This window comes from Hakea prostrata, chromosome 3 (genome assembly GCF_041222555.1).
Source record: "Hakea prostrata isolate BN-2017 chromosome 3, UWA_Hpros_2, whole genome shotgun sequence".
Taxonomy (NCBI): domain Eukaryota; kingdom Viridiplantae; phylum Streptophyta; class Magnoliopsida; order Proteales; family Proteaceae; genus Hakea; species Hakea prostrata.
Window position 1 is genome coordinate 6,207,314 of NC_142602.1, and position 51,501 is coordinate 6,258,814.

At 36.9% G+C, this 51,501-nt stretch overlaps 5 protein-coding genes and 1 pseudogene across 9 annotated transcripts; 2 read left to right on the forward strand and 4 right to left on the reverse strand.

The window, feature by feature from the left end:
- Positions 1-7,002: 7,002 nt before the first annotated feature.
- On the forward strand, positions 7,003-10,746 carry LOC149020376 (mitochondrial outer membrane protein porin of 36 kDa-like). The gene is made up of 6 exons (XM_089148486.1): positions 7,003-7,180; positions 7,280-7,347; positions 8,300-8,410; positions 9,225-9,311; positions 9,806-10,014; positions 10,165-10,746. The coding sequence occupies exons 1-6, from the start codon at positions 7,132-7,134 to the stop codon at positions 10,469-10,471; spliced, it is 831 nt and encodes a 276-aa protein (XP_089004612.1). The 5' UTR covers positions 7,003-7,131; the 3' UTR covers positions 10,472-10,746.
- Positions 10,747-11,556: 810 nt separating this feature from the next.
- LOC149020377 (hypersensitive-induced reaction 1 protein) lies at positions 11,557-17,171 on the reverse strand. 3 transcript variants are annotated; one of them, XM_089148490.1, is made up of 6 exons: positions 16,878-17,171; positions 14,041-14,234; positions 13,305-13,425; positions 13,130-13,221; positions 12,867-12,963; positions 11,557-12,199 (listed from the first exon to the last, which is right to left on the reverse strand). In XM_089148490.1, exons 2-6 carry the CDS (start codon positions 14,227-14,229, stop codon positions 11,838-11,840), a joined length of 861 nt encoding a protein of 286 aa, XP_089004616.1. In that variant the 5' UTR covers positions 14,230-14,234; positions 16,878-17,171; the 3' UTR covers positions 11,557-11,837. The 3 variants fall into 3 exon arrangements, with proteins under 3 accessions (XP_089004616.1, XP_089004613.1, XP_089004614.1); XM_089148487.1 differs by having other exon boundaries at positions 16,857-17,171; XM_089148488.1 differs by lacking the exon at positions 16,878-17,171 and adding an exon at positions 16,466-16,831.
- A 1,672-nt stretch (positions 17,172-18,843) lies between these two features.
- On the reverse strand, positions 18,844-20,210 carry LOC149020378 (hypersensitive-induced response protein 1 pseudogene; annotated as a pseudogene).
- A 1,778-nt stretch (positions 20,211-21,988) lies between these two features.
- On the reverse strand, positions 21,989-27,959 carry LOC149020379 (hypersensitive-induced response protein 1). The gene is made up of 6 exons (XM_089148491.1): positions 27,726-27,959; positions 25,204-25,400; positions 23,928-24,048; positions 23,176-23,267; positions 22,895-22,991; positions 21,989-22,658 (listed from the first exon to the last, which is right to left on the reverse strand). Exons 2-6 carry the CDS (start codon positions 25,390-25,392, stop codon positions 22,297-22,299), a joined length of 861 nt encoding a protein of 286 aa, XP_089004617.1. The 5' UTR covers positions 25,393-25,400; positions 27,726-27,959; the 3' UTR covers positions 21,989-22,296.
- Positions 27,960-31,978: 4,019 nt separating this feature from the next.
- On the forward strand, positions 31,979-37,162 carry LOC149020380 (2-oxoadipate dioxygenase/decarboxylase, chloroplastic-like). Its single transcript, XM_089148508.1, has 7 exons — positions 31,979-32,330; positions 33,169-33,321; positions 33,604-33,810; positions 34,392-34,513; positions 34,792-34,955; positions 36,368-36,522; positions 36,833-37,162. Exons 1-7 carry the CDS (start codon positions 32,079-32,081, stop codon positions 36,929-36,931), a joined length of 1,152 nt encoding a protein of 383 aa, XP_089004634.1. The 5' UTR covers positions 31,979-32,078; the 3' UTR covers positions 36,932-37,162.
- A 2,240-nt stretch (positions 37,163-39,402) lies between these two features.
- On the reverse strand, positions 39,403-50,935 carry LOC149020381 (Protein kinase superfamily protein). 3 transcript variants are annotated; one of them, XM_089148503.1, is made up of 8 exons: positions 50,755-50,935; positions 50,287-50,491; positions 49,906-50,182; positions 48,857-49,194; positions 48,608-48,743; positions 43,450-43,586; positions 43,243-43,366; positions 39,403-41,299 (listed from the first exon to the last, which is right to left on the reverse strand). In XM_089148503.1, the coding sequence occupies exons 3-8, from the start codon at positions 50,081-50,083 to the stop codon at positions 40,773-40,775; spliced, it is 1,440 nt and encodes a 479-aa protein (XP_089004629.1). In that variant the 5' UTR covers positions 50,084-50,182; positions 50,287-50,491; positions 50,755-50,935; the 3' UTR covers positions 39,403-40,772. The 3 variants fall into 3 exon arrangements, with proteins under 3 accessions (XP_089004629.1, XP_089004626.1, XP_089004628.1); XM_089148500.1 differs by having other exon boundaries at positions 49,906-50,491; XM_089148502.1 differs by lacking the exon at positions 50,755-50,935 and having other exon boundaries at positions 49,906-50,745.
- Positions 50,936-51,501: the final 566 nt, after the last annotated feature.

The following is a 51,501-nucleotide window of genomic DNA, read 5'->3' on the forward strand; positions in this document are numbered from 1 at the left end:
GATAGATTTTCTTTTGGATAGAAAAAGTAGTTTTTTGGCACCCATTATTAGGGAGGGGAGGGGGGTAAAACCAGTGACCACCTACTATTATACTTTAGATTGTATAGTGCCTATCATCACAAAGTTACAAGTTATTCACATTTAAGATTTTCTGTTAAATAATGGATAAAATGACTTAAATGCTTTTATATTCATTTAACTCAATCAAAATTTAAAATGCAAATTATCTAAATGTCCTTTGGACACTAAAATGACATATTGCTCTCAATTTGACCCATTAAATGACTTAAATGTCCTTACCTCCATTTAATCCATTCAAAATGCCCTTTGGATAGTGAAGTTATGACACTGCCTCAACCTTACTCAGCATTTCCCTCTCCGCCAACCAACCCACCATGTATTTCTCTCTCTTTCCTAACTTACTTCGCCCTTTGCAACAATCTTCTTTTTAAAAGATAACTTGAAAGAAGAAAATATTCAAGGAGATTTGGTGGGTGCTTGTCATCTTCACATTAACATACTTCTTGTCCCGTTATGTTTCATTGCCATTTCATTTCAAGAATCTCTCACTTATATTTAACTGAACCTCCTTTGCATGGAAGCGACTGTGAGCTTTTGAGTTACTAAGTGGTTTGTCCAATATCAGAAACCCCAAAATTCCTTCGAGATTTAAAATGAGAAAAATATAAAGCAACACCGGATGAAAGACCCAAATCTAGAGAAATCAAATCCAAGGAGTTCGCTGATGGGAATTGAGAAACAAAATTTTGAAACAGGTGCTCGAATGAATCTATTAGCGAAGATCTAACTTGAGTACAAAGAGTGAAACCATGTTCAACTTTTGGTTTTCTATGCCTCCAAAAGAGAAAACTAGGTATTTGCAAATTCCCAAGAAAATGAAGACAAGGAGATTGAGGCTGAAGAAAAGCATGATTCAATCGGAGATTCATTCGTATATGATTCCAGATATGAGATCTTCACACATTAACACTCTATATATGTTCCTCAACCCTTAGCAAAGCATCCTCACTTGAAAACATCTAATATGCTAACGAAGAACGGATGGTGGAGCATAGCCATTGACGCTGAAGGGCATTTAGGTCATTTTATCCATTACTTAACATAAAATCTTAACTGCCGCTTACTTGTAATTTTGACAAAAGGTGCCATGTATTTTTTTTGACATGATAGTGGATGGTCACTAGTTTCACCCCAATAATAGTGCCTGCTATGTAAAAAGCTCTAAAAAATAATCAAATTCATCTTAGCATTAGGATCACTAGTTTATGACAACACAACTACACTTGGATCTTAAAACTGTAGAACAATCATGCTTACCCCAAGCTGAGTCTGGATCACCCATGTTTCCTTGATGCTTCTTCACCATATAATTGGGGAATGATTCACATCTAATCTAATTTCTGCGGAAGAGTGGATCATCTCCCCTGAAGTGCTCTCCAAATGACTTTACAACCACAAATTATGTGGGGCCCATAAGTAAAAAATAATAGAACATTTAAAAAAAGAACCATCACCCTAATTATGTGGGGGTCTCTTGTAATTTGTGGTTAATAGCCATTGGAGAACACTTTGTACTCTCCGTTATGGGAGATGATCCGAACTCAGAGTTTGACACCCTGATTCATCAATAAACTGACAAAGCTTATAAGAATGGCTATGTACACGCTACCATTGCACGAACTTGTGTTTGTCTAACTTTTCATGCATCTTGCTGCTTCGGGCCTCTATCAACTATAAAGCATTGTGAGGACTTAATAAAAGTCCACAAACTATCCTACAAGTTCAGGTGACCTTGTAACTTCAGGATGGGGGGGGGGGGGGGGGGGGGCGGGCACGGGGGACCGCCCCCGTTAGGAGGAGGAGGGAGGGTTTTTGAATCTGACCGGCAAAAGAAAATAAAGAAAAATACTAGACGTTCCTCTTCGAGCCTAAGGCAGAATGCCCTTTCTCTGCTTTGTTACCTTTGTTCTGTTCTATTTTATTTGAACTCTACGCTTTTCAAGGGGTTCCTATCCTTTACAATTCCCACCTCTTGCAATTTCATGTAATTCTTATCTAAGATTGTGACACTAGTTAGTTATTCAACAGTTACAATTAAAATTCAACTAAGAACTGAATTTAATAAATTCATAAAATTTCTTTGTCTCTCCTCTTTTCTTGTGGTTTAATTTTAGAAATTTATTAGATGTAGTTCCTAATTGGGTTTTAATTCTGATCCTTCCATAGTTGACAGCCACGTATCGCAATCCTAAATAAGAATTACAGTGATTAGCAGGTCTCGAAATTGTAGAGTATGTAAATCCCTTTCCAAGCTGCCAACTTGGAAAACATTTCGTTTTCTCGCTCAATTAGTAATTTTCTATAAGGCGGTTGGCTCCGCCTGAGCTGTCAAAAACCTGAGGTCCTTAAGTAACTAAATAATGAGAAAATTGAGAAAGGAAACGTATCACACATACCAGATCGTTCGCTGGTGAGCTTATCGCCTTCACTGCATTAATTTTAGTCACTTTGTTGGCATGAGTTGGATGTGATTATTTATGATTGTAAAACTAGGGTTTCCATGGTTGGATCTAAACAGTTTAAAAAGGTTGTTCATGTCGATGAATTCACTACCCAAACAGACGAAATCTGGAATTCTTCTGTAGTGATGATGAACTGCATTCAACGTAGTGGTTGTGGGAGCGCTCAAATGGAGGAGGATATGAAGGCAGAAACTGGAGCTCCGAGGAAGGACAAGAAGAAGAGAAAGAAAGATAAGGATGTTGTGGTTCAGAGACACAGAGAAGGTAAAGAAGGTGATGCCAATGTGAGGGACAAGGAGAAAGAGAAGAAGTTGGGAAAGGCAGATGTCAAGCTGCAGCAATTGATTACTAGGAGAGAACAGATATTGAAACAGATCAGAGAAGATGATCAAAGTCCCCCAGTAAGGGTACATCATGCTTGGAGGTTTGACAGGGATTTTATATAAGGAACTATTTTCAAGTTATATATATCCTATGATCACTGATGCTTTTGGGCACTTTGTTGAAACTGTTTGTTTGTTGTATATATTGGCGAAGGGTGTTTGGAGGTCCCATTCATAAAAAGCATCTGTGGGGGTGTGAATTGGTGATGCGGCAAAGTTGACATTTGAATGCATTGCCAATGATCTGGATGGGTCACTCAGTCAAATTTTTCTTTGTTCCTTGCAAATTAGAATGTGGAGGCTTACTATCTCCTTCTTGGGTTTTGGCTTGTTTTTCTCCATTGTTGCGTGACTAATTCCTCTTTACTTGTTGTATTTCTTGTTGGCTAGGCTTTTATTTTCAATAAAGCCATATTATTGTTCTGTTCAAATGAAAAACTTACTCTTATGTAGTGTCATACACTTCTTCATAGACCTAAATTTCCTTATGGTTTGATTTGCCAGATAAAACTTGATTTCACCTCTAAGAATGAGCATTTAAGTCTCCTTTCCGCCAAGATAAGGTTTATCAAATGGAAACCTCCCACGACTGACTATGTAAAGATCAATATTGATGGTTTGTTCTTGAATGAATCAGGCAAAGCATGCAGGTCTTGAGGGACTCTGTAGAGATGAATAAGGAAACATGTTATTTTGTTTTGTTGGCATTTGTGGATCCGTAAACTCTCTAGCGTCAGAAGCTTGGATCCACATCCTTTTGTTTTAATTCAGTTGGGTCCGTTCTTGCCACAATTCCCCAAGGAATTCTCTCATAAGATTGTGCCATGTGGCATTTAAATAATCCAATGGTTATCCAATTTAAACTAAATTTGACTTTTATTTAAACCCACCCATAAATTTGTATTTTATTTAAGCTCTAGTTTGTTGGGTAACCTTTGGATTACTTAAATGCCACATGGTACAATCCTATGAACGAATTACGATTGTGGTGGATTTGTAGGAAAAGAAAAGGGGGGGAAAAATTACGAGGATGTGGATCCCAGAAGCTTAGGCACCCTTAACATCCTCTGTAATTCCTTTCCACACTGGCAATTCAACTTAGGGGGAAAATTCTTAGTTTCATTGAATAGGATGGTTACTAAATGTGGCATTTAAGTAATTCAATGGTTATCTAATTTAAACTAAATTTAAATTTTATTTAAACCCTAGTTTGGTGGGTAACCTTTGGATTACTTAAATGTCACCTGGCACAATCCTATGACTTTGTTGCAGAGAATTGTAAGGAAATGAATTATAGAGGATGTGGATCCGTGTCTCACATTTTGTGGAAATTAATACCTCAAGTTTCTTATGCAAAGGTAAATTTTATATTCTTTTCTTTTATAAGAACTTTATTTATTCAAGAAAAGGAGAAATACTATAACTTGAATCCACATCCTCTATTTTTTTATTCAATACATCCTATTTACTTTGAAGGCTGTGAATGTGTAAATTGAGCAATATACCAATTTAGGGGTAAGCTTTAAAAATCCGAGTCTTTTGCTGGTGAGCTTATTTTGTCATGGGCTTATCAGATTTCACGCTCAAATATGCAGTTATTACCGTTAATACACAGTTATATAAAAGGCTCACATCTTCCGAAAACTTATCCAATAAATTCTCTACAAAGCGTCAACCAAGTTTCTTGCATTTCGATGATTCTACAGTTCATTCTGAGAAAACCTATAATTCTTTGTTTGATGGTGATGAACTGCTTCTATCTAATGCATCTCTTTGTTTATCATTACTAAGAGTGATCAAGTGAGAGAAAGAGAGATCGTTATTAGCTGCTAGCATTGGTTGAGATCGATAATGGGGGAAACAAAGCCAGAAGATGACGCTTCAAGTAAGGTGGAAAAGAAAGAAAAACACGAGGATGAAAAGAAGATCAAGGAAGAGGAGCCGGGAGAAGAGAAAACCAAGGATGATAAGAAGAAGAAAAAGAAGAAGGACAAGGATGGTGAGGTTCATGAGGAAGACAAAGAAGGTGGGAAGGATAAGGAGAAGAAGAAGAAGGTCAAGAACCCTGAAGATAAGAAGGACCCAACAAAGCTGAAGCAGAAGCTGGAGAAAATTGAAGCAAAGATTCAAGGATTGGCAGCAAAGAAAGAAGAGATCTTGAAATTGATAAAAGAGGCTGAACAAAATTCAGGGAACACTTCTGCTGCCGGAGATGCCACTGCTGCAACACCCAGCTCTTGATATGACCTCTTCTTGCTAATTAAGAAAGCAGATTGATCATGAGCATCAGGGCATGGTGTAACACGTAATTTTCTTTTTCTTTTTCCATTTTCTCCCCCCTGTTTTGTTGTTTATTAATTTTACATGGGAATTATGAACAATTATGATGTATATATTCGATTTTGGATGAAACCATCCAAAAAAGATGATACATATAACTTTCTTTTATTTGTTACAATTAATTCATTGAAACAATGAAAAATCAATACATACTCAAAAGGTAACGTGGTTAGCATCACTGAGTCCAACAGCTCAACTCCCAAACCCCACCCCAGAAAAGAAAAGAAAATAAAAATAATAAAAAAGTAAAATATACAAATTAAGAAAATGCTATAATGTTATGAACTTAAAATTGCATAGAAATATAAATAATGAAACAAACACCAACTATCCTAGGTATAAAATGGAAAAGAAACTTAGCAATAAAATAGGAAAAAAATAAAAATAAATTATCTCTTGCACAATAATAATTAGTTGATCGTGCTATTGATTAATTCAGAATTTACAAACTGAATTGTGAGGAATGAAACCTGGTTCGAGATTAAAGCCGATTGATTTAGTGAAAAATGCATGAAATCCATCTTGGATCAAACTTCATTCTACACAATTGTTATTATTTTTACCCGTGAATGAATCCTCTGAAGTCCTATTCAACCTCTTATAGCTTAGAAGTGCATTCAATCCATCACTACCATTAACAACACACGGTACAAAGAATAAAAAATGTATTGAGAGTGATATTGATAAGTATCAATGTCTGTTGAGTCGAGATCCTCTATTTTGATCGGTAGAGGATTGTGCTCCCCCTTACACCTTTTATAGTTTCATCATTCATTTAGAAAATGATCTATTTATAAATATTAATAAACTAGACCATAAGTAAATTTTCTTCTTAAATATGTGATGATAAGGGTGTAAACGAAGCACAATCTTCTGCCTGCTGATATAGTGGATTTCAATTTCTACATGCTTGACATGCGTTGAAGACTTGTACCACAGTGTAGAGAATATTCCAAATAAGAGAGTTTAGATCAATAAAAACTTGTTTATTTGTTGCCAACTCAAGGGGAATGACACATAACGCATTATGTGTAACGTGCATTATTATTTGGTTTCCACCTGAGAAAAAAAAGAAAAGAAAAATCATCTTTGGTCATGCCTTATTATAATAGAAAATAGGAACACCAAAATGATCTTTCTGTTCCGGTTCATCCTTGCTCTATCTGGCTCAACCGCCGAGTTAGATGCCCTCGAACAAGGCATCAGCCATTGCGGTTGAACCCCTTCCACCGTATCTCAAAGAGTGATGTCGTGGAAGATATCTTACATGTCTTCTCTTCCGGATGACACGTGGCACTTAGATAGGGCTATCGACTGCGGCGTAGCTAAGTACCAACACGCACCCTATCATAATCTTCAGGATTAAAATATCAGTGGAAGATTCCAATCCGTCGTATTTGCACCACATGATAATAAAAAAACTTTAAAAATAATAATTCCCCGTTGATACTGATGTTTCGGTAATACCGTTTCCGATAAGTTTTATCATCCCGAAATGATAAAATCGTTGATGCTGCAGACGAACGTGTCAGTGTGTCACACCTAATTGCTCTCCCATCTCCATCTGTTGCGCAACGATAAATCGACGGCTGTAATAGGGCTGCTCCTTGATACTTATTGTTCTGACGGTCCAGATTCTCCTTAGCGACAGACCAGCCCCTCCAGCATCCGGAACCAAACGCTGACGAAATTAGGATTTTGTTTTTTTTTTCGTTTTTTTTTCTTGGTTGGGACGAAACTAGGGTTTATTTATTCATTTCTCCCTTTCCATTCGAACAAAGGTCTTCTGTGTGTAATCTTCTGGTTTCGTTCTCACTGTTTCTCCATATTCCTAATTGTCGACCTCCATTTTCTTGGACGGCAAGATGGTGAAGGGACCAGGGCTTTACAGTGATATAGGCAAGAGGGCTAGAGGTGGATATTAATATGTTCTTCGCTGCTCTGATCTTTGCTTTTCTTTGCATTCCTTAAGGGTGAAATCTTTTTTTATTCCCTTTTTTTGTTGTTGTTTAGATCTTCTCTACAAAGACTACCACAGCGACCAGAAGTTCACTCTTACAACGTACACTGCGAATGGCGTTGTGAGTGTCCTAGCTATTCTTTTTTATTTTGTGTTGTTCCAGTTCAATTTTAGGTTAGCTAGGGTTTTACCATTTTATTAGACTTCTTATTTTCATGTTACTGTCGAATCGATCGTTGATGTTCACTTCGTTTACCGATTACTTCTTGAAAATTAAAGTCGGAAGTCGATATGGAGATTTGGAATTTTACTCTGAACTGCATTTCTGTATATCTAGTTTCCTTCCTTTTATCTACTGATGTTAATTGCTCTTTGCCAATTCCGTTTATTTTTATGAACTTTTGAATAATTTTGGGGGTTCTCTATTATCTTGCCATGACCACATAGTCGACTGTGGTCGTTACCTTTTCTCTTGCTATTGTATTTATTTCTTTTCCAATAACGCATAATTGACGATCATGAAAAATCTTGATGTGGTTGTTCATTCCTTCATGATTGTCTGACAAGATAATAGGTTGATTTGTTTGCACGGGAATTCAATCACATGTTTACTCTGCATTTGTTAGTCGTTACGATTGGCTGTTTAACTGTAGCAGCCGTCTTAAATGCATCTGGATCCGTGTCCTGGAACTTAAGAATGTTCAGTGTATTGGATAACATATTTTTCATTTATGCTGCGGTTTGCAGTTAGAAATCGGTAGGGCTATTTTTGCCTATACTAGGGCTCAAACCAGGAATTTTGGAGCCTATGATGTTGAATCAGTGTTGGATTGGGGAGACGGAAGCAGAATTTCACCCTGATGTTTACATAATGTATCTGCTTCAACGCTAATGGCTACAGTTTCTTATTGCATTTGTATAGTGGCAAAACGCTTTTAATCTGATCAACAAGGCTTTTCAAGGCAACTTGACTCTTAATTATTTATATGGTGTTTTGTCATTCCTTCTATTTAGTTTCTCAATGATGTTGTTGAGTTCATTAATCTACTGGTTCTCATTGTTGTCTTTTGCAGGCTCTTACTTCAACAGGTGTTAAGAAAGGTGATGTGTTTTTGGCTGATGTCGCCACACAAATTAAGAACAAGAACATCACAACTGACATCAAAGTGGACACGAACTCAAATGTAATTAGATGTCTAATTATACTAATTATTGAATTTTCTATCTCATTTTGAATGTTTTTTTGTGAGGTGTCTTGGCGAAAATTGGATACAGTTTCTTTTGTTAGGGGATATCTATTAGGTTGATTATGAATTTTTCAAGTTCTGATTATTGTTCTATGGTTGATGTCTATTGTGGACAAACTGTGTACACGTAAATATTCATTTACCTTATTTGGTTTGACTGCACTTCACTTCCAATCTGTAGAGTATTTGGCAAGCTGGTCAGGTCCAAGAGGTAGTAAGTCATTGTCTAGTAGTTGGGGTCGATTACCCTTGGTGTAGTAGTTTAATTTGATGGCTTTTTTGTTTTCATTTTGGGTTGACAGGCAGTTTAGGAAGAAATTTCTGCAGCATATGTTAGAAGCCACGTGAGCTAGTGTGAACTTGGAGTATGCATTTATAGTGCATTTAGATGTGATTTCTTTCTTCAGAAACATGGGTATTAAGCAGTAATGATGTAACCAGGTTGCAACAAGCATAGCATGAGTCTTTCATATGTCTTCCTTATGTGCACATTGACATGGGAAATCCTCCACTTGAGTGATGTTATCCACAGTTGTGTCATGTAGTATTGCAGAGAGGAAGCAGGGAACAAGCTTTCTTTGTCTGTGTGTTATGTTTCTTATATCCTCATATAGCTCGTACTTCCAGTTTGACACATGATTTCATGTAAATACAATAACAGTAGGTACTGTGTTTGGTTTCCCTCTCTTTTGTTTTTGTTTAATGCTGTGCTTAGTTTGTTGTTTTTTCTTTTTTTGCATGAATTTCGCAGCTTGTGACAACCATTACTGTTGACGAACCTGCTCCTGGGGTGAAGACAATCTTTAGCTTCATCGTTCCTGATCAAAGGTCCGGCAAGGTTAGAGATCCACGTTCCTTTTTTCTTACCACTGAGTTGTACTGGGGATTTTGCCAATATTTGCCTATTACTTAGTTTCCATAGCCTGCGATAAACTTTTTTTAATCATAGCCGCTTTGAAATTATTCATGCAACATGTATCTTGGATTGAGAACATTTTGATGAGAGATTGTTTGTTTTGCAATTGTAATTTCTTGCATATGAAGCTTCTGATGTTATTCACTGCTGGAATTGGTCATTATTTATAAAGCTTAGCTGTCAAGGCATTGCCTTAGGTTGCCGCCTTGAGGTCCTTGACAACTAAGGTATAAAAGATTATATGTCCATGGATTCTTAGTGATGGCAGTTGTTTTCAAAAACCAATTTAGACGTCTGTAGTCTTTTGAAGTCTTATTTTGTTGATTGTATATGAAGGTATCATAAATCTGCTAATTTTAGTTGTGTTTGTTTATGTGGGTTATGTTGATTGTTGAATATTTGGGTGCTTGTCACAGTTGGAACTCCAATACTTGCATGACTACACCGGTATCACCTCGAACATAGGGTTGACTGCAAACCCCATTGTAAACTTTTCTGGTGTAGTCGGAAATAGCACTGTTGCTGTTGGGACTGAGATCTCCTTTGACACTGCTTCTGGGAACTTCACCAAATACAATTCTGCCTTGAGTTTCACGAATGCTGATCTCATTGCTTCCCTGCACCTGTGAGTATCTTTATTGTCTTCTTTGCTGCTTTTCGTGTCATGTGTAAGACTTCCATCAGATAATAAGAGGAGTTTGAGCGAAAAGATTGCGCTGAGGCATCGTGGTAAATCATTGTTTGTTAATGTTGTTTGTATATTTTTCTTTCCCAGGAACGACAAAGGTGACAACTTAGTTGGTTCATACTACCACATTGTGAGCCCCTTGACAAACACAGCTGTTGGTGCTGAGCTGAGTCATAGTTTCTCAAACAATGAAAACACCTTGACTATTGGAACCCAGCATGCGCTAGATCCATTGACTGCAGTGAAGGCTCGAATCAACAACTCTGGAAAGGTCAATGCCCTTATCCAGCATGAATGGCGGCCTAAGTCCCTATTCACCATTTCAGGAGAAGTGGACGCCAAGGCCATTGAAAAAAGTGCAAAGATTGGCCTGGCTTTAGCTCTAAAGCCCTAAACCATTTCAGGGTTGGGGACATCTGTTGAAGAAGGAAGCAGAGAAAGTATGTGGTTATAGGAGTGGCAAGAAGTATGCTCTCATCTCGGTGTGGAGGGCAATAAGGTGAGCCATGTTACTGTCGTCAACTGATGTTTCCCTTATTTCTCAATATATCGGGAATGTGGAAAATAATTGTAGCTGGCAGCGTGGACCAGAGTCAAAAACGTTAAATTTTCTTTGTTCCTGCTTGTAGGACAAAAATACGGTTAAGCGGTGGTTTTACAATGTTTCAATTCTTTTGTTGCTGTTTGTGTTCTTACAAAAACTTTTCGGTAATCTAGTGAAATGTGAACTGTTCTTTACCCAAAAAAATGAAAAACTGGTCTTTGTTATGGTTCGCATGAGAAGGGATTGCACTTCTCCCCTTCTGAGTCGTGTCCCACTAAGGAAGGCTGAAGAGACCTCTTATGTCTTTTCAGACTTTTTTTCTTCCTATTTGGTTGTAATGCACAGACGAGTGGTGCTTATACCAGATGCGTAGCTTTAAGCCTTTAACAAACAATATGCCTTTCAAGTACCCCAGGTCTGCCACCCTCTTGGGTGCATCATCCGAATTCTTCAGTCTATTTAAGATTTTAATTTACGATTTATAATTTAATTATTTGGTTGCAAATTATGTTTACGTTGTAACTTAGTGATTCTGTTGTCGTTTTCATGAATTGTAATCATTTGCTTGGAAACCCTAAAAGAGTATCTTAGATGAACAATTGATGTAATACTGGAAAGTACGACGCAACCCTAGTACATGAATGTATGGCCAAATTGGCAAATTGCATGTAAAGTGTGATACCTGATCACCCAATTTCGAAGGTGACAGTAGGTTTGAGAAGAAAAGAAAAAAAGAAAAGAAAAAAAAGAAAGGGTAACAGACTTGTTTACCAAAAAAAAAAAAAGAGGGAAACAGACTTTAATAATCATAGTGAAAATTAAGCGTGTTAAATTATTGAGCAAGTGAATTTTTTCCCACGATTTCAATTCTCAGTTTTCAAACATAAGCGCTGAAAGTACTAAAAACTCAAGGTAAAAAAATCTAGATGGATGACTTGTTTTCAAACGTTTCATATTCATTTACTTTCAAGCAGGGCTAAACACTGGTTAAACACCAAACAATCACAGGACGTGTAATTCTATTGATTTAGGGCTTTAACAAATAAGTATCGATGTCCCAACATCACTTCAATACCAAATTAAGCAAATATACGAGCAAGAGAAAATATTGGGAACTAAACAAACCATTCATAAGGTGGCAAACGGTCATGAGAGATTTTTGCTTTGGTGAATAAGTTCATGACATATTTACATCCAAACATTGCAAGTATCATAACTAGTGATGAGTTGCGCTTCCCTGAAGCAGTCCATCTCGAATTTGGGTTGCAACATCACGAACAGCACCAGGTCCGTGAGGGATAAAAATAGCAGATGATTTGGATGCAGCGCCAATTTCCTTCATGGTGTCAAAATACTGAGTGACAAGGACCATGTCCATTACGTCTTTTGCAGTGGTCCCTGGAACATTGACTGAGAAACCTAATACACTGTCTCTCAAACCATCCACGATAGCCTGGCGCTGACGAGCAATACCCATCCCTGACAAGTATTTTGATTCAGCCTCTCCCTCAGCACGCTTAATTTGAAGAATCTTCTCAGCTTCTGCCTTCTCATTTGCTGCCACCCTTAGCCTTGCAGCTGAACAAAAAATTGATGCTCAGAAAATTATCATTATCAATATCAAACCAAACCCCCCCCCCCCTCTTTGGCCAAATTGATCCTACCTATTGATCTATGGATTCATGCAAAATATTAAAGGTATGCCATTGTTGCTCTACTATTCACACCACCAAACAGAAGTATCACTTCAAAAGGCTAATTGAAAGTATCACCTATCAAACGAATCCAAGTTTACAAAGCTAAGTTTGCCATCTCTGTGTATTGATAGTTTACCACTACTCAGCAAGGAAATTTCATCAAAACTGAATTTTGCCACATGGCATTACCAAAATCTCACATGTTGATTTTCTACTTTAAATGTTCAATTAGATGATGGTTGGTATTATGAGGCTGTCCCATCTACACTGAGGGGTATAGTTTTGGTTGACCACATATGTGGGCCTATGACTAACCTAGGAGGTCTCTACTGCTATATATCTAGGTTGGCTAGATGAATCCTTAAATGTAGTTGCTTATCAGCAGGCCAAGAAGATTTCATTAAATTCTTTATTCCTCTCTCTCCATGCAAGTGCAGCATCAAAAGGAAGACAGTTGGGTTACAACACGTGCACAAACCACAACTAGGATTGTCGCATACATTCAAACAAAACTATCAATAAGATCAGCCAAGATAAAAGGTAATTACCAGCATTGATTTCATTCATTGCCCGCTTCACATGCTCATCAGGCTCTATATCAACAATAAGAGTTTGCACGATCTCGTACCCATAAGCTGACATAGCCTGGGAACCGTAAAGGAAAATTTTAGCTTCCAGAGTGAAATAAAGGGTAGCAAAACAAAAACTCTTTTCCATAATAGAGGACTGACTCATGGGTATCCCTTCCCACAACCAGATACTCATTCACATTCTCCTATTTTAAACTTTGTTTCTCTAACAAGTAACTCACCTTTTCAAGCTCATCTTCTACAGCTTTTGCAATTTCATTCTTTTGCTCAAAAGCATCATCTAGGTTCAGCTTAGGAACGCTTGCTCTGATTACTGAAAAGGGTAATATTAGTAAAAAATGATCAGTCAAGGTACAGATACAGATGCAATACTTTTTTCTAGTATATACTTCATACCATCAAAAACATAGGCCTGGATTTGGCTTCTGGTATTGCTTAATTTATAGAAAGCATCATTGGCTTTATCAGCCAAGGCACGGTATTGCACAGATGCAACAACATTGACAAAAACATTGTCCTGCAGAATGACCAACAAGAATAAAGATCAACTCATTGATTGGAAAAAGAGGGGAGAAAAAAATAAGAAATAAATAAAAAAAAATCAACACTCAGTCATTGTTAGTGAGAAACTAAATCCATCATATCATTTATCTGTTTGCATCATTAGGGTTTTGTTAAATTCAGTAAGAAAGAAATATCTAGCAATACTATAAGTAGGGTTTTGGATAGCGCTAGCATGGAATATTTGTTGCTTTCCATGATGTTCTAGTAAATGATGTTTTGAAGCAACTAAGCAAGGCTTGGATGAAAATGTTTGTGACGGACATGTAACCATCTGTAACAGGGAATTAAAAACTACAATCTGCAACATAGGAGTCAGCACTAGGTGAAGTATCTTAGATGCTTCAGACGTGATAGTCAGATGTGTAGAGTAAACTCATTTGAACCAAGAATTATCTTCGGAACCACATAGAGGTTGTCACCTATATATATGGTGTGACTATGTGCAGGTGTAGAAACAGAGCAGAAATGTGGCACAAGCATTACTGAATAGAGCTTTTGGATGGACATACATGACTTAGTAAACGAATGAAGTTAAAAAATGAATAAGGGAATCGGAAAGAAAAAAAACCTTCGTCTTGGTCTCACAACGGACGTCCAACTGCTGCAACCTAAGGGAGAGATGCCCAGCTACCTGGCTCCCCAGGATCCAAGGCATGCAATGGCATCCTGGCTCAAGCACATCATCATACTTCCCAAATGTCTCCTTGATAGCTACTGTGGATTGATCAACTTGAACGCAGCAGAAAAGGTTGCCCATGCTCCCTGGTTTCAAACCATCAACAAGATGTTTATATTAGCAATTTTCATGTCATGGAAAAATCTGTATGAGAATCTCATGCTTTCAAACCTAATAATTTAGTTCATCTAGTAGCAGCATATTCTATCTCATGGAAATTCAACCAGCAAGACCACTCATCTAAGCTGATGATCCTTATAAAGAAGATATTGGTTTATCCTTCATAGGATCCCAATTGGAAGAGTCAGGAAACACTGAGGGACATAATTCTTAGCAGTGAATGAGATTATCAACAACCATAATGCATATTAGAGAAGACTATCAAATTTGTAGCTGGTACAAACTAAGAGTGCAGATATCCCAAAATTCAAGCGCAGGCAAGACAAAACAAATGTTGACCATAAATTTCTCTCCTAACAGAATGAAGCTTTCGTTTCTATGCCTAGCAACTCAAATGCATCTCAGAAAATAATGTAAGAAAAAACAGAGGAAAATATAACTTATTCAAAAAAATACAAAGCACACGAACAATCTCTTTTTATAAGTTTTTAGGCAGGCCCCAAAGCTACAGTAGTTGGAAAACTACTCAAACAGACATGTATTGGCAGCAAGATAGGTATTTTTTTTTTAAGTACCAAAAACAAGCAGCAGCAGCCATGCGAGAAAAGTAGCTCACAGTTCTGCTTTGAGCTGCTTTTGGTTCAAATCTGATGTCCTGTAATTCAGGATTTGGTTCCCCACAAGAACCTGATTGTGATGGTTTAGGTCTTTATAAGCCCTTTATCTGAGTGAAAATCTATTGGATGGTGTACAGATTAAATGAAACCTTTCTCACTGTCCAACAGTTGGGGAGCTCTCATTCAGCTTTGCTTGCTAATTTGTTTCATAATCTATTAAGGGAAATTCCTGTTGCCAAGTTAAAGTATCCTAGTAGTTTCAATTTAGAGATGTACAGGCCCAGAGCCTCCCCACAGTTTTTATATTGGATTAAGTTTGACATTGCTGCCTAAATATTTTATGAGATTCAGAATGGTGCCATGTGATGCAGTATTCCTTGGTGAGTTGATGAGAATGGTTGAGTATCGGTTTAGTTCCAAGTGAGAAGGTTGGTTCATTTCACTTATCTTTTCTATTAACCTCCTCGTTATCCACCATCAAACCAGGTTGGTATTCTCGGTTCTTGATCTGTTCTTGTGCATGCTAGCTTGCTGGAATTTTAGTTTTTCTTAAAATTCTAGTATGAGGTTTCAAATTCTACCTAATTTTTAGCATGCAGGAATTTTCAGAATTTTTTCAGAGACTATGGTGTGGAAGCAGTTGCTACCAACTCGTAGTATGAGAAGCCTTTAATCCACAAGCCCATCCCAACTAAATGAAAAAAATAAAAGACTTCAAGTATCTTGAAACTCAGATCACATATGCAACCAAAAACATCATTGATCCAAAAATGAAAAGCACATGAAAGGGGGAAACAAACTTATAATATGCCATTGCCACCCCTCAGCTATTATGGAACTATGATATGGAAGCAGTTGCTACCAGCTCACAGCATCAGAAGCTTTGAATCCATGCTCCCACCCCCAATAAATAAATAAATAAAAGACTACAAATTTCTTGAAATTCCCATTGGAACAATAACTGATTCATTTATCACAACATCCTCCACCCCTTCTTTCCACTAAACAATTCAAGAGAGGCAGCACCTCTGAACGGTGACAAGGTGGATCCCCTGAATGTATGGTGGCAGGGGGTCGGGGTGGAGGGTTATCCTCCCTTGGAGGTAGAGGAGTCGGACTCCTCCTCTCACCCCTCAGAGAAAGGAAAAGTTTCAGCTGCAACCCTGGAGTTGATTGCCTCCACACAACTCTGCCTTGTTCCAACTTAATGGGCTCAGCAACATGGATCCTAGTAGAGATAGAAAATTAAAATAGTTGAGGGAAGGAGTAGCCGACAATGACACAAACTCTAGATCGAAAGTTCCCCTTCTTAATTGCCCAACATACGGAGCTGAATACCACAAATTTCAAATTCGAGTCAGATAAAGCAAGGCAAATTATGTCAAACACAAATACATGATGAACTTAAGACGAGAACCAATTTCCCAACGATATGCAATTCAACTAAAGATCACAACAAATATGAGGCAGAGCAACTTAACTAATCTTTAGTACCTGGGAAATTAGAAAGTCGAAAGAAAAAGAAATGATGTTCAGTAAAGGTGTCAACTACAGAAGTAACAGGAGACAAACCAACTTACCCCTGACCAATCAAACAAACGGAATTTCTAAGGGGCGAAGAGAAAAACTGAACGCCAACAATAATGCAGGAACAGATATCAAGTCTGACAAATAGATTCACGTTTATATAGCTCAACAACCATAACAGAGGATAAAGATAGAAGAAATTTCGAAGACATTGAAAATCATTAAGATAACAAAAAATATATATATTAAATTCCAAAATTGAGTAGATATTCACAATGTCAACTATATCAGATAAAACCCAGAAAGAATCCGCCGTCAGATATAGGAATTGAACATAAAAAAATGAAATGAAATTAAAGACCCGCATAAAATTCCCATATACGGATAGAATTGGTGAAATGAATCAAGAAAAATCGCCCAAATCAGAAAAACAGAGAAGCTTACGGGAGACGAAAGTAGACGCACGTAGTTTCTGTGAAACTTCAAATATCCACCTCGTCGAGATATTTTCTCCTCGTTTTTTCTCCCTACGTTTCCCTCTACAATAGCATCATACGAGAAATCTGCAGGCGAAAGTTGAGGTGAGGCACACACTTTTGATTTTTCAACTCCGCGTAAACAATAATATCTCGATCGAAAGATGCCCTGTTTGACGCATTCCACAAATTGAAAAAAAAAAAAGATATTTTGGATTGCTTGGAATTGTTGGACTTCCCAGTTCCCATTCGGGTCAAGGAAATAAGAACGATATTCTTCGATAAAGAAAAGGGTTACAAAAAAAAGCCTGCGATTAAAAGATGTTCCACCCATCCATTGATAGAGATAGGTAACGGTGGTGGGACCACTTTTCTTAGGTATAGAAGGTTGCAGTTTCCATGAAAATGCAGAAAATTTTCAACTCTCATAATTAGAATATTTAATAAATTAATTAAAATATAATTTTAACACAATTAATTGTTGAGTTAGAATTTTATTTGAGAGATAACTCAATTGAAAGGGAATTCATACTTAACTAAGAGGTTTATATTAATATTATTTAAATTTGAATTACAACTTGTTTACAATCAAACTCTATAACTTGTGAACAATTTAACCATAACTTAAAATTTTCTTGATCAGAGATAAGATCGATGATAAAGTTATTTACAGTAGATTTGAATTCAGAAGCTTATCCTTTACCTTTTTTCATCGCATGTTACTTGCTAGGAATACTTGAAAATAACACGTCAATTAACATTTAGGTTCTTGAAGTCTTAGTTAATTGGAAGTTTACTTTTCTAAAGAGCCTACCCAAATATTTTTTATGTGAGAACAACCTCTTGCGTGATTGTCTGTAGAAACAATATGACTACTCCTTTCAGGTGAATTTTTAGAATTTTGTGTCAAAATGCATGGTTAGGATAGGACAAGTTTGAGAAAAATTGACCATACAAAAATTTGGAAAAAATGATTAGGCAAAGAAGATATTGAAACTGAGAGAGAATTTTTTTTTTTTTACCTATTATTTCAAAGGTTTCAAAAATATACTTAACACAACACCAAATTCTGGATGCTGTGATTTTGACCGAAATTGCTTCAATCATGCATATTTAATGTGCATGAGTCATGCAGATTTAATGTGCATAACGGTTCAGCAAAATTTCGGTTGAGATTGAAATCCGCCCGTTAGAATATCAATGGTAGGGTTCGAAATCTCGACAAGATCTCAATCCGAAGGACTAAAATGTACTTACTGCATAACAATCATGTGCATAACTAAAGCATGGTCCGATTTTGACCATATAGACAATAGGAAATTGTTTAGATTAGTTTATTTTTATTTTTTCAAGGGGATTCAAGCATATAGACCACCACCTTATAAATGCGAGATCAACACTTGAAAATCTCTTTGGCGTTTGAAATCCTCTTCCCCAGCATCCCCAAAAAAAGAAGAAAAAACCCCAGTTATCCCCTGAAATTTAGTGTATGATATCATGTAGCATGCCAAAAGACGGCTTTAATTTCCACCTATCTGTGTGGAAATGCACAGATATCAAGGCTAACCAAATAATCGTATGATAGGTACATAACAGCAGAAGATAAAGTTTCAGATTCCTGGCAATATTAGAGCTCAAATATATGATTGTGGTCCTCTCCATATATACCACAATATAAAGCTTTTGATCATGTACATATAAACATACGGTTAATATAATGAAAATTCTAAGATGCACATCATTCCACCAAGAAATACAGACTGGTCTTGCTGATCAGCTCGGATTGGCTTCCATATTTGCATATATTTACATGTAATAGCAATATACACCACCATGCAACTAGCCTACAACCTAGATATCTATCTATACTGGCAATAATCTCTAGAAAACTATCCATTCCGGCAAAAACCATAGATCTTACAGCTGAGTCCTGAAGGAAGAAGACCTTCTTCCTGCTAGCTAATCTGTGAGGCAATGTCCTTCACGGCTTCAGGCTCATGTGGGATGAAAACTGAAGATGACTTTGATGATGCTTCGATCTCTTTCATCGTATCAAAGTACTGGGTTACTAGAACCATGTCCATCACATCCTTCGCTGTTGTTCCTGGCACATTCATAGAGAATGCCAATACCATGTCCCTCAATCCATCTACAATGGCCAGCCTTGTCGAGCTATACCAAGTCCTGCCAGATGTTTGGACTCTGCATCTCCCTCAGTTCGCTTGATCTGTAATAATATTTTCTCTGCTTCAGCCTTCTCATTTGCAGCCAGTCTCAATCTGGCCGGTGTTGTGGCGTTCACAGACAAATCACCCCCACAAGCAACAACTATAGGATAATCAGTGCTTGCATGAGTGATTCAGCTGACCAATTCCGCGAAAAAAGAAATAGTGAATTCATAATTTCATTTCACATATCCAGTGTATCTTCATAAATAACCCAGGTTGTGGTCTTTCATCCTACAGAGCTGCATCTGTCAGCAAACATGCCAACCCTCAACCCTCAACCCTCAAATAATTACCTGCATTTATTTCATTCATTGCTCTCTTTACATGCTCATCAGGTTCAATATCCACAATAAGTGTCTGGACAATCTCATAACCATATGCGGACAAGAAAGGTGGCAGCATTCGAGCTTCCAATCTCAAATTATCATCCAATATTTCTATATAAAAAAAAAATTGTCATCCATTATAATGAGCAATTGAATAGAATTCTATTGAGACTTCAATGACATGATAATAAGCTATAAACTTTTATAGATCATCACTTATCTTTCAAATATCATAAATACCAACACATAATACAAATATAAGAATTATAAAATGACCAGATCTTCAAATGCTTCTCAAGCTTGCTTCTTTGTCCAAACAATTCCATTTTCATTTATCCAGTGACAGACTTCAATTAGACCTGGGCCAAAACCCAACACTTTAAAAGCAAGATGATTCAGGTTCCAAGTTGATGTGTCATAGTGGCATGCCATGATTGCATGATTTACTTTCTTTGAAGCATGTAGATCAACGGCATATATTTTTACTTTTTGAAATATATGGCAATAATAGACTTGAAATGGGAATGGCATACTATGACATATAACTGGTGGTCGAGAGAGGTTTCCATATACAAGTTTCACAACTCCGATTTTGACATTCTCGTAAGATCCTTCTATGCTTTTAGTACTCCATGTCTGGACATGGTGACCTAATTTCTCAACAACAAAATCAATGAGATCTTCAGCAGAAGTCACACAAGAATTCAGCTCACCTCGAATGGGGCTTTTCTCACATACCTTTAGGGTGTTTTCAATATACTCATTCATGTTTGATTCATTTTAAACACCAAAAAGCCTTTTCAATTCCTTAACACGGGCAAAGGAAAATGGGATTTTTGATGCCAAAAGTTGTGGCAAGAATGATTTGTATGACATGGGGTCCCTTAGATCAGGTACAGGTATCAAACCTCCCTCCTTCACCATAGATTTTCGAAAATATCGCAAACCCCCTTGATTGGCAACCGAAAAAGGTATTTCCTTTGAAATCCCTGCGTATTTCACTTTGTCAGAGTTCCATTGGGCAATTGGTGGCATTGTAGTGTCATTTGTTGTCTCCTTTACCAATGCATTTGTAGAACAAGCAACATTAGCTTGCGTACAAAACAAACGTAAGTGGAAGGCCAATTGATTTTCCTCTATAAGTTTGCTAAACATCATTGTCTGATGGATACTTAACGGAGAGCTCTTTGCAGCCAGCCAATATGGAGGGTGTGGAAGACCAATATGTTCTTCCCAGTATTGCGATAAGGCATTTTCAGCTTGAAAACCCTACAAATTCATTTGGGAAGATATAACCACATAAGAAAGACAACAAACAAGAACTATCCATTAAAAATGAATGGGCATTAGAAAGGCATCATTTTTCTTACACTGAAGTATGCTCCTGTTAGAAGTCCAAGCAACAAAATGAAATGCACCATGGTAAAACTCAAATGAAAAAATGAATTGAATTGAGACTATGCCTTCCACATCAATTGCATAGAAAGGCAGGCGTGTTTGGATTTATATTGGGAAAAAAGTTTATAACCCCAAGAAGTAAAGAAGAGTTAAACCTACGAAAGCCAAAAATTTCTTGTTTTGACCACTGTTCTGGAAAATACCAACTGCCCTCTAACCTCAAGGGTTTTATACTAGGTCATGCTCGTAAGTCTGTTTTTTCGTACAAGTATTTGCCATCCTAATGATAGTGGCAAGTAACAGTCAGAAAAGAAAAATCACCAGTAGTTGTAGAAAAGGGTATGAACCTGCCTCATTCAAAAGGCTATAGATTATAGATATTTTAAGCCTTCTCAACCACCAATCAGCATTTTACCTGTTAGGAATTCCTAAAGATAAAACAACAATGACTTTAGGTTCTTGAAGCCTTATCTAATTAAAAAGGTTTTTTTTTTTTGGGGAACCTAGGCCACATATTTTATGTTGGAACAACATCTCATGTGATTGTGTATAAGAACAATTCAACTGCCCCTTCTGGGTCGAGTTTTGAGACTTTCAAGTCAAAATGCATGGCCCAGCTGGGAAATGTTTGAGAGGAGGAAAAGTTCCAAAATTTAACGATGCAAAAAATTGGAAAGAATGATTAGACCAAAAAGATTGTGAGTTTATGATCAACTGGAAGAGTGTAGCAGACTTTTGGCAGTAAATGTTTTAAGACATGTTCAATAAATAGAAAGTGTTTTTTTTTACTTCAAGGTCTCAAAAATGTACCTGAAACAACACCAAATTTTGGATAATATTGTGATTTTGATCATATTAGCCTTAACACTAATTTCTTCTAGTATAATCTTTTGAATAACAGCTGTCACTTAATTTTCAAAATTTACTGTACTGTATCTTAATTAAAACTTGACAATTAAACAGACTCAGTTGATAAAGATCAAGAGGTCAAGACTTTGAATCTACTTAGGCTCCCCCCACCCCAAAAAAACAAAAAAAAATCCTTTGTGCCCTGGAAATATTGGTGTGTGACATCATGTAGAAAACCATAGGAGGCATTACACCTAAAATCAAGGCTAACCAAATAATCAAATGACAGCACATAACAGCAGAAGATACACTTTCACAATATAAGAACTAAAAATATATGATTGTGGTACTCACAAGAACACAATATAAAGGTTTTAATGTTTAAAAATATGATGAAAATTCTAACAGTATAGATGTGCATAAGATGCCCATCATTCCACCAAGCAATACAGGCTAGACTTGCAGAGCTCGGACAGGCTTCCTAATTTGCATATATTTACATGACAATTCACTGTGATAGCAATATACAACACCAACTAGCTTACTACCTAGATGTTCTACTCTGGCAATCTCTACAAAACTATCCATTCTGACAAAACCATAGATCTTACAGCTGAGTCGAGTGGGCCTGAAGAAGACCTTCCCTAATCTGTGAGGCAACGTCCTTCACGGCTCCAGGCCCATGTGGGATGAAAACAGAAGATGACTTTGATGATGCTCCAATCTCTTTCATCGTATCAAAGTACTGGGTCACTAGTACCATGTCCATTACATCCTTCGCCGATGTCCCTGGCACATTACTAGAGAAGGCTAACACACTGTCCCTCAATCCATCCACAATGGCCTTTCTCTGTCGTGCTATACCAAGTCCTGCCAGATATTTGGACTCTGCATCTCCCTCAGCTCGCTTGATCTGTAATATCTTCTCTGCTTCAGCCTTGTCATTTGCTGCCACTCTCAATCTAGAAGCTGTTGTGGCATTCATGAACAAATCACCCCCATAAACAACAAATATAGGATAATCAGTGCTTGCAAAAGTGATTCAGCTGACCAATCCCACAAAAAAAGAAAAAGTATCTAATAGTATATTTATAATTTCATGCACGTATCCAGTGTATCTTCATAAATACCCAGGTTGTGGTCTTTCATCCTACAGAGCTGCATCTATCTGCAAACATGCCAAACCTTAAACCTCAAATAATTACCTGCATTTATTTCATTCATTGCTCTCTTTACATGCTCGTCTGGTTCAATATCCACAATAAGTGTCTGGACAATCTCATAACCATATGTGGACATTGCCTGTAAAATTCAAAATAAAATAAAATACCATTTGGTCAAGTGATCTAATTGAAGTTCCAGAAGAATGTACAGCTCTACCGGTAAATAATATTTCAACAACTCCCAAGCACCCCCCCCCCCCAAAAAAAAAAAAAAAAAAAAAAAAGAAGGGGAAAAATGGAAATTTGTAATAGTTCAAAATAACCTTTTCAAGCTCATCTTCCACAGTTTTTGCTATTTCATTCTTTTGTTCAAAGGTGGCATCCAAGACCAACTTCGGGACACTTGCCCTGATAACTGTAAAACAGTGTGGGGTATGGGAATAACATTTAACACAGAGAAAAAGTATTACATAATAGAGGGGGGGGGGGGAGAAAAAGAAAAGGAACCTGCCAGGTCAGGTAGCCTTGTGCCAAAACACAGCACCCCTGTGAAATGAGGGGAAAATATATATACATCTCCCAGGCACCTAGACTCTGCTAGTTCCAGTTGGCACAGTGGCTACACAACCAGGCAGCAATCTCTTGCCCATCATAATATTACGGAAGTTGGTCTCACCTAAGATCATGACAAGCAAAGCATGAGAAGTTTGCAAGGATCACGTTTTCTCGGTGAATTAAGCATAGAGTTTTCAGATCTGGTTGTTTCCCGAAAAGGATTTTTAGTCTTTTATTAATTTATTTATTTTAATAACGAGATTACATAGGAAGGAACAAAGACTCTTATCTTCTGTGTAGATTGTGTATACTTTCCTAAAAAGTATTTACTAGTAGAACAAGGTGGATTTCCTCTTCTCTGCCATATGGACGTCAGGACATATATCCCACTGGCTAATTCTAATAATATAAGTTTTAGGACCGGCATTTTTGTCAAGAACATATTTTAAAAAGACAAAAGATGCAGGCACCAACAGAAGTTCATTTCATTGGCTCAGAGAATTTAAGAGTTTCTCATTACCATCAAAAACATAGGCTTGAATCTGCTCCCTGGTGTTGCTGAGCTTATAGAAAGCATCCGCAGCTTTCTCTGCCAAAGCACGATACTGAATGGACGCAACCACAGTGACAAAGACATTGTCCTGAAAAGATGAAGTTGATCAGAGTCTCCAGTTGGAGAATGTTATGAGTTAAAACCTATTGGAAATAATTGTACAATAGTCAGGAATTCCTTTCCTTCCTTGCCCTTATTTATTGGGGATAACTGCATAAATCACAAATGCACATTAGAATCTTTCAACTTTTCCTTTACCCTCTAGAAACCATTTATATTTTCTCACGTATTGTATTCATAAGCGACACAATTAACAACACATCCAAGTGCTTAATGTAAACCTTATTACTGGAAGAGTACCAAAGCTAGGTATTTAAGCAGGAAGATGCCAAATCACACTGAACACGTTGGTTCCAATTCCTGTGACCTATACACACAAACTAGACGAATGTTATCTACAGTTATAGTGGTAGAAGTCTTTAAGTTTATTTAAGGGAGAAGAACCGACTGCAAATTGATAAATATTACCAAATATGCAATGTCATTCTCAGTTACAATGAAAATCTGTAAAATAAACATGGAAGGTGAAGAAGCTTCCCCCCACCCTTAACTTCTCTGAGTATTTAGTTTTCTTATTTTTTGGAGAGACCCTCATTCAGAGAGGCTTTTCTTACTAGCAGTCACATGGCTGCTAATGGCAATCAAGGTATATGGTCTATCCCTCATTCTTCTGCATGGTAAGTTCCAACCAATACAGATAAAATATAATGTTAAGACAGTAAGCTGATATTACCACTGCAGAAACTTCATGGGAATTTTAGTCCAACCATTCGAAAATATGAAGTGCAGGGATGCTTATCATACAGCAGTTGGTTAGACAAAGAGGAACTTCCCATGTGAAAGGTTCAGAAAAGGGTGGACCATAAAGAGAAGCCTCTCTTATATAGTAGACTATGTGAATACATCCCTTTTTAATTTCCAAAAGTATTTTCACTAACCAATGAGAAAAACATAGCTGGAGATAATGTTCCATGTGAATCAGATATTTCCATTTTATCACCGATTCCGCAGTGCCTTTTTTTTGCCTCTCCTTTTTTTTTTTTTTTTTTTTTGGGGGGGGGGGGTAGGGGAGGGTGGTTTAAGGTTGGGGTGTGATGGAAAGAAAAGGAAAGTTAGAACTAATTATCTTATAATGCTCAATCTGGATATTAGTTACATAAGTGGGGGTGTGTAAGCCATGAACCTTAGTCTTTGTTTCACATCGGACATCAAGTTGCTGCAAACGCAATGAAAGGTGCCCAGCTAACTGACTCCCAAGACACCAAGGCAAGCAATGACAACCAGGGTTAAGCACGTCATCAAACTTTCCAAAGGTCTCCTTGATGGCTACAGTTGATTGATCCACTTGAACACAGCAAAGTCCTTGTCCCATATTTGAATCTATCAGCAGAGAAAGATCATGAAGATCATCAGAGAAAAAACACGAGAAAACCCAGTATACTTTATGAATGTTCAATCAGAAACATAACTGGGAATGAATTCCAATTGCATTTGAAACCAACAAAATTTCTGTAAGCATGGACAGAAACACTTACCAAGAAGTTTTTCTGATTGATCAACAAATGCATTTTACTATGGACAAAATGTTATTCGCTAATTCTAGCCTCAACAAGCAAAGTACGAAGGACAGGTATGGGTGGAGAAGCAATCCCCAAGTTGACAAAATTAGAGGCAAATAAAGCAAGGGCTTCAATATTGAAGAACAGAAGATACAGAAGAGGAGAGTTATCCTGTGGCTGGGAACCATCAAACCTTAAAGATTAAGCAAAACCGATATCATTAATCATGATGAGAGACTTAAATATTTGGGGAATGGACACCAACAACATCCATCCAAACTACACAGAAGATATTAGCAGAACAAAAATTAGGTCCAACTCCATTAAGCCTCCACCAACAAAACCATGTAGTGTATAAAGAATAGTACCATTAACAAAACTCAACATTTCCCATCAAGAATACATTAATAACATAGAGATCGCATAAAAGAAGACCAAATAAGATTTCTGTATGGCATCTAACATGTAAACCAACATTAATTCACCAGCTAAGCAAGCCAGTGCAAAAGACAGAAATAATAAGGGGTTGAGGGAGCAGACTGAGAGAGAGAGGCACCTCAAGGAAGAAGAACATTCAAAAGTTTACTGATTGGGTGTTGGACTATGTTGGCCCAACCTATGGAAGTCTTAATTGGGTGCTTGGGCTAAGATGGGTCCAAACCCATATGAAGTCAAAGTGCCCTTGCATCGGCATTTACTATCTTTCCTCAGCAGGTTGTAGAATTCAAAGAGAAACTTCGTGAAGTGCACCATAGGATTTTCTTTTGAAAAATGAGAGTGAAAGAATTATGGGTTTCTCCAAGTAGAGGGGAAAGAAGGGGGGAAAAAAAAAGGCAAGGTTTGAAAAGAGAAAGTGTTTTCACTTGTTTGTAAAGTTAAGAAGAAACTTGTGCTCTTGTCGCTTTTGGAGAGAAAAGAAGTGCATATTTTTGTGGAGGTTTTTCTCTCACATCTTGTTCATGTTGGAGCCTTCTATGCTATAATATGTCATGCTCTTGTTCAGCCAAGCAACCAAAGTTGAGAAAGTGTTCTTGTCAGTCTATAAAGTTAAGTTGGAGCTCATGGAGAAAAAGAAATATATATTTTTGTGGAGGTTTTACTCTCACATCTTGTTCATGTTGGAGCCTTTTATGCTATAATATCTCATGCTCTTGTTCAGCCAAGTAACCAAAGTGGAGGAAGTGTCCTTGCCAGTCTATAAAGCCAAGTTAGAGCTCTAGGAGAAAAATAAGTGCACATCTTTTGCAGATTTTTCTCACACCTGGTTCATATTGGGCCTTAATATCTAATGCTCTCGTTCAGCCAGGTAACTGAAGTTGCAATTTGCATTGTTTAGCTGGGTTCTCCAAACTTTCAAGATTTGTCCTCTTTTTTCTTTAGGGGACGGGGTTTGGTGACTTTTAGAGGGTGATTCGGTGCCCTTTGTTTTTTTTGTTTTTTTGTTTATTAACTCTTTTAAGTGCTTGTTATTTCTTTCCAAACCTTGTAGTAAACTCAATCTTGAGAGGTGAATCAACGTAATCCTATATTTGATTTAACGAATTATATTTGGAGTTTCCAATTGGTTTTAACCTTCATGCACAAGGGCTTTCCATGTTAAACAAATCTTGTGTCCGAATGGTATCTGGTCGCTTGTTTCGTCTCTCCTGCTTCTGCTGTACATTCTTTCTTCCCTACGGGGTTTTGGTTATTGATTATTTCAATCATCCAAAAAGAAAATTTTAAAAATTTCCAGAGTCAATGGAAACGACTCTGATAATTTGGAGTTAAAACGAGATTAACTCAACTATCACCAGTTTCAATAAAAGATTAATTATAATCAGAGAATCAACTTACCCCAGCAGACACAACGAATTCCAAAACAATTCCTTTTAACCCCTGAAGTTAAGGAGAACAACATTTAAATTCCAGAACTCGACAATTTCAGTGCAGACGGAAAATAAACCCAAAGAACAATCAGAAAGGTAGACTACAAAACTAATTTAGGCAGGTCTACGGACCATGAATTCTTGGAAAACTGATAATCCAATTCAGGCAAGCCCAAAAAAGATTGAAAACAGAGAAAATTGAGAGGACAATAGCCAAATTTACAATGAAAACCTAAATTTAAATAGAAAGACGTAGTAAGTAGTTTGTATAAACTGACCTTAAAATGCAAAGCAACTAATACGAGGCGCTTCTTCTCCAATCAGTATTTTCCCCAGTGCCGGACGGTGGAAACGACCGCGAACAGAGACGGTGCTGTGTGGGTCGGTTCAGGTTTTAATGTCACGTGACTCACGTCAACCACAAACAGAAAAGCTTATCTAGACGAAAATCCCAGATTATAATCAAATGAGGCACGAATAGCCTGAAGGGTCTGTTTCGTAGGCGCAAGTGCGCAACATGGGTAGAAGAATACAAAGATTTGGAGCAAATGCCAATGGAGGAGTAGTAGGATGGTAAGAGATAAAAGCATTTGACAAAAAAAAAAAAAGATTTGGAGCAAATTGCACGCTGCCTAGTATATTTGGGGTGAAATTAATGCGTCTTCCCATGGTCCTGCGCATTCCATAAATTCAACAGTTAAGATTGATTCTCGACCGAGATTTTCAATCGTTAGAGTTCGGATCTGATGATCCGAAATCTCGACTTGACATTATCCAAAATGCCATTATTTTTATTTAAGTGTTATTTAAAAATTTAAATTCCATAAATATTCTTTGGGATGAAAAATTACAAAACTACCCAAGGCCCTGAAAGAGAGAAGAAAATTTTTCAATAAAAAGATATGGATTGGGGGTCAGGCCCAAAGACTCACACAAATCCGAAGAACAGATACTTTCTTTTCTCATTTCGTATCTTGTTGGTTTTGCGAATTTCTTCAACCACACTTATGTAATATTGAAAACAAATGTCTTGCTGGAGTTTTGAAGAGGGAGAAGATTTATGGTTCAAGATATGACTCGCTTCTTTCCCTTGGTGGGGATCGAATGGTTTTTGATTTTGTCAAAAAGTTCTGACTTTTTTACGTAAGGCAGACATGGCTGGGCAAACCAACAGCCAGTCTGAGACATAAACAAGTAGGGTTAGGTTTCCATTTGTTGAAAGCCTCTAAATTGAAGCAGGAATTTTGGGGAATCAATATCATCAACAGTCTATATCTTAAAATCTGTACAAGCCTCGACCAACACTAATTCCTCAAACCATTGGTTGCGACTCAAATTCAGATCTTAGCAAACTAAAAAAGGATCGTAGCAAGCCATGTATCGATAGGGTTTATAAGCGTTAGTGGCATTTCCATGCTAAAATTACAAAATCATTCAACTGCTCGGTATTTCTACAACGCTGTTTGCAACTTAACAGTCTTCATGTTCTTGCCTAATTGTCAAAGTCTAAGCAGGGCAAATTTTGTCTTTTGAGGCATCTGGAAGAACTAAAATAATCGTCTGCAGTTCGCAAGTAGAGAACCATGGTAGTAATGCAAAACATTTAGCAGAAACGGAAGGAAACAGGACAACAAGGTAAACTAGCAATTCTTTTCGAAAACAGGTCAATACATGCTAGAAAAGTTTTCCTCTCTTTCTCTCTATTGAATTTCCAATCCAATTTCGATCCGTCCTCTTTCCTTCTTCTTTCTCAGTAGAACCTTGTCGGAGACAAATCGGTTAGAGAGAAACTGTGGTTTTAGGGTCGTTGGGGGTATTTTTGTAAATTTTAGCTCAAATGGCATTTATATTTTTTATTTTAATTTTTAAATAATTTAAATACTACCCAAATAAAAGTAAAGGCATTTAGGTAATTTCATAACTATTTTAACAACAAATTTAACTATGGGTATGCAGATGGGTGCAATGTAATTTATGAGACAATAATGGATGGTCACTAGTTTCACCCCAATTATAGTGGGTGCTGAAGATTTTTTCTTTTTTTTTTTTTTTTTTTTTTTTTGTAACAAAGACAACTTTATATATAGGGAAATCAGACAAAGTTAAACCCACAACCTCTCCATTAAGAGGTGAACTTCATAACCACTCCACTATGTTAAAAATATATTACCACAGGGCAATCATATAAGACAAATAGAGCAGAATTAGAAAACTTATGTTGATTCAAATGGCATGAACAAAACCCTTTTCGAAAGCTTTGTTACGTACATCCATCTACCATCTTGATAAACGAAAATTGACGGAGTTGAAACGTGCCGGTAACGACACTTTCTTTAAGGTATTTAAACGTCCCGAATAGTGCACACGGGTCTGAATGTGTTTTCACCTCCAAGATCAGTCAACCCCTCCATCATAGACGGTGCATCCCGTAATTGATGGACTAAGGGATTCATAAAGTTACATTCACCAATTGACACAATTTAAAGGAAAATACCACTTCTCAAAAACATGTTTTGTGCGATCATAAACAAAACATCTCCCACCTTTATATAGAAGAGTAAGAAACACCACTAAAAGTTGTTTCCCAAAGAACAAACCTCTACCCTTAAGGCATGTTTGTTAGCAAAGACACCTATTGGCCATTTAGGTGTCTTTTAGGAAAAGACTCAACCTTTAGGAAAATAAATTATTTGACTTTTCAAATAAAACTATGAAAATTACAACACACTAACCCGAAAGAGTGCGTAATAGCTCAAGATAAAATGTAAGATATTTAAAAAAAAAAGACTACCAACGGGAGTTGATCCAAGTGGTAAGCAGCTTGTTTCGCTTAAGCAATTAAAACCAGACCGAACCGGCCCAACCGATCCTTAATGGGCCGTAATTGGGCTGAGGGTCCTTAGCCAGAACGGTTTCGGACTGGCCTGGCCCAACCCGTGTGCGGCCCATCAGCCCGTTAGTCTTTTACATAAATAAAATTAAAATATTAAATGTAATTAAATTTTTTTTTGTTATTGTTTAAATGTAATTAATGATCCATGAATTTCGATGTTTGAGACGTTGAGACTCGAGTTTGAATAGTTGAGAGTTGAGTGTTAACACGTTTAACGGTTTAAGTTTTAAGTTTTAACTTTTTAATTTTCAAATTTCATTCAGTTTTATTATTTTAAAATTTAAAAGTCTTAATTGATAACTCTTAAGTCTTAATCTTAATCATTAACTTTTTTATTTTCAAATTTCATTTAGTTTTATTATTTTAAATTTTAAAAGTCTTAATTGATAACTCTTAACTCTTAAGTCTTAATCTTAATCGTTAACTTTTTAATTTTCAAATTTCATTTAGTTTTATTATTTTAAAATTTAAAAGTCGTAATTGATAACTTTTAACTCTTAAATTTTAATCTTAATCGTTAACGCTGTTTCACCGTCTACACATGATAAAAAAATTTAAATTCTTTATTTTTTGAGGGTGGAGTGTGATTTGGATCAAGCTAATGCCATCACTTATCGTTGGATCTACTTGGAGTTTCCATCCTCTATCTTTTGTAGTTTTGTGTGTGAGAAACTAGGATTTGGAGTTGAGGAAAAATAAAAATAAATTTTAATATTGATTTTTAATTTAGTCCAAACCGTTAGCCAAACCGAATCCAAACCATTAGGCCACCCCTTAGTCAACCCAAACCACACCAAACCAAACCGCACCAAAACAATTATATTTTAAATGGGCTGGTTTGGGTTAGGGGTTTTTCAACCCGAAACTGTTAGGCCCGACCCGAAACCGCTCCAAACTACACAGTTGATACCACAAATTTAAATATTTAGTTGGATTCAAATGTTGCCTTACAAGCTTCGAAGATCATTTATAAAGAATGGTTTGCCAGTTTTTTGCTACTAATATTATAACTCCTTTATTACTATATTTATTGTAACTCTTTTATTACTATATTTATATTATTCTCGTATTGCTTTTAATATATAAATAAAATAAAATACTAAAAATAATAATTAAAAAAAATGGTCATCTTGTTTCGCCTCAGACGTTTCGTTCTATTATGAGTAATACTAATCCAAATTGATTTTCTCTTGCTTTATTTAGAAGATCGAGCATTAGTACTTATCCAATCATCGATAGAATGAACCTTAAATCACATTTTTATACGTGAATCCACGTAGGATCTAACCACTTTACCTAATTTCGTTTGGTAGAAACCAATTAACCTAAAATAAAAAAAGAAAAAAGAAAATAATAATAGCGTTACTTGCGTGATAACATTTTGAAGTAATTAATAAATTGCTCCAGCAAAACAAATCTTATCCAAGATAAAAAAAAATTTGCATCAATTCCACGTAGGATCTAGTGGGTTCGACCAGCACATAATTAGTATTAACGAATTAAGAATAAATATAGCGTCGCTAAATGGTGGGTCCTACTCAGATAGATGACGTGGATGTATCATCTGTCGTGGAATCGCACATTGAACTCTCTATAACTGCGATTAGTAGAAAACAAAATTTTCCACGTGTCATTTTCAGTTGACAGCAAACAGAGACATTTTAATCTGTAACGCAGAGGCGAAACAGAGAGAGAAGAGAAACAGGGGAGGAGGAATCTCTGCTTAGTGAATCAGTCCATGGAGGTAAGCAGAGTCTCTGGCATGTTCTCTGTTTGCTCGTCGATCAAAAACAGCTACTCCTCTTCTTCTTCTCTTCCATCTCTGCGTTCACTCTCTTCCTTTTCGCCTCTTCTCCGAACCGAATCACGGATTCCAGTTCCTTCAAAGGCAGTATTTCCTGGCTCCTCAATGTGTAGTACTAAAAAACGAGATTTTTGCGTCGCCTCTTCTGGTTCTAATACAGATGGATCAGAGAATTCTTGTTATCAGGTTTGCATAGTTTATTCTCGCCCGTTTTCTTGTCTTTAAATGATCTTACGTTATTGGAAATCATTTTGAACTCTAGACGGGTCAAAGTTCTTAAATTATAGACAGGTAGGATTCGTATATTATTTTATTTGATCTTCATGTTGAAATTATGTCTTCAATTTCTATAAAAATGTTGTCTTTATCGTTATATTATTTTTACCTTAGTTTAGATGATCGAAGACATGGTCAGAGATTGACTAGAAATTCAGGAAGAAGCAAACAGTGTTTTCTGGAGATTTCTACTATTCTGAACCCTGTAAAATTTCTCATGCTTTCTTTTTTGTTGGGTTGATGGAAATTCCCTAATTGGAAATTTGGTTGGTGTGATATGCTGTCGCCTTTGATAGATGTTTTTGAAAGAGAAGAGTATTTGGCTAGCTCAATTCGTTTCTTCATCCGGTGCCTGGTTATGTTGCACTCTTCAGTTTGGCTCTGTTTTTCTGTTCCATGTGGTTAGGATTTAGGAAGCAATTTCTTTTCACTCCAACAATAACATCCGTTACTTCTTTAAGGAGATATCATTCCATTATGGAGCTCTCCTTGTACCTAAATGCTTATTGGAGTTTAACTTTATGATGTAGCATGAAATAGTTTCCTTCACGCGGAAAGACGGGACTGAGGTGATGCTTAAGATAAAATTTTATGGCTAATCTTACGTGATATAGCTTTCACTTCAGAGAAATTCATGTTTATTATATTCTAAAATTAATACCAGTAAAAATAGTTTGGGACTGAATTCATTTTGTTTCTTCCTGTTGATTCGTGGAGTATTTTCTGATGACTAAGTTGTCTTTTCCAGGGTGCTGCTGAATCATTCTTTAGAACAGTCTTGGAAAGCATGGAGAAGGTCTATTTAAGTAGGAATCCCACTGCAAGTTCCATATTGGATCTTGTTCGTTCAGTTGATGGTGATCAAATTTTCTATGACCATCTTGCATTCAGGACATTCGGGGTATGCCATTTCATTGTGTCAGATTGTATGTGAAGATTTAGACTGTTGGCTCAATTAGCTTTTGTCTTCAGAAAAGGCCATATTTTATGCCAATGCATTGTGTTTCCAGATAACAGCATGGGAAAACTTGTAGCTTTTAGTATTTCCCCCTTCATTCTATTGAATTACAATCTAAAGTGACTGTAGGCCTTTTCTTCTCTTACTTAGATTTTACCTGAGCTCTAATTTCTTCACTGAATTTGGTCATTATTATATTGAACTCATTTATTTGTAACATGACAGGTGGATGGTTATGGAATTGATTCTATGGCAAGGTTTTTCCTTGACTTTGGTTATAAGACTCAGGAAGAATTGAGATTTCCTGCAAAAAAATTGAAAGCTCTGTGGTTTGCTCCTCCCAGTAGTCCATCTTCTGAAAATGGGAATGGGCCTTTGCCAAGAATATTTATATCAGAGCTTCTTGTAAATGAGATGAGTCCTGAAGCTCAGGTTTGTTCCGAGATTTTTCCTGTTCAATAAATAGTGTTCAGCTTAGGATGGAACTCTAGAACTGGTAGTCTTATATAATTGTTGGAACTTCTTATACGTTCGAATTGTAAATCATCTTATTTCTGTTCTCACTAGGTATGGTCAATTTTATCTTTCTATGACAATTTCTTCTTTCTCAAACCCTTAACTGCATAAAACTCTGTTAATGAAAAATTTAACCCTCATTTTTCTTTTATGTTTCCTGTCAAAAAATTTAGATTCTTCTGATGTAAAACATGGTGGATCCAAAATTGTCACAATTCATTCCATTTTCCCCTCAAGTGCCTTTGCCTTTAAATGTTAACTGATATTTTACATAAGAATAAAACTTATCCTCAACTTCACAAATGTGCATTCAGGAGACAATATCCATCTTATCCATATTTTCTCATGTAGTAAAACATTTATGCTTCTTACTTCTTTGTTGTTCTTACATCCTGATTATGTTTCATAAACCAATATTTAGATTTCTGCTCTTTATTGTGGATTTGTAAATCATTCCTTGCTGTTAGAGTGATCAGTAAGTGTTGTCTTACATGTAGGGAATAATTAGAAAATACACTAAAATATCTGGCAGTGGAAATAAACATGCTGCACTTGCAAGTGCACTTGGTTCTTTAACATGGGAAAGGCCCCTACATTCTGAGTTCCAGAAACTAGCCAAGTAAGTCTCCAGAGCATTTATTCCTCATAAATTGCATTTCTTTCTTCTTCTTCATTTTGATTTTTTGTGGATGTAAGTATGGATGTATATATATATATGCTCCAAATTTGCTGCTGGTCTGACTCAGTTGAACTGAATTTTTTTTTTTTTTTGGGATCTGGTTTGGTATTTGGCAGCTCACAATGAATACTATAGCAAATTTGCTTTTCTTTTTAGCCCTCAACTGTAGTAGAAACTTCCCCTCTTAGAGTCTCACTGTTTATTTTGTGGATTGCCAGGGAGAGTGAATATGCTGCATGGACCCTAGTCAATGGATATGCAGTGAACCATGTAACTATTTCCATCCATCGGTTGGCATCCCACTTGAGGAACATTAGAAGTTTCAATGAATTTGTTGAACAAAATGGATATAAATTGAATTCTGAAGGTGGAACCTTAAAAGGTTTGTCTCTTATTTTGTCTTCTCTAATAATTCAAGTTGCAGTGGGTTTTTTTCCCCTTTCTTATGTTCCTCTGCCCCAGATGAGGGAAGGAGGAAAAAACTCAAAGTTGAGTGTTGTTTTGTGGCTATAATCTGATCGTATAATATGAAGATTGCTGTTTAGTTTAAAAATGATTAATTTCCTGTTTAAAACCATAAACATAATTTTAGGAAAACTACATTTGTATGATGTGACATCGTTGATCTGCAGAAATTGTGGACTTGACCTTGAACACAATAACACCATCATATAAGAGTTATTATTAACAGTAACTGCCATTTTGGTCATGAGTCGTGTTTCCTTGAATTGTTTCAGTGTCTTCTAAACCATATGATCACCTGGATGCCTTTAACTCTCTGTGCAAGCAGGGTAAGCTGCATATGTTATGACCCTCCTCAGACCCTGCAGTGTTAGAAGCCTCTTCTACAGGGCACACCCTTTATTTTTGTTGTTTCTGAGATTTTGGACATTTTTGTAACATTACAAATGAGTCCTACTTGGAACTTGGCACCATTTTTTCACCTTTTCCAATTAATCTTTCAAGCAAAGAAGGCTGTACCCTGTCTCTCATAGTGTTGTATGACTAGTTTCCGTGCAGACTTCCTTTTGCAATAGATGGTAGCAGGAAAACTAATTCCTCTTTCAATTCATTCATAGAAAGGTTCAGAGGATCATAATTAGGGCATGTTTTTATTTTGACTCACAGTAATTTCATTACTATGGCTTTGATCACAGTGCAACATATCCTAGGTTTATCTACTAATCCCATAAATCCTTTGTTCTTTTATTTAAATTTAGAACTTTATATTTCACCCCTTCGTATATTGATTTGGTAAGAGTTTTTTAAGAATGTAAATGTTTGTAATGAGAAATGAGGCTCACTATAGAGGATTGTTAAAACCAAGGTTTAAAGTATCTCACGATACCATACGATACTAGCCGATATGTATCCATATCTGACCTAACCGATACGATACATCCCGATACGTCTCTCCATTGAATTACACTAAAATACATTAGCTAGAGCGATACAATACTCGATACAGGACGATACGTCTCTTAAAATCACCTGACCGATACGATACTCGATATCGATACTTTAAACCTTGCATGAGACCCACATGTTTTTTTTTTCCCACCCTTTTTTTCCCACCCCATCTTTGCAAACAAACGCAGCCTAGGAGAAAAATAGGAATTACTAGTCCTACCTCATGAAGAAAAGAAAAAAATTGTTTGCCTTCCACAGTTCCACTGCAGTAAATGACGGAGAAGGTTAATTTTTTCACTTGGAATGATTAACTGTTGCATTTGTTTCCAGTGGCTTCTATTACATAGAGGAGTGATTAGTTACTGACTTGGTTCTGCTTTACAGTGAGTCCTGATGGTGGCCTGCTGCAGAGTTCAACTGTAGCTGATTCGATGTCTTTTCAATTTTCTGATGGAATAATCGAATCTGTTCCTTGTTCATACATCGAGTTTGCAGAGCGTCTGGTGTTACCTCAGTATAAAAGTTTACCTGAAAATGAGGTATTCTCAGTTCTATTTATACAAGGACTCTAATCTGAATTTTGAGATGGAAGGCTTGGAATTAGGAAGATGATTTTTAATTAACATAAATGTGGGACTGACTAGAAATCTGACTTGACCCTGGGTGGAGCATATAGGCCACATCAGCTAACTAATCTATAATGCATGTAGCTGTGATCCTATTATACATGCTATTGAAAGTTGAAACATGATAAATCTGAAAGTTTTTTGAGGGTGCCCTTCCTCTGCTTTTTTCTTGTCCATTTTTTTTCTGTGTAAACAGTTTGTTTATCTATATTGATTTGTGCAGATCAAGGAGTACCACAGACGTGATGGTTTTGAGGTTGGAAATGCAGACAAGATATTTGAAAGCACATCGATGGATCAGCTAACGAGGAAAGTAGCATAAGAATCAGAAAACAACTTTTGCCAGTTTCTTAATATGCAAAATAAGTTAAGTTCACTGTGCATGAAATGTGAATGGCCAATTATTACCTTTTATCTTACAATCTGAAATGCTTGACATGAAAACTTTGTAGCTAAGATGTGTATAAGCATAATACGTACCAAGCTTTCAGTGCAAATCATATTGTTATAAACTCTCTGGCGAGTGGGTGCAGTTATATAAGTTATCTTACAATCTGAAGTGCCCTTGTTTGCTTCTTTACATGGTAAACCATCAAATACAAGTTGGAAAAGTTATGCTGCTAAGAGGGGGTTCTCTGAATATGCAGCATAGAAGAATGCACCAATGAAGTGTGATCATTTCCATCCCTAGGGGCCCAGAAAAGTATAGTTTTTCTCAGGGTTGGCCTTCAAAAACTTAGTATATAGTAGCACACATTTATGAAATGGGTACTTAAATTGAGCCCGACCTAGCACAGATGACTCCTTTTTAATGGCGAAACACCTGGTTTGAACTCTTTTTGGTGGAAAAGGACTTCTTGTTACCACCTGACAAAAGACAGCAACTCAGCCTGTTGAAAGGTTTAAATTCCTTGACCATCGTTCACAGAAAAAACATCTATCGCCTGTTGAAATAGGTGTCAAAAAAATTACTTAAAACTCAATTCGATTCTAAATTTTAGTAAAATTATCCAAATAACAGTTCTATAATTTGATAACCACCCTCATTTTAGTCTGAAATTGTACCAAGATTCAAGAAAAACCTTACTAGAGACCCCATTAAGATTAAAAACAAATGGCAGTGACACTTCAAAATAGATGTCTTAATAATGTATTGACATTCCCTTTTATGTTTTAAAAGCATCTGCGACTCCAGTTTTGTTAGATTTGTTACATCGAAGATGGGAAGACTCCTTCAAAATGACTATTAAGACAAGAAAACTTCCTCTCCCACCCTGCCCAGTCTTCAACCTCATCTTGCTCGCCTTCTCCAACTCAGAATGGTGTCCCACCCAACACCGAAAACACCCACCCCCTCCCTTATCAACTCAGAATGGTGTCTCTTTCGGCCAGGATTGAACATTTTTTGAAGGTAGGGGGCGGGGGAGGGTGCGAATAATGAGTTTGGATTACCTCTTCGTTGGCGAGCATTAACACATTTTCACCACATACATTGTGTGGACCTGTGTGGGACGGTGGAACCCACTGTGGATTCCACCTCATATTTGAACGTGAAGCTCACATTAAAAATTTAGGTAAATTAATAGAAGGACTAAAATATAGATAATACAATTATAAGTGGATTATAAAAAAAATATTGAAATAAAGCATAGAGGCTAAAATAGTAGGATTAGATTTGTTTCCATTTAAAACTTTAAAAAATTATGAAACAAAGAAGGGGTTACTCATAGGCCATAGCCCATCCCATGGAAAGTATAATTCTAATTCCACACGGTTATATATAGAAATTAGTTAGTCCTCCTCTCTGAAAAGACTTCTTTAGAATGTTGCATCCTAGCTTGTGCATTTGAAGTTGCACCGGATAATATTAAACCATCTTAACAAACCAACTAATTTTTTTTTGTTTTTGGGGTAAAAACGAACCAACTAATATATTGTTTAATTGGATTTAAAGAAGTCCAAAGGACAAGGGTATTTTTGTCACAAAATTAATTTAGCTAACTATTTTTATTAAACATGTCCTTATTTAATCATTTCTTGAAACTACAGAGGAGCATATGCAAAAAGAAACTTAAACTGGACTAAAAGTGACCTGAATCAAACCTCAGGGTCCAGATGAAAATTACCCTTTAGTTTTTATATTTCTTTTTGTTTTTTGGTTCACAATCGATGCCTTTACATTCATAGCCACAAAGCTTTTATTCAAGTTTGTGAATGAAAGCTCACGCAGAATTATCTGAAATAGCTTTCCATGTTTTTTTGGGGCTTTGCTTTAACATAAATGCTTGCTGCTTTGGGTCCTACAGCAACTTACGCCACCATTGACCACTTCGATCTCCGCCACTTGTTCTGTTTTATGATCTCTGATGAAAACAGACACGGGCATTTGTTTAAACTACTTTAGCTGTATTGCTTTTCTGGAGCTGCAGCGTTTTTTTTTTCTATTCAAGTTCAAATCCTCAGAGTCCTAGGTTGGATTTTCCTTTTCCACCAGGACCCGAACTCTTAGTTGGAGATTTAACAGAGTCAAAGAATTCAAATTAAAGCCATATACTTCACCAAGATAAGATTCCACCAGCCTAATTCGTCAACAGACTAACAGACCAGGCTCCAGAACTGTTAAGGAAATTTCGAGACAAGCAGAAATTTCCAGATTTCGAGAATAGAGCTCCATGATGGAGCTTGTATCCGACATTTCACATTCAAAACGCTCAGCAGAAAAGAGAGACCTGAAGTTGAACTCCTGTTAATGGAATGAAATCAAAGTCGAAATTGAAAGATAAATGATTTTTTTTTTTTTTTTGGAGGGGGTGGTTGGAAGGAGTACCAAAACAAATCAAAACCCAAAAAATTTATCAGTAGATATGCATTCCAGACAGAATGCTTCTCCTTCAAAGAGTGTAATAAGAACACCAACACAGCAGAGCTCGATAATACGAATGCAATAAATAAATACTGTCATTGTCTTCTATGCCACGAGGAAACAGAATCTGTAATCCAAATAAAGGCAACTTTGGAATTAGAAAAAATAAAACTTCAGTTTAACGAAAATCAATAATGGATTGGACTAATGTGTCTAATGCAAGTCTTTAACTCTCTGGCACCTATACTAAGGGGGTGTCAATGCATTGAGGCCTCTGCTTTAGGATGTCATGACAATTTGCTCTAATATTAACTTATGTACGGTCATCTAACAATCATTTAAGTGCAACACTTAAATTCATAGTCAGATTTCAAAAGTACAATCCAGCAACACAAAAGGAATTGAACTCAAAATGAATTTGCCACAGACATCTTTGTAAGTAATCCCAGGATTTGCTCCAGTGACCCAACAGTTTACTTCACGATTCTAAAAGATCACAGTAATCAACCTGTTCATAGGATGTACTACTTAACCTGTGTCATCTTGACTACTAAATCTAAATGCTTTGGAAGTCGTGGTAATGCCATGGGGAAGAGTTAGGCACCTATCTGGTTTTCCTGAATGAATCTAGCGGCTGCACCCAATTGAAAAGGGGGGATGATAAGGGCAGGGAGACATATCCACAGGGTGGGAGAGAAATCCGGGCACTGTGCTAGCGTGCCAGCCTGCACCTGGAAACAAGCAAAAATCCAATACAGACCAAAGCAAATTTGATCTCACAATTGCTTGCTACTACTCCTGTTTGAAAGGAAATAAATCCAAATATGTGGGTATGATGGAGTTCAGTTTATCTGAAGACCCTGGGAAGGGTGCACGCATGCCATCCCTGGGGCCTCAGAGAACAATATGCCCAAAAGAAAACAAGAATGGAAATATGTGCAGAAAAAGTATGACAAGTCAAATAACTATATTCACTATAATCATATTTTCTAACAAATTTCAGGTGACATGAGGTAGCAATATAGTTCTCTCCAGATGCTTCGCAATTTAACATTGTCCACAATGGAAAATGGAAGAGCTCACCAACCCTATCTTAAACACTTTTCAAAGATTTACATCAGAATAATGTCTAAAATATAAAATACTGCCCCAATGCTTGTTCAGGTTTGCAAGACTCAAATGCCCCTGAAAGACGATATCTATAGATATATATAGAGAGAAATATATATAAAGAAATATAACGGAAGAAAATGAAGAAGCCTACGATGAAGCAGATAAACTCATTAACATGAACCCAATGCTAAGGCTGTTTACCATTGGGTTTGGGGGATTGCAGAGGTGTTTGGTGGCGGTGGTAGGGAGAAGCATGCGGACCATTTGATATCGAGAGGCTCCTCATCGGTTGTCCATTCCTTGACAGAGATCCAGCCTGAGTTCTAAGGCTATTCCTGACATTTTGATTAGACCCACTGCGTTCCACTTGCATGGTCTGGAAATAGTAGGAGGAACTAGCCATGTCCTTCAGGTTTTGCAGTGGCTTAAGCACTTCAACAACTTCACTCATCAGAGGTCTAGCCTTTGGGTCCCGGCTCAAGCAATGCTGAGCTAACTGGGCAGCCTTCTGTGCACCCTTAATTGAGAAGTGACCTTCAAGGCGAGGATCTATTAGACGGTAAAACCTCCGCCGCTCTGCAAGATGTGGCCTTGCCCATTCTACCAGGTTATGCTCCCCATTCGGTCTGTTCTTATCCATGGATCTTCGACCAGTAAGCATTTCAAGTAGAACTACTCCGAAGCTGTAGACATCGCTCCGTGATGTCAGATGCCCTAAAGCAGCAAAATAGGATTGGATTAATATTACATCAAACGTCATATAATTTTAGCAGGTCAATAGCAAAACTCCACAGATATAGGTCAGTAAAGGTTATGAACAGTTACTTCTCATCTGGAGGAGAAATTAGAACTCAACAGGGAAGATCATCTTTTTCATCATATTGCATAATCAAGTAATCAGTCACCACTAGATTCCCATTGGTGTGCTTTCACATTGCCTGACTAATGATTTAACAAATCATATCTTTTTTTTTCTTTTTGGGTACATAAACGGGGTCAAAGACCCAAGAACCAGGAAAAGAAAATCAGCTAACACAGGCCTCCATATCTGCTTCAAGGATCCCCTTCAGCTCTACTGGGGGATCCAGAAAGAATTCCCAAGGAACCATAACATCATATCTACACACTACACCTAGATGTTTCCATGAAACTCAAAATTTCTACTGTATACAACCTAATTTGCCCATGCAGTTTTCAAGGCACCACTAATTTCTGAGTATACCTTTTCAAGGAGGTTAAAAAGTTGAAGATCGTCTTTGATTTATTGAGTGTCATGGACATATGTAGTTTGATAACAAGTTGGTTTCAGTTTCCTATCAAGGACGCTTGATTTTGGTTATTTAAACAGTGTAACCCTGTGATGGAGATGGATTTGAAAATTGAAATTGCTGTTCTGACCAAGAAACTCATTGCGCATGTGTATACTCCTTTTCCTCCATCCACCCCCTCCTTTTACTCCTACTATTACTCAGATATTCTTCTCCTCTAACTGGCTCACCACCACATCCAGTTTTACAGACTCAATTACAGCTATTAGAGCAGAAGGTTGAGCAACTAGATCTACACAGAAGTTTCTGTAATCCCAAATAAATGTATGTCCATGCAATCATGAAGATTTCAATCTAATATATATTAACAAGATCAGCTAGATTATGGTTCTCAAGAAGACACATCTTCTTCCAAGATTCTCTCCACATACCTATCAAATCTTTGCCTTTCTCCCTTCCCCGCATCCTAATATTCTCTCTCCATATTCTTCATCATAGTTATCAACCACTGTTGGGGATACAGATGCACAACCATGAACAAAGAAGAACACAAGCAAAAATGCACACGATGAATTTAGCTTGGTTCAGTAAAATCTTGCCTACGTCTACCAATGAGAAAAGTTCCACTATTTCCAATAAACCTCACACCACTCTCACACCTCACAAAATACTACCCCTTTCCTTGCCTTCCATCCCCTCCAAGATGAAACCCTGGGATGGAATCTCCAATCCCCTACAGGGATTAATTCACCTAGGTTATCCCACAGACTATTTATAGGGAAACCTAAAACCCTAATCCCCATATAATTACAATTTTAACCCAATACAAGTAATTGACCCAAAACCCTGATCCAATTACAAATAAACCAAACCATAATTATATGGACTCACTGAGTACAAGACACCCAAACCCAACAACCACAAATCACCAATCAAAGGCACAAATTCAAAACACCAATTCAGGTCACTATTTTTGCACCATGATGATCCAATTGTGTTAATAAAGCTTAAACTATAGGGTTTCGATGAAGTTGCAAGACTTAATTTGGCCTAAAACCCACAATAATGATGCATCAAAACTTGGTGTGAAGTTTCAGCAGAATCTCATGGAAATTTTGATCTGACCAGAACACCAAAACAAAACAAAATGACTTGAACAAGATTGGTATTCCAAAAGTAAAGCATCATTCAGAAGTTTCTTTTTTTAACCATGAAGCTATGATTATACATGCTTTTGGTAATATATATATATAATTAATTTATGATGAGTGTTCTTATCAATAAACATCATTTTTCCTTTTATTCTGCATATCTATTATATGTTACCCAAACTAAAAAAGGATAGGAAGCAACACCCAAAAAAGATGCAAGATGCAATTTGAGCTTCACCTGTCATCACATATTCTGGGGCCGCATATCCATATGTTCCCATCACTCGAGTAGAAACATGTGTCTTATCCCCTTCAGGACCATCTTTTGCGAGTCCAAAATCAGAAAGCTTCGCATTGTACTCCTGAAAAGGCATATGCTTTAAGAAAAGTTGCAATGTTACAGGAAAAATGATGTTTTTTTAACTCTTGGTTCATTGTTACATACCGCATCTAACAGAATATTAGATGTTTTAAAATCCCGGTATATCACTGGCCTTTGAGCTTCCTCATGAAGAAAAGCAAGTCCCTTTGCAGCACCAAGTGCAATTTTCATTCTGATATTCCAGGGGAGTGGCAGGGATCCTACAGCATACAAATGTTTGTAACCAGAAAACATTTAATATCTACAACATAAAGGAGAAAGGTCAAAGAACAAGATTTGAACAAAATCAATTATGAATGATTTACCAAAGTTCTTCCATAAATAAATAAATAGACAAAATGTATTGTTGTACCAGAACTATGAATAAAGGATACATAAAATACAGAAATGGGAATAACATTGCAAATAACAAGCAGGTGTACACATATCCCATTCTCCCATATACAGAAAGCCGCAAAGACTCCACTGAAGAGCCGAAGAATCTTTATTGAGGAAATACTCTCATTATAATAGCAGGAAAGACTGAACAGTCATTACGCCCTACCCTATTAAGAAAGCAAATGAAAACACAGATGTGCATACTTTGTACTCTTACTTTGGACTCCCTGACCTCAGGGAATCACATGCACAGAAAATAATAATAATAATAATAATAATAATAATAATAATAATAATAATAATAATAATAATAATAATAATAATAATAATAATAACAACAAATAAGATAGAATTTAACTAATAACAGTGTGTAACATAAAACTAAGAAGTGAGAATTTCAGGTCCATAAACAGCTGTAGGAAAACAACACATTAAGTTGTCTCTATGGAATCCTTATTTTTGTGTTGGACCCATCAGCATAGCCAGCTATTTGGCATAGCCAAAATTTTCAAATAAAAACTTTCTAATTACTAAAATTATTACTTTTATAATGTTTGTTGTTTTTGCCATTATGTATGTCCTCATGATGGACCAGTAAAGAAAAGCACGTGGCATCTAAACATACAAATTAAAAAGGAACTTCTACATAACAGCATATCCAGGGCATAAGGCTCCCACCATTGTGGGTCTGGAAGGGTCATAACGTATGTAGCCTTGTCCCCGCTTCACGGAGTGGTTATTCCCAACTCAGACCTAGGACACACTAGGTTGCAATAGAGAAACCTTAGAAGGGAAATTTACATTACCACAGCAAAAATTAACTTGGATGCACTTCCTGCCATTCAAGTCAACTAAAGATCAAATAAATCTAGTAAGAAGGTTCACAATGTTCTGAAAAATAATGATTTACTCCATGCACGCATTCTCAAAAGCATGCAACCAATTTTCATTAATTTTCATGATTTCAAACAATGAAAACCAATACATTACTTGGAAGAATGGCATCCTAATCCATAATGAACAAAGAACAAATACCTTATAACCCAGTGACTAATCATGAAAAGAGTAGGATTTAGATAATAGGTCCAGAATGTATCAGAAATAAATTTAGCATTGATCCTTATCATGGAACAATTGTAAGATGTAAAACATGTTACCACTTAGTCGTTGACATATTTAAAAGGGTGAACCAGTGCTGAAGGCTTCTGCACAAGCAGATTCTGGGGGGCATTTTTCCTATGCAACCTTATCCCCCCCCCCCCAAAAAAAAAAATTTTTTTTGCTAAGAGACTGTTTCGATACCTTGACCTCCAGCTACAACTGTGGTCCACCAACCATTGCGCCAAGGCCCGCCCCTTACATTCATAAATGCATAAAGTTTTAAGTAAATTTTGACATTAAGTATGATGGCTAGTTTGTTGAATAATTACTTCATCGTAATAACATTGCACCTATCTTCATTAACTTGTTGAAACACAAATTTTGACACTAAAAATTCGAAGTCCCTCCAAGAATGTTCCACACAAGTAAAGCAGAAAAGCAGACCTTTGAGATACTTGACCCCTAAAAATGGGATTTGTCACAAAATCTTAGACTTCAATTCTCAACATAACAAGAAACTCATCAATCAATTCCAAGCGGATCCATGAAATCTTCGCATTGATAAGCATGTGATGTTGGACCATGATGTGGAGATTTGTTTTCTGTGATTGCTAACAATCAAGAAGGAAGATGATAAAGAAAGGAATCTATTTCGGCAAGAGAGGATCCCCAAAGGCTGCCCAGATTAGTATAGGTTTAAAGGACTTATTTCATTATTCAATATACGCAGAGGTCCAAACAACATGAGGACAAGAAGGAGAAGATACATATGTTTCATATCAAATAACAAATCACGCACAAAATAAGGCAGGAGGTTAAGTGATTTTTAACCTTCCTATGGTGGCCTGATATAAATATGTAAATTGAATTTTGGCTAAACTTACAAGAGCTCTCCATTTCAAAAGATATTTCCCACTAATGCATCAAATCAGAGAGATCAGAGAAACTATCTTGAATAATCGCCTTCTTTGTACATTATGGGAATTATTTCATACATATTTCAGGAACACACAGATGGAAATATTTTATGGGGCGGACCTTCCGCAAGGAAGGTGGACCACAGTTGTGGACTGAGGTCAAGGCATCAAAACAGCCTTTCAGCAAAAGTTATCCCGGGTAAGGCTGCACATAAAAATCCCCCCCCCCAACAGGACTTTGCTTGTCCGGAAGCCTTCGGCACTGGTTCACCCTACAGAAAGTAATATCGCTTCTTTAAATCTGAAACACTTTCTGATTCACGTAATGTGCGTCCACATTTAGAAAAGGTCCTGTCCATGTCAATCACAAACCAGACTAGATAAGATTGTTTAAGCTCTGCTCATATATCCCAGTAAATGAGATACATCCCTCCCCAAAATAAGTTGCTTTTAGGGATCTAGCATGAGCCAAGTTGTTTCTTTAGTTGCTTTTGATTTATTATTTCTACCCCATCATTTCCACTTTCTGAGTTGCTTCCTATTTGTATCTAGACTGGCATTGTCTTTCCTATTCCATTGACGATTGTAACTATTTCAGTTATTTAGCTGCCTCTCTTTATCAGGCAGTATCTATTGTCAACTACGTTGTTCCTTTATTTGATTTTGTTTTATTATTATTTCCTTGCCTGTCAGTTCTATCAAAAATAAATTGCTTTCAGGGGAGAATCTATCGTGCAGTAAGTTGTTTCTTCAGTTCCAATGTGTATTTAGACTAGGATTTCAATCCTATTCCATTAATTATTGAAATTATTTTGGCTGTATTAATACATACATTGGAAGAAGACTGCAATCTATCAGTTGCCTCTCTCCTTGGGCAATCTCCTCTTATCGCATCCCTACTCGCAGGTACTGGTTACAGATACTTGGTTTTGTTGCATCACGGATGGAGTTAGAGCCGCAACCAGCACTTGATTCGCTGTTGCAGCCATTCTGAGAGCTGTTTTTTGGGTTTTTGTTTCGCAGAAGGAAAACCTAGTTCATATAAGAACGACGACTAGGTTTCATGACTGGTTTAAAAGTTGACTAGGCTCAAATCAAAGGACACGAATAGAAGAAGATCTACCATCTACCCTTTTGTTCTGGTGCGCATTCTGCTGGGCATACTGACTGAAAATCGAGCTGACACTAAACCTGCAGCTTAGTATATGATTGCTTCAAAGTAATTTTCGCTACTGCCATATACTTTGAGAGTTGAGGTTGCTAAAATCTCAGTGTGAGAATCATTGCAGCTTTACTGGTTGGTTACATGGTTGATGCCAGACATCTTTTAGAGGGTTGGAGATTACAATCTTCAAGTTGTATACCATGACAGAGTGAGTGCCCCTATCATGGACTAAGTAGGTTCTTTACTTGCTTTTGTTTTGTTTTTTTTTCCCCCAATTATTTCCTAATTTGAGTCACTTCCTAGTCATAGACTCATAGTTAGACTAGGATTATCTTTCCTATTCCAGTTGTGATTGTAGTTTCTAAACACGTATGTTGGAGCAGTCTGTAATCTATAGGTTGCTTCTCTCCTTGGGCAAACCCCTCTTTTCGGTTGATTAGGTTCATATCAAGGCCATGATGAGAAGATCAACCATCTACCCTTTTCTGGTTCGCATTCTGCTGGGCACATTTGCTAACAATCGAATTGAGGTTGAATCTGAAGCTAAGAGTTACATGCTTGCTTCGAAGTTTAATTTAAACACTGCTTTGAGATCCAAGAGTCTAAAATATCACAGTGAGTCTGATAGATCATCAGTTTATTCCAAATTCAATTCTCACACATACGCCTCAACATCCAATGGTTCAGGCATTTGTGATTTGCTGGGTTGAGTTTGCAATTTGAGATAGTAGCAATTCTGGAGTCCTCCATGCTCATCTAAAATTTACATTCCTAGTGATACTTGTCAGAAACTAAATCTGTTCCCAGTTTGCAACAATTGGCTGCAAAAAATAATCACAGCTTTCTGGTTGGCCTGTTTCTTGGCTTGATGATGGACATACTTGTGAGGATTGGAGATTGCAATCTTCAAGTTGTGCACAGTAGACTAACCAGTTCTCTTAATTGCTCTTGTTTTGTTGTTTCTTTCATTGCAATTTCCTTATTTGGGCTGTTTCCTAATTGTATTTGTGACTCAGATTGCCTTGGAAATACTAATACTTACATTGAAGGGAGACTACAATCTATCGCAAGGTATAAGAAATTGTCTTGACTCAATATCATAAGAAGTTCGACACAACCTATCTCAATTGTCTCTCACCTTGGGTGATCTCCTTTTCTCACTTCCCTATTTGCAGGTTCTGATTTCAAATCCTTGGTTTTGTCAGAGTCATAACCAACAAAAGAGGAACCTTGAAAAGAGAGTGACCATCTACTAATCAGCAGGGGGGGGGTACTTCTCCAAAAAGAAACAAGGAAAATTGTTTACTAAGAAGTTAACCTTAAGAAAACACACACACAACACCCCCCCCCAAAAAAAAAAAAAGGAAGAAGAGATTGAACAACAGTGTCTAATCCCATAGTTAATCTAGCTTTTCTCAAGCACTTTCAGTGTTCTTTTCCTTCCGACAAAAAGCAACATCCAATAGTTGACTTCAAAGTTCTCAACAGTGAAAGGAGGAGTGCATGTTATTTATATCAACCAAAGGTAGCCAAACTCCTTCAAGCTCTCATGTGATGTGCATAGTAAGGGAAAAATTCAAATAAAATCTCAATGTTTAATAGTTCCAAATGGTAAACATCTAAGAACTCATAAAAGAATATTACATGTGCAGTTACATACTTCTAAAAAGGTGGTTTTCCAAGCTTCCCCGAGGCATGAACTCATAAACAAGCAGCCTTTGATCATCTTCAATGCAGTAACCAATCAATTTAACTAAATTTGGATGAAGCAGATCACCAAGAAAATTAACTTCAGCCTGCCAATTGCCATATAAAGGAAGAGGGTAATATTCATGAATGCCAGAAAAGGAAAAGTGCACACAGCCAGAAATTCAGTGATAAAAATTATCAGACTTGGAAAGGGTCATACCAGCCACTCTTTGTGACCTTGTAATCCATCATGATTGAGGGTTTTAACAGCAACAGTAAGCCCTGTCCCAGGTTTCATTGGAGCAGTTCCATTCTCCTCAATCCATCCCTTGAAAACACAACCGAATCCACCCTCACCAAGGAGACTCTCTGGCCTAAAATTTCTTGTTGCTGTCTTGAGCTCATTAAAGCAGAATTTTCTAAGCTGAGAAGCAACCTTCAGCTCCTCACCTACTTTGGGAGTGGAGGGGTTACTTTCTGCAGTACTAGTGGTTGAAGAGGAGGCTACTGGGACAACTGGTTGGTCCCTACTGGTATCATTAGTAGATTTACTTTCCGCTGGTCCACATACATAATCAGTAAGTTAATAACTTTCAAAAGCTCATGGTATCCAAATTAATAATTAACAACCAACATATGCATGGAAACATTTTTGGCACCTCCAGAATTTGACAATTCACATAGATATAACACCCCATGAAAGAAACGATGGTAACATTCAACATAAAAGGGACATTAAGAAACAACAAAGGATTCAGGTTTCCAGAAGGAATAGAGGATAGTGAACAGAACATCTCAAACTTGCAAGGATTGAACTGCCTTCAGAAGTATATATTCGCATACATGGAAAAATATAACACAACTTACACTAAACGACCATGCAATAAATAATAAGGCAAGTAATTACAGTAGCCATTGAGGCGTTCTGCAATACGGGGTAATAAATACAAAATGGTTACCATCAAGCATCAACAAATCATGACAAATAACAACTAAGCAGTGATTAAATATCTCTCGCAGTTCAGTGCTTTTCTAAATTTAGAAAGTCACAAATCAAGTCGGTTGCAAACTTACAATTCACAATGTACACCACCAAATACCCAAATTCAATAAAACGACATCAAATAAACATGCAGGTATAGAAAATAGAGCTAGTAAATGACAGATAAGTATAAAGTAACCCATGAAATCGAACCAAGCAGCAAGGCAAATTAAAGAATATGGGTGTTCAAACAGAGAAATGGAGAGCTTTCAATAATAAGCAATTACCATAATTAGTACTAGCGCCGCTTAAAGAGGTATCCACTTTGGATCGAGAGATGCAGCTCCCAAACCTCAACTTAAACCAGCAGCCAGGGTCCTCTTCCTCGTCATCTTTCTTCTTCCTTCCCTTCGATTTCCCGACATTCCATGTCTCTACCTGAATAGCATCACCACCTGCTCCCATCTTTCCGAAACCCTAATTCAAATGTCCATTATCTCAAAAAACCCACAAATCGAAACGCTTTTGGAGTTCACTGCAGCCTCGATATGTCGAAGCCAAAAACTAAATACAGCGAATAAACTACAATTCAAATCACATCTCGAAAAACCCCTCTGAGAAAGGGGGGAAAATCAAACTTTTTTATTTACAGAACTTCAGTGAGTCACCTTTAAGAACACAAACAGCACGGGACAAAAGGATCACAATAACCAAGAGGTACCAAGGATACAATAAATCCTTCCAAATCCTCCGTTCAAACACCGGAAAATTTAGCCGAAAATCCCACGAACAAAGTACCGAGAATCACTTATGCAGAATCTGAACTCTCTCACAAGTCAGAAGCAAATATATGATTCAGATCATGAAACAGTCCTACAAAAGAAAATGAAGGTAAACACCACCAAGTGAATTCTTTAATCAATACGGGAACAATTAGAATCCCAAAAGACAAAAGAAAAACCCATGATTCTCCGCCCTCAAAGCTACACGAACTCTATAATGAAAAAAACCCCATTGGAAGCTGTTAGAACGAAAAACTACCATGAATTTGATTAGTTTAATGCATGTTTTCTCACTGACTTGGACTCGAAAAGCACATCAAGCTGCCCGAAGAAAAAATGGGCAGAAGAACTTACCTGCCCGAAGCCCCAAATCGAGGTATGAGTATGACCTCAGAGGTTGCTTTCTTGGCCATGGAATGATACAATAACTCTGAAACAAAACAACCAACAGAAGAAAGCTGAAATGCGAGTCTTCATTTCTCAGACAGAAAGAAAACGAGAGACTGGGAAAACCCAGAATGAGAGAGGTGAATGGAGCATTACTACCTGACAAGGATGGAAAGGAGAAAGAACGGGCAATTCGGGCAAGCAAAACGAAGTGCGGGTAGGTAGGGCAGGAGAGAGAAAGAGAATAAATTGTGAGCGAAATAAATTTAAAGAAACAAACAAAACAAAAAAAAAACCGTGGCAAAGCTTTGCTTCACCTTACCAGCCATGTTACGGACATCAGTCCCCTTTTCCCAAGATTTCATTTTCGTTTTTTTTTTTTTTTTTTAAATTAATATTTTTGTTTTTTATAATGATATAAACAAAGAAAATTTCTTAAAATAATAATAAATAAATTATCGTTTTTAATGGGAACGACTGTTTTGTGCGTTTTCAGAAGGTATAAATGTGTCTTCCACCAATGCATGCAAAGAACGATGCGAAAAAAACAAAAACAAAAAAAATTAGGAAACCCACGGAAATGCTTCTAAAGATTAGCTTCTCTTGGGAATGAATGATTTTGGAACATCCGATTGGAATTTGTTCCCTTACAAATCCATCCTACGGTTTGAAAGCCCAGTTTACCTAACTCTTTCCTGTTTCGGATGCCTTTAT

Bases quoted from the DNA above. Each gene is read 5' to 3' on its own strand.
- LOC149020376 (XM_089148486.1), top strand. From the start codon at position 7,132: ATGGTGAAGGGACCAGGGCTTTACAGTGATATAGGCAAGAGGGCTAGA. The intron at 7,348-8,299 runs GTGAGTGTCCTA...TGTCTTTTGCAG, and splicing joins CGTACACTGCGAATGGCGTT to GCTCTTACTTCAACAGGTGT. The intron at 9,312-9,805 runs GTTAGAGATCCA...TGCTTGTCACAG, and splicing joins CTGATCAAAGGTCCGGCAAG to TTGGAACTCCAATACTTGCA.
- LOC149020377 (XM_089148490.1), bottom strand. From the start codon at position 14,229: ATGGGCAACCTTTTCTGCTGCGTTCAAGTTGATCAATCCACAGTAGCT. The intron at 13,426-14,040 runs GTTTTTTTTCTT...GTCATTCTGCAG, and splicing joins GTTGTGAGACCAAGACGAAG to GACAATGTTTTTGTCAATGT. The intron at 12,964-13,129 runs GTGAGTTACTTG...TACGGTTCCCAG, and splicing joins TAGAAGATGAGCTTGAAAAG to GCTATGTCAGCTTATGGGTA.
- LOC149020379 (XM_089148491.1), bottom strand. From the start codon at position 25,392: ATGGGACAAGGACTTTGCTGTGTTCAAGTGGATCAATCAACTGTAGCC. The intron at 24,049-25,203 runs GTTCATGGCTTA...TCATCTTTTCAG, and splicing joins GATGTGAAACAAAGACTAAG to GACAATGTCTTTGTCACTGT. The intron at 22,992-23,175 runs GTTATTTTGAAC...TGAATTTTACAG, and splicing joins TGGAAGATGAGCTTGAAAAG to GCAATGTCCACATATGGTTA.
- LOC149020380 (XM_089148508.1), top strand. From the start codon at position 32,079: ATGGAGGTAAGCAGAGTCTCTGGCATGTTCTCTGTTTGCTCGTCGATC. The intron at 33,322-33,603 runs GTATGCCATTTC...GTAACATGACAG, and splicing joins TTGCATTCAGGACATTCGGG to GTGGATGGTTATGGAATTGA. The intron at 34,514-34,791 runs GTAAGTCTCCAG...GTGGATTGCCAG, and splicing joins GAGTTCCAGAAACTAGCCAA to GGAGAGTGAATATGCTGCAT.
- LOC149020381 (XM_089148503.1), bottom strand. From the start codon at position 50,083: ATGGGAGCAGGTGGTGATGCTATTCAGGTAGAGACATGGAATGTCGGG. The intron at 49,195-49,905 runs GTAATTGCTTAT...TATGTGGACCAG, and splicing joins CGGCGCTAGTACTAATTATG to CGGAAAGTAAATCTACTAAT. The intron at 43,587-48,607 runs GTATGTAACTGC...TGTATGCTGTAG, and splicing joins GGAAAACCACCTTTTTAGAA to GATCCCTGCCACTCCCCTGG.